We start from the raw sequence: 62606 nt of genomic DNA, 5'->3' as shown, positions 1-62606 counted from the left end.
TGCCTCTGGCTCGCCTGTTTGGGAAGTGTCCACAGGTGCTGGTTGGATGCTGTATTTTGTTTTTTGTTGCTGTTGTTCTTGTTTTTGTTTTGTTTTTTTGTTGTTGTTGTTGTTGTTTTGGGTTTTTTTCCTTCTTGTGATTTGAATGTTTACAGAAGCATTTAGTGTTGAACAAACCCTTTCTGGCACCAACTCTTTTGGCAAGTACAGTGTTTCCAGTATTTTCTGTTCAGAGGAGAAAAGGCTTAATCAGAGTAGAGTCCTAATGAGTGCTACTTTCTTTTATTAATTGTTCTAGGCTTGTCTTGCTCAGCCCCAATCAATCAGAGAGCTCAGTAGCCAATCCACTAAAATAACATCCCTTTTCTAGGTAACTGCACAGGTGAGCACCCCTATTCGAGTCTTTGCATCCAAATATTTGCATCTAAATTGCTGCACCCCGTTAAGGACAGCAACACCCTCACAGCCAAACTGCTGCCCCACACCAACCCCATCTCCCCAGCTGAGACCAGCAGGGCTTTGCACTTCAAAGCCCAAGGATGTCCTTGCTGAGAAAGACCAGCACCACATGGGCAGAACCCAACAGGAAAGGGTCTGCCGCTGCATCTTCAACAACATCCAAAAAAAGAGAACCTGTCTCCTCCAAAGAATTAAAAATATTGTTCTGGGAAAGGAGCCCGAAATCCTGCTCAAGGCAAAGTATTCTGGTGCTCCCTCCTACACACATGTGGAAAACCAGGCTCTATTTCCCAAAGCAGCTGAGGATGTTGGAGAGCCAGGCTTGCAGCTGAAGGCTCAGCAGGAAGATGCACAGAGGAGATCATTACTTTTCCCACCTATCCTTTATTTTTCAATTGTAGTAGCTTTCATTATGTTGCAAATAGTTTTGGCCACAGTTCCACTGCCTCTTATGTTTACTCAGTCAAACTGTTAAAAATTAATGAAGTGGGTGCACTATTGATTTCAGAAGAGCCCTTTGCACAGCATCCTGACTCAAACACTGCTCAGTGCTGTCAGGGAAGCCTGGGAAGAGGCAATATTGTTAGTGTGCAATGCAGCCCTGCACTGCACACAACACACAAAACCTCTGCAGACACAGCACACAAACTAAGCTTCAGAAGGCTTTTTAAGAGAGCCGTAAGCTTTATTATATTTTTAGATGCAAAATCCCTTCCTGAAACTTTTAAATGTAAGACTCCCATGTTCAAGTATACAATAGAAAAGTAACCAGGGAATGGACAAATCTCCCAGTGATTCTAGTTAGGGTTAAGCATTTTCTTCCTCTGTCTTATTTACTGATGGCAAACAATGCCATGTTTTCATCATCTACATGTGTTCTGCTTCCTACAGGAGCTGTGCTAATGCAGAGTCCCATGTGGCACCAGGCAGGGTGGAGGAGACTATACAGTGCAGAAGAGAAGGAGGAATAAACATTATTTCTAAAGTGCCAGGAAGGATGCAAAGTTCAGACAGAACTGCAGGAGGGAAGGAGGACACTGCTGGAATGAAGGAAAACATCAAAAAGTATTTCACACACACATATATGTTTGTGTGTGTGTGTATGTGCATATATATATGTGTGTGTATATTATGTATGTATAAGGTGAGAGCAAAAAAAATAAGCCTAATACCTCCATACTTCCAGGCTGGATTCAACCACCATGCTAATCATGGCAATGAAACAAAACAGCACTAAAAATTAAAACAAGTATCACCATATAATACTCAGATGTGCCACCCTCAAGTGAAAGGGACTTAGGAACTTCAACCTGGGAAGTTCTGGGGAAATAAAGGGACTCTGTTCTTGGAGAGGGATCTGCCCAGCCACAGGCATCACCAGGACTGATCCAGTCGTGCTGTGAGTCTTCATTTGCTGAAAATTGTTTTATTGCACTGCACTTAACATCAGTGAGAACAGGCAGTTTAAACAATCCATCCATCAAACACACATCCTCCTCCAAATTAATGCACAAAATCCAGCATCACTGTCACATGATAAAAGAATGATTTATTAGAGCAACTTTATGATAAAATTATATAAAATAACAATTTGGTTTTTTAAAGACATCCACAATATCACCTTGAAACAAAATGTACAGATACTGCCTATAATCCAAACAAAAATAAATTACCGTTCAAAAAAAAACCAAAAAACAAACCAAAAGTGAAAAGAAATCGGGGCAGAAGAAATAAATCAAAATTATACACAGCATTTCAAGAGGGCGTGGAGAAGAGAAAGTCATTAATTGATTCAAGTTATACAAACGTGTTTCAGCTTTACTCTCAGACAGCTCAGCTTGCATTTGTGTTGCATGCAAATGGAATGATCCAGTGAACAGTTCAGAACAGCAGAATCAGCAGCATAACAACAGCAGAGAGTGAAATAGGCACAATTCAGCACGGGGCACATTGAAAGTGAACAGGTAGTTCTGTCTGGTCTTTGCAAAAGTTATACACATTTACCAACTCCAAAAATAGCTAGTGTGATCTGCAAAACAAGAAAAACCTAGCAGAGTCTTGCACTTAAATACTTTACACTTTTTATGGTTTTTGTCAGTAGACTGTTTGTAAACATTCCACTAATTGTACCTTTACCAAAATACTCAAAGATGATGCAGACACTCTTTCCTCCTGGAGCATGACCACAACATGACCACCACCATAAATCCAGCTGGGTCCTCGCTCCCAAAGCTCCTACACATCCTCACAGGAATTTACATTCACGCCATTAGAACAGAATAACAGGATTTTACATCTGAAAGCGTCAAACTGAAGTTTTCAAGTACAGTGGAAGAGCTGAGGGCTGGGATTTTGGAAGGTGCTCAGGGCATCAGGCACCCAAAGCATATGGAAACCCCAAAAGGACCGGAGCACTTGCTTCCCCAAGACTTTGAAAATCCCACCCTTCATTACATTGCTTTAGTCAGACACAAAACACATGAAAGCAAAGTGGCACAGGAGTGACACACAGGGCAGCATCACCCCTGCCAAGCTCAATGCAGAGCTCATCCACAGCTCACGGAAGCCAGCAGGAATCTCGTGCACTGATCCCGGGCCCCCCAAATACACCACTAGACATGGGTCAGGTTCACATTGGAGTCACACAGGCATGTTTCTATGGTTGCATACAGTACTGCTTGTAAGAACCAACAATCAGCAAAGGAGTGGATAGCTCTTTGGCTTATCTGGAGCAGACAAGTGCAAACCACAGTACTATAGAAGCAGTGAACACAAGAAAAAATATGTTGCGTTTCCTCACTGACTAGCTAAACCTTTTCAAATGCAAAGATCCATCAATGAGCATTGTGTCAGGACACAGAAGCATTGTACAGTTTGACTGAGTCACAAATAAAACAAATCAAGCTGTGCATCCTCCCTGCCTTCACACACTCATTTCCAAATTATCAAGAGACACTGATTGTTGCATCCTCATTAGTCACTTGAAGAGGTACCGTATTTTGCAGGTTGATTTAATTGATGCAAGGTGTCTGTGGGCTTGCTCTCTAGCTCAGAACAGAGCAACTAAGGGAGAAAATCCTTTCTTGATGTGTTCAAGAATCAAAGAAGAATTGAGCAATTTTCAAGTGAAAGTAAACTGAAGTCCCATCAAGGACACATTGCAGAGAAACAGAATCCACTTGCATATAGCCATGAAGATGTGGAAATAACAAATAAGCAGAGAAGTCAGATGCACATCTTAGTAATTCACTTGTCTCTACAGCAAAACTGAAACTAACAGCAACACCTTATCTGTGAAGGTCCTTCAACTCCTAGTGAGTTGGGGTAGCACCTGTTCAGTTCAAACCCTAACTAAGAAGGGCTTGAAAAACTGTGTCTCATATGTCAGGAATTATACCACCACTTATGATATTCACCAAGGACACAGTCAGTTATTTCAAGAAAAGACAGATCAGAATCAACAACTGAATTAACACATTCAGATAGTGCGTATATTACAGGCAGAACAACATCAAGGGCATATTCTTTTTATTCTGCATTCATCTACATGAAATCCAGCAGATTTCTTCAAGGAAGGGCATCTCCACACAAGCAGATGAGCTTACAGCCTACTGGAAATCTCGGAAGGATATCTGCACCTACTATTTACCAGCCAGCATCCTGCAGGCTCAAAAATAAACTAATGGCATGTTGACATACTCCCATTTTCGGACCGATCTTGTCTCTGCTGAAATTGATGGAAAGCTCTCACTGGCTTCACCAGGAAAGCAATCACCTTCTTCACTAGAAAGGTAAACACTTTGTGAGCATCCCTATTTATTTAAATTATTTTAACAGGTTCCCACTCTTACAACATCCTAGCAGAAAAGCTCAGGTAACTACTGAAGCTAACTAAGGAATCCACTACTCATCCCAAAATAGAGAGTCAGCACACAAGAAGCAGTCAAGCTTGGGAAACCATTTTCACTGGTTAAACTACATACTGTATGAGGGCAAAGTGGAACTCATCTGCTCACCTTTCCCAGTAAATGTATCCTCCACAGCTACAAAGGAACTTCTTTACCTGATTACTATTTGTTGACCTGAAAGAATGAAAAAGGGATACAAGACAGAAAAAAACTGGGAGCAAACACATCTGGAAGAGATCCCCTCAAAACCAAAATTTTTGCTCTTAAAGCAAAAAAAATTGCTTAGTGTTTTGCAGTTTAACACAGAGACAGAATACAAACCCCAACTTTTGATAAATAAGAAATTGCTCAAACAACTATACACAACCCTTAGTGTTTCTAGGATTGTAAACAGACCAAAAATTAAACCCAGAGACAAAAATCCCAAACATACCAAGTGCTTGACACTGCTGAATAGTTTCTGAAGAACACCACAATGGCAGCCTTTGCAAGCACTTTTGCATTGAAAAAAAATTCATAACAGAACTAGCCATAAAGGTGGAGCTACATTGAAGCCATTATTTTTTCAGCGCTGTCAAGTGATTGCACTAGTTCACAGCCACTGCGTAATTAAGTTTATTCCATGAGCCATTGGAACAGATGGTTTTCTTTGCAATCGGGTAATTGCAAATATCTTAGTCTTTGGCCCAGCCAAGAGCATTTGTAGCTCATTATGAAAAGACTGTATATTTAAATTAAAAAAAGAAAAGCAGCTTAAAGACAGCATTTGTACCAAAATCATGAAACTTGGCAAGCTAAATTGAAAAATCTACCTTTTTGTACCTACCCCAAACTTTGGGTCTCAAGTATCATCAAAAATAGTAACTGTATCAGTAGTCATTACATTCATACCATTATTAACTTTTATACTTTCCCAAGAGAAAAAGCAAAAGGGTTTATTCTGTCTTGTTTTGGTTTTTGGACTGAAAAACAGATGCACAGCTTCAGTGTGGTTGCCTTTTTATGACTGCTGAAAGGAAATCTTACACAACTGCAGTAAGGGTTTCTCTCAGAAACCCATGATATTGCACAATCGTTCTGTTGGATTTGCAAGTTGATTCCAACAGAGTTGTAATGCTTCATTTGTACACTTCAAAAAACTTCAATTAAATAAAACCCAAAAAATATAGTACCAAAAAAGGTGTGGAGTTTTTTTCAAACTGAGCCTCATTACAACTGAATAGTTATAGACAGGCCAACGCAAGAACACTTTAGCCTTGGCAGTATTGAATGGAAAATATGCAAAGCCTGTTTTCTTATGGCACACTGGAAGAATAAGTGAGTAATTTTGTAAAAATCAGTTTGCCTCTGTGCTGAGTATGTGCTGCTCCACAGTGCTAGTCTTGTTTAAAAGGCATACACAGACTTTCCATTCACCCTCACAGCATAGATTTTTCTTTTTTTGTGCAACATGTTAGCAATCTAAACAACTGCTCCACACAAACTGTCCACAAACCACTCATACACAATACTAATGCAACAGTAGATTACAGTATAACAGCAATACAAAATATTGTATCAGATCACATATTTCTCTCCATCTGGAATGAAATTCGAATCTTGTAAGCTAGAAGACCCACAGTTCGATTTCTGAGTGTAGCTTCTCATCTGTGCTAGGGACAAAGTCTCCAGTGTGGACCCAGAATTGTTAGCAGTCCTAACTTTAGTGGCTGTAGACTGTTTAGCAGCAGAAGATGCTTTGTTACTGGCAACTATATCCAAGTTTCCAGTAGGGTCAATGATAGCGTTTATGACTGGGGAAAAAGGGGAAAAAAAATTAGAAAACACATTAGCAGCAGTCAGCAAAGTTTCCAAACAAAAGTTTACTGCCTTCATTTTGAAAGCAGTAGAACTGTAAGCAGTACTTTTGTTCATTTTAGTCAGGTTATTTTCCTCATTAGTACCTTCAGGTCTAAACAGCTTTAACAAGCAAAACCTCTCACAGACTGAAGAGATGTAGACTCAACTTGCTGGTTAAACTGCAAAAGACAAACTACAGCAGCCAAATGGCAAGCTTTTAGCAGGAGCCCAAAATGATGCCTGGATATTTTTACATGCCTTTATTACGTTTTTAGATGATGCATGAGCTTGTCTTGCTTTTTCTAATGCAGAGGTCTATGTGTAAAATTCAAGTCCAAAAAGCATAGCACAGCTTATTGGCTCAAACAGCTGCTAAATATTATTTCATCAAAACACTCCTTCACCAGTTTATCTTATGGAAATATGCTAATTACCACAAAAAAAAGCATTTCCACAGCACCAGTGTCTACATTTCAATAGTCAAAAAAATTCCTAAAAAATGGCAGTATAAGAAAAATCTACTGTTAATTCCCTATGCACTCATCAGGCAGCACTGTCATAACAGCCCCAACTTCTGCACCCTTTCCCAGCTTTCACTGACAAATCAGGCCAACATTATTTTGTGCAACTTTACTGGCATTTGAGAGACAACAGGAACATTTTAGATGACCAACCTTCAAGCTGTTTCTGAACTCGCCTGAGCTCCTTCAGGATAGAACTGATTTCCTAGAAACAAAAGCATCAGAATGGAAAATTAAGCAACAAAGTACTCAACTGACACAGGAATCTAGTCTTACTGCTTCTGCCTTATCTGACCAAGAAGATTCAAAGTCAGGCCCAATCTTGCTCATTTAACTGAAAAGCTGAATTGAGGTGCATTTGGTCAGTGCACAGGGAGCCTGCTCTGTCTGCATCATGTCACCAAATGCTACTACACCACCCCACTCACAGCCACAGTGACTTTTAGATATGAAATGCTACACCTGTACAAAGACCCCTCCTTAATATGAAACACACAAACTCATTTGTAAACTCCTAGACCAGACAAGACATTTGGCCACATTTATACTGCTGGAGCACCTAGCTACACAGGTCTTGCACAAGGTTGTTTAGCATTAATCAGATCTGCTGGGTCCACTACTGCACTTAAATTCTTACTGCCAATCTCCTTCAAGGACAATGAAAGGTCATAAGAGCACAAACACCATCTTGAGGCTGAATCACCTGAGTGAATTCACCCTGAGGTGGATTTTTACTGCCCTATATCAAACAGTTACAGGTGAAGAAAACAAACATTCATGAGAAACACCTGTCTGCAACTGAGGCTGTGGAAACCACATGGCAGGTGACCTTTTGGTAAATGTTTAAATGAGACCTAATGACCCTGAACTTCAACATCTGTTAAGAAACCCAGTCTTTGAAGATCAATTGCAAAGGAACTGGGAAAGAGTTTGGTGAAACAAAGCCACAGAAGGAACTCACTTTGTCACACTTCAAACAGTAATGAAACCCAGCAATTCAACACATGAAAATGGACCAGAAATTTCAGAAATGGATTTGAGAAGGGTCAGAGATTGCTGGTTTGGTTTCTTACAAAGCTTTCATGGAAGTCCTTAGTATTTCACTTGTTTGCAGGGACCTACTTTGTTTGATGTCTTCAGAATTGGCACTTCATTTTCTGAATTGATTTTGGCCTCCATCTCCTCCCAGGTCCTTTCTGAGTTTTGAAACAGAATCCTGCAACACAAAAAGTAGAGCAGATCTTAAAATTGCTGTGAAAAAACTGCTTGTTTAAAAGACCTAATTATCACAAGATGTGGCATCAAAAGAGATTAGTGGATTACCATCTGGACAAAGCTCCTTTCAGCTGATTTAGAAACAATTCAAAGTCCTTCCCTAACTGATGTCTCTAGAGCAACAACAAACTTGAAAAAGATTTCACAAGCTTGGTAACCTGCATGTTTACAAGGGCCGTGGTACAGAAAGGAAAGAAGAGACCATCCACCAATTTTTCTGTTGTATCTCCTGCACAGGCAGCATTTCAAAGTCAAGGCATCAACAGGCATTACGAATCCAGTATTAAAATTCCAAAGGCCAAAGATATGAGGAAAAGTGATAGCAAATAATCATATTACCTCTGGTTCACTACACATACACGATTTCCTACATTTAGATTCCGTGCATCCTCATTACAGAGTTTTCCAAGATGACAGTACATTATCTTCCACAAGCAGCAAGTCAACAAACTCACCAGCAAGTCAGTATTTCAGGCCAGGGACAAGAAGTTACTTACTTCATTTTTTCAGCGAGGTTTTCCGTATTTTCACGGATTGTATGTGATAACTGGGACACTGGGTTCAACATCAGATTGTCAAAGATTACCTGAAATATGAGGACAGATTGGAGAACTTGAAGCAAAAGTGGCATATTACAAAACAGGAATTTTTTGTACAGTAAACGATCTCCACTGAAACATCTGTTTGTGTGGATGGTACTTGAAGTTCAAGGGAGATTAAGATGATGTGCAGCTTTATTACAGCACTTGGGCAAAAAAGTTAATACTAACTTGTTCAGACTTTTTCTACAGACAGAGACACAGCTGTTTGCAGTCACATAAGCATTTAAGCATTTCTGAAAGAACAGCAGTTAGGATCTTCCACACCTCAAAAAAAAAAACCCAAAAAGTCAAATCACAAAGAAGCCCCACAAACAGTCTCACTGAAACTACCTAATGTGACTCATATGAGTTCAAACCACCTTCAGAGCCAGGTATCCCATTGTGGTACGTTCTGCTTTATTAAAAGTAACAACAAAATACTATCAAGCCCCAAATATTGAAGTACTGTGGCTTAGCAGAACCTCCAAGCTTCTGCCAGAAAAGCCTACATCACGCCAGAGGCACTCTGAAGCTGCACCTTTTATCCAGCCTTGGCACTTCTCTACAGAAGAGGAAGGGATTGCTTCAAACCAGTCACAGGACAGGATCAGTACCAGTGGCTCAGCCCACAGTCCCCTGTATGTGCCTGTGTGTCACACTCCACCTCCAGAGTGGCTGTGCTGCAGCCAGCTCTCCCCTCCTGCCTGCACTGCCTCCCTGAAGCCTCTGCCCAGCTCTTCCTTCCCACCACAGCTGGCAGGCAGAAAGAAAGCAGAAGCAACAGCCAGTGCTGGATCAGAAGATTTCTCCTCCTGCCCCTGGCACCATCACCCCACTACACCCCTCAACCCAACACCATCCCCAGCCTCAAGTGCAGGCCAGGCTTTCTCACCCTTTAGGATCACTCCAGTGACTGGCAGGTTACCCTGCCCTCTCAGCCCAGAAAAATCACATCAAATTGCAAACACTGGAGGGAGCAGTGCTCACAGAATGCAGGGCACAGCAAGCCAGCTGTGCCACAGCACCGAGCTCAGTCCTAACCCTCCTAAGATCCAGATCCTGCCACTGCTGCTCCACAAACAGCTCTGACCAGGATGCCAGCTGCAAAACAGTAAGGTGCCATTAAACTATTAGTGCTCCAGATTTCAAAGCTGAGATGTCTGAGTTATTCTCTAAGATAGCAGTGAAATAGCCTAAGGCTCTGACACTGAATGTGTCCTCCCTAAAACAGGTGACTAAGCCTCATGTTTTACTGGCATTTTACACATGAGAAGAAACCTCTAGTCACTACTGGCAAGAGGGGTGGTTCTTTGCCTCTTTTTAATCACTGTTTCTATACCCACACATCAGGGCTGCTGAGAAGCGTAAGAACAAGTATAGATACAGCAAATTAAAGCAATGTCATATATAAAAGAAAGAAAAAGGTGGCCTGCCTCCTCACGGTTTCTTGTCCTTGTTTTTCTTGAGGGTTCCTCTTCTCTATTATCATTCATATTTTGGTCAAAATCCTTCAGTTCCACTGATCCCGGAGGCACTTTCTGGTAGTTCAGACTTGCTTCTGGAATGTGCTGCACCAGCTTGGAAATAACGAGCAATGAGTCATTAAAATTAGTAGGGAAAGTTGGCTCACAGGCACTCACTGTAGGTATTGCAGGTGCTCAGGCAAGCCCAAGAGGAACACTGATTCATTTAAGTCCTGTTCAGACAGGTATGGGCTTGTAAGCAAACTACTAGACCCCCAATCCTGCAACTGCCTACCCACTGGAGTCATACCACAAAACTCTGTGGAGCTATTCTACTTTAAAATTTTGAGTCTTGAGCACATATGGAAAAGTACACCTTTGGGTTTTTTTTTAACTTAGCTAGAACTCAAAAGGACCCTGTTTTCCCATATCTTATGTCTTAATATATCAATGCAACATTAAAGACACACTCAAATTAATCAAAAAACCATTTAGTAACACATGAAAGAGATGAAAAAGCAATACAAAACCACTAAAAATGCAAATAATTAACAGGACGAACAGAAATGACAAGACTGTTACTCCTGTAGGGTTTACTGACAAAAACTTTAAAAGAAGGAGAAGAAAATAACTGACAAGACAGAGATACAAAAATAATGAGATGGGAAGTGCACCTGAGATGGATATGCCAGCCGAAAAGATCTACGAGCAATCTGTGTTAAAACAGAAACAAAGAGATCAATGCTAGGGAATGACTGTGACAGTAAGTATCAAAGAGAACACAGGGTTTGGGGTTAATTGGGGCTGACATTCCCAAAAGCGTATTCCTGAGGATCACCCCCCATCATGCACTGAAGCCCATGGAGATCCTGGTCACCAGTCAGCTCTGCTGAGGTGGCCTTGGGCACCTCCCCAGTTACTCCAAACTGGACTGTGCTGAGTGAAATCTTCAGAGCCCTCTGGGAAAGGGCTGAACATCCAGCCCAAGAGGCTCTTTGGTTGGCAAAGCACACAGCTCCTTGTGAGGGAATCATGTGCCATCCAAGGTTCAGGCTCCCCACACTACACAGCAGCACTTGGGTTATACACAGGCAGCAGGTGTGACATATTATGGTGCAGGGGTACAACAGCCAAAATGTTTAGCTAATAAGCTTTCTTTCATCAAGTGCAGAAACAATAAGTTAGGCTGACTGCAGCAGTAAGTGTCAGAAGGGAATGAAATATTCCTACAGTGAGCAGGTCTCAGCACAATCAGCTGAAAACAAGGTAAGGACAGCACATGCTCCAACACGACAGGAGATTTTTATATACGACCTGTTCTGTTCTCACATTTTCTGTTCTGTCTCACATATAAGCATTTCCTCTTGTCCTACCAACACTCATACTGAGTATGTTGCACAACAACTTAACAAATTTTATCAGGCTCTTTAGTTTTTGTTACATCATTATCAACTTTTTTCAAAAAAGACCTGCCAAAAGAATTTTATACAGGGCTAAAATTCAATTGGCAGGAGCCAGTGATTTGGGATGGTATGACCCAACCTGTGTTTGCAGCAGCTGAGGTTTAAGTTTGATGGCTGAGCTTCACAGAAGGCTGGGTCCTGCAAAACGTACACACCCACAAAACAAGATATCCCAAACAACCCAAGGCTTTCATAAACACGAATAATAAAGATTTCACCCTTACTGAACTTTCTTTTGCTCTGTGTTTTTTGTTTTTTAAAATTTGCCTGATTTGTAGCAGTACTCAGCTGTGTATGCCAAGAATCTATTTTATGATAAACTGTAGTTTAAACTCTAGTTGAGGCTAGAAAAACAAAACAAAACCACTCCAAACATGCACTGAGGAAATGGAAAGCCTCCCTGGCAAATATCCAAGCCAGCACTGAACCTGAAAGGACATAACATGAAGAATAAGGTTTAAATCTAAGGCTCCACCTTAACTTATAAGAGGATACTCCTCATTTAAACTTTAACCAAGCTTCTTAATAGAAGTAATTTTAAAAACAGTTCATTTGAGGCTGAGAAATGCTGTGCCACACGCTGGTCCCAAATGACATTTCTGGTACAGTATTAAACACACAAAAGTGATTCCAATATCAGTACTTATTTTTCCTGCATTCTCCCCCACTTTTTTGGAATAGATATAAATATTTAGTACTAGAATGCAGAATGACATACAACACTACATAAGCTAGAGCAGCATAAGAGACGGCTGCACACAGAGAACTTTTCTTATGCACATAATCCCTTTTATCAGATGTTTCAATGTATTACTATTATAACCATGGTAGCTATTTCTCATCACTAATGTCCTTTCCTAGAATATTTAATATAAAGTTGTTTGATAAACACTCACAAAATTCACAGTGCTTAGCATCACACACAATTATCTTCAGAAATTTCCCAGCAGCTTCTCTGCATCAGGCCAAAATTATTAATTCAGCACAGTTTCAACAACACTTAAGACAGTGGGGAGCAAGTGTGGTGGTGCATGGTGCTGAATCTGGTCCAGTACCAACAATGAGGTGTCTGTTTATTAAACTCCCATTAGTTTATATTGTTGGCATTGATAACAACACTCCCAGGCTGCACTGTTTAGGATCCCAAGCTATTCAGGACCTGGCTCCACATCTCAGCACTGCCAGCAGAAAGCCTTGCTGAAGGAACCTCTTCCTGACTACTGATAATGTTAAGGCAGCAACACTAATGCACTGTGGCATTTTGGGTGCAACTCAAATGGTCTGCCAGATGCTGGCCCTGCTGAAATCATGCTAATATTCACTCCTGTTTAGAGGAAGTCTCATTAGAAGCCTTTGGAGCATTTTTAGCTACTACCTGAACACACCAAAGGTTATGGCTTCTGATCTGTCTTGACAGGCTCTCATGAGTGCTTCATCCTTCACACCACTCTAAGATCTCAAAAACTGCTCTAGCGGTGGGCACTGCCAAAAGTATTCCCTACAGTGTGAGAGTCCCGAATTTCCTCTCTTGACTGTTGTGAGGGACTGACTGGCACGCATCCCACACAGTAGCATTGCAAAGCCCCAGATAAACCCTCACCCAGGTTGGAGCAATCCTGGGCTTGTGATTCTGCTATTCATTATTACGCTCTGGAGCCTGTCATTTTGCACAGAGCAGAAACACTGTTTTACAGGTGTCTTCCTCTACCAGCTGGGAACATTGCTCTGTATGAGGTAACTTATGGTTGAACCTTTCAGTGGCACTCCAAAAAAAAAAAAAGCAGGGATGCTGCTCTTCCTCCCCTGCTTTTCTAAGCAAGTGGGAGCTGAGTAAAATGTTTCATTTGCAAGTCAAAAGTACAGTAAGCATGTCACCTTTACTGCTTGAAAAGAAAAATACAAAAAGCAGCTTGGCAGGCGTGGCACTTGCAAGGAAACAAAGCAATAAAACACTTTATCTCAGAGCTCCAGCAGTTATTGCGAAACATTTGTGCACTCTGGCTCCAAAAGGCCCCGGGACAAACCCCTCCCTGAGCAGGCTGCAGCTGACCTCGGTTTAGCACAACCACAGCCACACTGGCCTGATCTTCTGAGTATCTCCCTAAACTGCTTTGCACCTCTACTGCTGATCACAGCAGGGTCACGGGGCCTCCAAGGGCTCTCTTGGCAGAGAAACAGGTTTGGTCTCAGCTTTGAACCCTGCTTAGGATGGGTCTGCAATTCTCACAACAGTCAAAGATATCGGAGGGGCAGGGGAACCATATGAGCAGCAAAAAGCTGTGTGTTTTTTAAGCCCACGCTGGTGGTAGACAGGAGGGAATGTGGATTTAAAAGTAGGAAAGGCAATTTTGCTTTTGCAGCTGAAATTTCCATGTGACCTTGCAGCCAAATTTGAGTTGAGCTGAGCTGGTCCCTGTGCTGCAGCACTGGTGAACCAAATTAAGAAATTTCCTCTCTCCTTCCCAGCCAAGTGCAGACAAACTCTGCTACACAATTTGGGAGGAAGCCACAGCTTCACTGAAAGGGCTGGGGGACAGCACTTCCCAAGCCACCTGCCTGCCTCCAAGCCCAGCTCTCAGAGTCCATCAATATTCAGATGGAGGGAAGAGATTCAAGCAACACCTGCACAGCATTTCAACAGTCCTGGCAGAAAGGACACAGCAGAGGTACAAAACACACAGCTGACACAGAGTGCAGCCAGCACACACGGTCAATGCCTTATGGGAAACAAAGGGGAAGGCTCTGGCTGCCAGGCACAGCAGCACAACACATCTCCTCCATCCTGTTCCTCAGATGCAAATTTCAGGGACCAGTGTCCAAACAGAAGCCTTGAGAGCCTTAGGATATGATTCCCCTATCTTGCAAGGCTGGCTGCGGCACAGAGGACAAAACAAAGAGCACCCTAAATAGGCTGCAGTTGGTCTTTCTGGCGGTGCTTTTTAGGAAGACAAGGAATGAAGGTTTTTCAGTGCTGCAGCAACTGGGGCTGCTGTCCTGGTTTCCCTCCGCAGCCATGGCCCATGTACTTACTGGCACCGAGGCAGAGATGTCTGTGACTGCAGACCTTACCTCTTCTCTTGCAGATATGGTGGAAGCTGGAGTGTTGGGCACAGAGCTGAGGGAGGTGCTGGGTCCTGTTCCCGAAGAACTCTGTGAGTCCCCATCTCCAGCAACATCGTGAATCTCTCGAGCAAGGATGGCCACATCCTTCACCAAGGTTTGGCTGAGCCTAAAGCACAGGCAATGAAGCAGAGCCATTAGGGGACAAAATACAACATGCCTCGTACTTATAAAATATAAAAAGAGGAGCCACAAAAGGTTTGTGGGAACCATAACCTCTGCAGAGGCTAGGGCAAGCAGGGTTTTTCGGGGTGCCTTGGCAGGGTGCTGAGGAATGTTCTGTCTGCATACAAAATAAATCCCCTTCCTTCCTGAATCCAGCTTCAAAGTGGAGAATTGATATAAAGCAAATTCTAGTGACTACACACTGCCAGAGAGTACTGGAAACAACCCATAAAGAAATTTTATGCTTACTCCCCCACCCATTCTCTGTACTTCTTTCTCTTGTTCGTTTTTTTAATACAATACAGTTAATTTGTCTTCTTCAGTCCTCTTTGTTTTCCATTAAAAAGTACATACAGGGGAATTTTCTTTTTTTTTTTTCCTTAAGAAAAAAGCCTCAATTTCTCTTTTCTTTTCCTTGTGGGCTGCAGACTGAAAATCACAATATGCCTCCACATTCTCCAGAAGAGCTAAGGGATTATGAGGGTAAGCATGGCACACCATACAGGGATCTGGTTTGCAGAAACCAAGTCTTGAAACTTCAAGCCCCTTGACAGGTGTCCAGTTAACACTCAGTATTGGCAGCACTTTGCTCTATCTGCTCTAGAGCTCAAAAACAGTTCCTAAGTCTCCAGCTTGTTGGTAGTAGAGCTTTAAAAAAACCCTTTAGACCAGAAGTAGCTGTTGTGGCAATTTTAAGGGAAAACTTCCAAGAGAAAAAATGATCTTACAGCTAGTCAGCTGCATCTGAAACAACTGTCTTCTTTTAATGAAAACAAACAAACAAACTAACTAACTAAAACAAGCAACCAAAAAAAAACCCCCAAAACACCCCACCCAACAACAACAAAAAATGGTATTATGGAATATTCCAAATTGAAAGGGACCCATAAAGAAAACAAGCAATGTGATGAAACTGTCAGTTCATCAAAACATTTCCTCGGAAAGAAAATGCACAGTTGAATTAATAAAACACAGGTTGAGCTGCCTGCATAAGGTAACCCCTCTCCGTGCTGGTTTGGATAGAGTTGTTACCAAAAACTTCCATTACATGATTCAGTACTGCAAACAAGTGGCATTTTCCCTTTTAACTCTCCCTGACTCCTCTTAACCCCTCCCAGTTAATTCGGGAGCAGCAAGGGAAATCAGAACTGCAATTAGCAGGCAGACTCAGTGACAGAGCCCTGCACGGTGCAGAGCCAGACGAGTCTGACGCAACCCTTTATTTATAGCTGCTGAGAGCTGAGCACTCCCCGGTGCTGGGAATGCTGCTGGGAGGGAGGCTGGCATCTCTCACACACACACAACACACTTTGTGCAGCACAGGTAGAGCAGCCTGATTTGAAGGCTGACACACTTTTGAGCAGCTTGACAGCAACTTTCAGGCAAGGAAAGCCCTTTCGAGGTGAGCGCGGCAGCGGAGAGGACGATGTGGCCAAAAGCAGACACAAGGCAGCTTCCTCAGGCAAAAGTATTTCAAGTACGGCCAGTACAATGGAAGACCAGTACTTCTGGAAAGTTGGCATAACACAGTTGCATATTAGAGATGACAAACCTCAAATGCCACTGTTTAAAAAAAGAATCTATTTGCTTTATTGCTGAAGTCCTCCAGGCAACCATCAGACCACCAGTACACAGCAAGTACAGTATCCAGGGACATCCAGCTAAGCAACGACTCATTTATATACAAGGTCTAGACAGGTTCAGATTCAGCTGTGCCAAGCAAAGAAGTTTCTGTCCTGCAGCTATTTCTTACTGCTCCCTCACCAGCTTCAGGCAAAGCAGCTTCAACAGTTTACATATTCAGTCTTTGCTAATTCATTTGACTTCCTGTGCAGAGAATTAGGAGAGTTCACACCAACCTCGCCACACACACACTGTGACTTCCAGCAGAGAGCAGAGATATGCAGGTATAAACAATCAGACTTCCCACAGCTTGAACAAAAAATAGATACAAGCTCCAAGGTAAGATACAAGGTACAACCAGCACATCCAGGCTGTAAAGGTTCATGAAAACCTTCCAAGCTAATGTTCATATATAAAGGGGATGTGGGCACACAAACAACGGGAGAGAGCCTCTCCTTCTACCCCCACACTTGGGTTTGATTTGAACACCAAGGAGAAAACAACCCATTTTCAACACTTGGGTTAAGAGATAAAGCCCCACCTCACCTGGCTATTTCTGCTATCTCTGCTGTTTGCGCCATGAAGTTGTAGGGGTCAGGGTTGTCATCAAAATCTTCATCGTCATCCGTTTCTCTGCTGTTGTGCTTCTGCTTGCCCAGCCCAGAGCCACGTATCCTCGGTGTTTGTGTGGCTGTTGAAGTATGGGAGCGTTTGTGTTTAGGGGAGCTGTGATTTGAGCCATATTCCTCCTCCGAAGTAGAAGTGTAATCTGAACCCTGTGGTCTCCGCCTTGATGCTTATAAAAAATGAATTGGTTTCAGACCAGGACAGTAGTCAAGAGTAACTACAAAAGGCTGAAAGGTAACACAAAACTAGCCCAAAAGCACAAGGAAAGGAGAGTTTCTGTGCAGATCTTAAGTTAAAACACCACATTCCCTGAGCTTATTTCAAAGTTGAGCCCCTCTATGGCTCCCATTCACTGTAAAATTTGGAGTGGGAATTCCAATGGAAAATCATAATGACTGTGTTAATGCCTCCACTGTAATAAATTATGACCACAGACTTGGCTTTCCATGCACAGAAGCTCTGTGTGTAAGTAGCACACATTTCAGACTCCTCATAGTCCCACAGAAGTGCTTTCCTAAAGAGAGCCCAATTTTCAAGCCTGCAGATACCCTTCTAATTAGCTTCAAGTACAAGCAGAAGGAGGAGTTTTTGAGTGAAGAGTAGACTGGGGTGCTTGGTGTTATTTGCAGGAGTCCACACCCCGTGTTCACCTCCTGCCTCGCAATTCACCATTAATGACACTCTACAAGAAAGTGTTCACAGTCAGGACTGGCTCCAAGCCCTGGAGCCAAGCGGAAGCTGCCCACTTATCCCAACTTGTTCTGAAGATCTGTAGACAACCAGGTCTTCCTTGCATGGGAAATGTCAAGGTGTCCTTATTTGAAAACTGGGCTCCCAATGTTTGCTGCCTCACTATACTCTCTATGGGTACTGCTTCATTCCCTTCTGTCCATCACTGGAGAATGAAGAACCCACCAAACACAGAACCAGATGAGTTATTTAGAATTACAACACCGAAAAGCTTCACTGTGTTACCAAGACATTCCTTACACTGAAATACTACATGTGAACTAAGCCAGCATCATACAAACAAAACCAACTAATTTGGAGTGTAAGATGCAGGTAGAAACTATAGATAATTGCTGTATAGTGAAAAAAGTATTCCTACACTTCTAGACATTGCTCTCCCACCCATAGCTAAAAAAGTGCCTTGTCTTAGGATATATATATATATATAAAATAATAAAAATAAATTTGCTCATATTTAACTCACAGAGTTGTATCTCTTTTTTTTAAAAATGCAGTTTAGAATCAAGTGGTCACCCTGTCACTGAACAGCAATTTTAAAATCATGAGATTCATTATTCATCTCTGTACGCTAAGGGAAATCAGAATCAGCTCCCTCAGTATCATTTAAGTTACCCTGAGTCAACAAATTGTGTACACAGAGGAGCAGGGGAGACAGGCCTTTGGCTTTCAGAACTGGTAACTTGGATTATTCTGATGTTATCTGTGACTTTGACAAGAAAGCTACTTCAGGTGGCCCAACAATAAATTGGCATTTCTTGTCTCATGGGCAGACAGTTCATGCTGTTCCTCCACTAGCAAGATTAACTTTCTCCCACTGGGAGAGTTGGGAACTCCTGTGGTTAGCTAAACACTAAGAACTCCTGGAATAAATCAGCCACATCAGCCTCCTTATCCCCTAAGCTTGACACTCAAAGCTTTCAAGGGTTACTGTATCATGCTAAAAAAGGTCTTGATGGCACAGTGCAATAGTCCAGTTTAACAACAAGTCACCCTTGTTGCAGGAAGGGAGTTCTAGCTGATGACCTGCTATGTCTCGAACAGCATTAGTACAGAAGCATGCATCACACGACAGCAAGCACGATGAAGCTCGAAATACACCAGCATGTACTTAGAGCTTGCACAAGGTTCACAATCCTATCAAGGAATTAGGAGGTTAGTATTTTAAGAGCAACTAATTCAGAGGAAGGATTAGCATCTTCTACCGCAACTATGGACAAGGAAAGGCGTTAGCATGCTGCTACAGAGCTACAGAAATCAAAAACCAATTCATTTGAATAAAGAACTGGCCAACACTTATCATTTTTCTCCAAATGATTTGAAGCCTGTGGTCCAAAGGCAGAGGGCGTACAAAGAGCACCTCCTGTTCGGAAAACTCTGACCGCATTATCTTGCTTTAAATTTGTTATTGTTCAACAAGAAGTTAATAATAGCATCATCTCAAAAAAGGCAAGAGAAGAGACTGTACATACTATTTTAGCTTAAAAACATTCTGATTTACATGCATGTACAAGTGTGTAAGAAAAAAAAGAAATCACTAAAATTAAAGGTGACGCTGAATGCACTAACACAATCCAAATCAAAATATGCAGCAAATAACATTTTTAGCATGCAATAAAAATGAATATTGCAAGAGGGATAAACAGTTCAACTGTATGAAAATATATTAAACAACACATCCAGAACTCCAAGATTCCTTACAGAATCACGAAAACATTCCTCTCAAGAGGACTGAGAAGTCCACCCAAAGGGGCTCTTCCTGTCCCTCTGGCTACTAATCATTCCCAAAATCCTAAGCAAACACATCTGCTTTGCCACATCTGTGGCAGGTCAAGGGCTACAGGCATAGACCTGAACTTAGACCAAAGGTTTCAGGGACAATCTCTTATTACCAATTACCATCGTAGAGTTGTTATCTGAATTGTCCCACTTCTTAAATGAAGGCTGAATTCAATATGACAAATACTGGTATTTCAAGGGTCTGTTGAGTGCTCAACTACAGGGAGATGCAGTCCCCACACCTCTGCCTCATGGGAATAACAACTGTGAACCTGCCTTAGCTATAGCAAAAGTGAGTGAAAATACACAAAAGTGTCAGCCTCTTGGGCAATCAGCATGCAGTGTCCAGCTCTGCATTTACATTTACAGGAAGAACAAGGGAACATCTTTCATAATACAGGAACATTTATTTCTTGTTCTCCTGTTTCAGATGCCTTCAAACATGTCACTTTGGACATCAGATGTCAGCAACACCAGTATGAGCTTCTTTGGAGAAAACTTTGAATCTCACAAGTAAAACAGAACAGAATTTATTGTAGCTCTAGAAAGGCATTAAATTTTATCTCTTAAACAAAACTGTGGCCAACTGTCAAATGGGAACTGGTTGTTCAAAAAACAATCACTGGAGGAAAAAAAAAAGTAGCTATTTGTAGTATCCTCACAGACATCAGCACAATACTATCTCACTGAGTATGAGAGTGCTGTGCTGTCTCCACACCCACAGGAAATCTCAAGATCTGTGCTGCTCATTAATGCAGACTTCTGTTGTACTCACCAAAGCAGCACCTCTACTACAGCGATACTAATCCTCGGCAACTATGTGCAGCCTGTAAGTCAGGAACAGGGGAAGAGGGGAGAAACAGAAAGCAGGAGCACTTACAGGATGATGAGGAGGAATACTTGACACTGCTTGAACGGGTCCTGCTGAAAGGCTGCTTGGCAGAGGCAGCAGCAGCTGCCGTTTTCCTGGCTGCAGCTCTCACCTCTGAAACACCCGTCTTCCGATAGGACTCGGCGCTGCGGCCCGAAAACCCCGTCCTCGACTGCGCCGTCTCCGAGTCACTGGGCACTGTGAACGAGCCTGCCCGTTTCCTGGGCATGGCCAGGATGTCCAGCCGAGAGAGCTTCTTTGTCTCTGTAGGCTGCTTGGTGCCCTGAACAGCAACGTCCGAGTTGGAGGCTGTTTTCTCAGCATCCACACATTCGTTGTCCGAAGCATCTCCCAGCCGGGCACGGCGTAGCTTTGAGGCCCTCGTAGGCCTGGGGGTGGATAAACTGTTGGAACGGGTGAGAACCTGCTGGATTTTCTGCACGTTTGAGGTTGTTTTGCTCTGGTCCTCCTTGGTGGCCTGAGTGTAAGGTTTCCTCCTGGGAGCAGGCCGGGTTACCGAGTGCTCATGGTCAGACACAACTGCATCTGGGACTGGCAGGTAGGGCGAGTTTGAACTTCTCTCGTCATCTGTGAAGTCAAGTGACCCTCGAGTCCCAGCGCTCCGCTTCATCTGGAAGCGTTTGGCAGCCTCTGCTCTGTTTGGTGCCTCTGGTGCTTGTGTTTTCCGCTTCTCCGTCAGCCTGTCCCGAGCGCTGGGCTGCCCACACTGGTCCTGGATGGATGGCGTGGAGGAAGATTTCTCCTTCTGCAAACCTGCGACTGCTTTGCGTTTTGGGGCACTTGCTGGGACGTTTTTGCCACTCACCAAGCTGACTGTGCTGGCTGTGTCGACATCTGAGTCCCCTGATAAGGAGTCCTCCAGCTGACCAGCACTTTCCGAGGGCTCCAGCTGTTGGCTTTGAGCAAGCAATTTGGCTTCCAGTGCTGCCAAGGCAGTTTCAGTCTCCTTAAGCAGAAAATGAGTATCCTGACTAAAATCCATACGAGTTGACCGAACAGCCTCTAAATCTTTAAGCAGAGGATGACTTGAAATATGTGGGAGTTTATTTTGAGGAACACCACTGCTTGATTTATCTTTGGTAAAACTTTCCTGTCTAACAAAAGATGCTGTTTCCTTTCCTGATGTGTTTTCTTGATCTTGAGGAAGACTCTGATGAAGGGAAATAACAACTTTTCCAGCTGCGTTTATATAAGCACTAACATCTTTGACCGGCGGCTTTCCAGAAACTGATGTGCCAGCACACTTGAAGGAAAACTCCGGATCGTGGCCGTCCTTGTCTGCTCGAGTGTGGGACATGTTCAGAGAGAGCTTGGAGGGAACCCCTGCATCACTGCTGTCATCACCAATGTAGAACGAAGTAGAAACTGGCTCACTCACAGCTCTCATGTGAGAGATCCGGGAGGCTCCTGGCTGCTGGCTCTCTGATCTATTTTCTTCCCTCACCTGCTCTAGCATTTTGCTGTTCTCTTTATATTTCTTGCCTTTTTCTGTGCTGAAGCCATCGTCAGATCTGCTGGCATCACTGAGGCTATCTGGATCCAGGTCTTCTTGGATGAAGAGGTGGCTGCTGGAATCACCATAGGCTTCCACACAGTGGTCCTTCACAATGGTTCTCTTGGTAACCTCCGAATAGGACTCCTGGCACACCAAGACCGTGGGAGTGGGGCTGTCTGATTTATCACTGGGTGGGAGCTGGGGAAGAAGGCGCCTTGTTCTCGAGGGCACAGAGTTTTCTGGTTCCCCTGGTTTTGGCGGTATCCCGCTTTCTGAAGAGAGTTAAGCGGAAAAAATCAATTACTGTAAATCTGTGCCACTTCTTTATTTGTTTAGGAGGAGCTTGATTCTGCAGAGTGTAAGTCCACAAAAGCACTCACAAGACGTGCTCAGAACTAAGGTTTTATGTAATATAAACATCAGTGGGGCGTGGCTGGTCCCTGCTCCCTCGGGTTTATCAATACAGGCATTAAACTTAATTCTTTTGCCGAATCACGCTGCTCAACACCTTCCCTTCTCAAGGTAGTATGTCAGATTCATTCTCCCATAATATACCTCTCAGCACAAGCACTACAGAGGATAATGACATTGCTGGCATCTAGCATCAATCAGGCCACAGGAATGAGATGAAAGTCATCAGACATCAGTGATGCAGTGTTTCAAGCGCCATTCTAAACAACATGGCCCATTTGACTAAACAGATGGTGTTTTTCACAGTACAAGTTCTCCTACACTCATATCCCAAAGCAAAGTCCCAAGAGAAAGACCCAGTAATAATCAAGAGGGCTCTGAATTAAGAGTTGGCTGCCCCAGCCTGTGTGGGCTTATCAGCAGGGAAAAACTCCACAGAAAGAACATTCCTATTTCTCCCATGCTGTTGGCCAGGCCTCCATATCTGATAACACTTTAAATACCAGGATAACTGGTTATTTGGCTATGGTAGTATTACAAGCACTTCGGGAGCTAGGTATCCTACATGGTGTGAAAACAGTGGCAATAATTTCTGAAACAAAGAATATATATATATATTCTATATGAATCTATAGTTGTGAAGGGCAAGAAGGTATGACTAGTAATCCCAACCAAAAACAAGTTGAAAACATTTGCAAAAGCCAACAAAGTGCTTTTTTCATTTTCTCATGCACAAAGTGGACCACAGGGTCTGTAAGGTGTTTCCAAATTATGATGGGAGTCTGACATCCTCCAATTTCCAATTTCACCACCATATCTACTTTTCTATGCTCATCTCCACCCTTTAAACCTACCACTCAACAGCAAACCCCAGAATAGCCTAACTTCTCAGCACAGCCAGACACAGGAGAAGCACAAAAAACATGCAAGTCAGGAACTAACTCCAAGGCTATGTGCAAAGGGTTCTCAACTAGCATCATAAGGCAGTCTAAGGAATCACAGCTTGGGGCTGGTTAACACCCAAAGCCCTTCAAGCATTCTCCTTCCCAAGTTCCCTTTAGTCATGTCAAACCAAATATTTAAGAACCTCTTGAATAACTCCAAAATGCAAAACAGAGACTCTCTGTCTTCAGTCCACTGGGAACTATTCTCTCTGTGTGTCCCATCTCCAACTACTGTAGCTAAAACAGAAAATAAGCAACAGACAGATGCATATATACCCTTAATTTTTGCTTTTTCTACCATCCTGGTTTAGATTCAGCCACCCTCAAACCACAGTGTTGGATGAGACTTACCTGCACTTCCATCACCCTGCCCAGACACAGCTGCAGAGTCAGAGTAACTGTCCGCAAGGCTCGCCCATCTCGACACCCACTTCTGACTCCCTTGAGATGCTGCAGACATCTACAACAAGTTGGGGAAGATGGTCAGAAAGAGGGTTTGTACACAAAATCCTAGCCACAAAATCTCTCTTCTCATACTAACATCACTCGGTCTGTTCAAAATGGAAATCAAGCTACACATGCCATTTATACCCAGACAGAAAACCCATCTACACCTCCACCATCCCAGGAAATCCACCTGGACTGCCCATACCTGCGCTTCAGCCTGAGACCCATTCACAGCTTTTGAGGAAAATGCCTGGAGCAAGGGTGACTTCTGACTAGTGCCATTTTCACTGATTAGCTGCTGAGAATCCGAGTCCTCTTTTTCACCTTTAATTATTGGTCTAAACGCTGAAGAGATTCTGGAAAACTCAGGTGATTCAAGAACGCCAAAAACCTGAAAAGATGTTTGTATGGGAATATTAAAATGCAAGAAAACAAAAACTTTAGCCAAAAATCCAAACCTGTGAAACATCAGTGACACACCAACTATGATCCCAAGGGGTGAAAAACACTTGCCAATGCTTCCATGCAAACTATGTAAGTAATTTTCTTCTTCCATAGTAGCAGCTTTAAATATACTTAATCATAGAATTCCGCTCACACCCACCTTACCTCTCTCCCTTATTATTTAGGGGTGTTGCCTCTAACAGCACCTCTAACAGCAGTAACTTTCACTGAAAAGGAGTCCCTTTTCAGCCCAGAGAAATTTAGGATGAGTGTCAGGAAAGCTATTTGCCAGCTCATTCATGAAGATTTAGACCAAGAAAATTGTAAAGCTCCATCCCCAGTGCCTTTCATAGACTGTAGCTGTGAGTGGGCTGAGCAAAACAGCCTTGTACTGCCACAAGCAACTGGGAAAGGATGCACCTCTGAGATTGGTGAGTGTTTGAGCACACTGGACAGATTCCCCCTGAAGATAAGCAGGCCATCCTATGGGGGGAGACCCAGACTCATGCCTCAGAAGGGCTTGTTCCTCTCACTTGGCTGCAAGAAGTTCAGAGTAAGATACCACCACAGAGGGTGCATTGGCTGCACAGAGACAGCCATAAAGACCTCCACTCCCACTGCTGTTAAAAAAATGTGCTTGCAGTAGTAGAAGAATAAAGAACAGAAACACCTTAGAAGCTAAGTAAGTCCAAAATTCATTTTATTTCTTCCTGGACAGAAACACTGAGGTTCAGTTATCAGCCGTTTCACAAGTGGCAGGTCTGCACTGCACCAAGTCTATGGCACAGTAAGGACCAGAAACTAGTCAGTTTTTCTGCCAGAGTCACATGGCTGCTAAGACTACTCCTCAGAAATATTTCAAATTTTTTGTGGCATTTTCCCTCGTATTTTCCCACCACAACAATTAGTCATCTAATGTCAGGACTAGGACCTTGCTGTGACCTGAACACCATGCCCTGAAAGCTTCCGATCACATTTCAAACAAGATGTCTGGAACAAATGTAATAAAAAACAAAAGAGAGAAGCTAGATCCAGGCTCATAAACACTGTACACAAAGCTCTAAAGCCAGGTTCAATTAAGGCTTCCTTTAAACCTTGCCTCCTCCTGACTACATTTCACTAAATCTTCATAATAACTTGTCAGTTTTGTTTTCTTAATAGACCACAGATGAGAGTTAAACCTGAAAATCAGCCAAATTTTGGTTTGCCCTGCGGTTGGTTAGGTGGGTTCTTCTTAAGCCTCCCTCATCTCTGGAGTTATTTTTTAAGCAATCACTCTGCAAAATCCAAACAAGTACAGATCCATCTGGGATTGCCTTTGGCCTAGATCACACCCTTTGCAACCTCAGCCAGCTGCCGCTTGCCCAGACAGCAAGCACTGCCTTCCTAATCAGCCACAGCCAAATACAGGAACATCTGCCACTAAGGCTTGTAAGCACCAGCCCTTGGCATTTCCTGTGGCCTACCATGGGATGATACATCAGTGATGGGCTGCAGCTCCTACCTTCCTAACAGCGGGCAGGAGGTGATGCAATGCCAAGGCAGAGGCTTGGGAGCAGTCCTAGAGAGCAAAGCTGCTCCCAGCCACAGCTGTCAGCAGGATCAGCCTGATCTTTATTCAGGTGTTGCCTTTCCTCTGAACAGATGGCAAACCCACTCTTTCACTTTTGCTTCCAAATTCAATTTCTTAAGCAAGCAGCTCTTTGCTGTGGGCATATTTTGCCTTCTTTTACTCTGCGGTTTTTTGTTTGTAATTTTGTTGTTTTGATGGGAATTTTAAAGACAAGCATTACAGTCTGTTGAGGCCTGTCCTTAGCACAGGTCACCCAGGATGATTTTCCACCCCCAACTATAATGCACCCAATTCCATCCCTTCATGACAGCAGTTAATTTAGGCCCTCCAAGGCTTCAGCCCTCAGCTGAAGCACAGAAAAGCAGCATTTACCTGATCTATCATTTTTCGCGCTTCCTCCACCTCTTTGTCCTGCGACTCTGTCTCAATGGTGTACGTGCCTGTCTCACTTACACTGTCTTCCTCATCATTCCTCCTGCCCTGGGCAGACTTCACCTCAGGAGGTGGAGCACAGGCAGGTTCTGGTTCCGAGGATATAACCACACGTGGAGCTACTGGCACAGGCACTGGTTTCTCAGCATTTGGCTTCCCAGACTGAGCAGTCTCACGCAAGTACTCAGCCATAAAATCCTGAGCCATCTTCGACTTCCTCCCGACGCTCCCATAACTTTTGGCTCTGGGAGCAGAGGAGGATGAAGAGTTGATCCGATCCTCTGTCTTCTCTCTCTTGAAGGAGCTTGTTCTTTGGGTCCCACAGGAGCTGGTGGTGGGTTTGCCTGCCTGGGCTGTAAGGTGGGATGGTGGCACTGAATTTCCCGGCTTCTCTGCCGGCAACGCGTTCTTGCGCTTTTCAACCTTGTTCTTCAGCCCCGGATCCGTGTCGCTCTGGGATGAGTGAGCGCTGTGCGTGAAGGACTGGGACCGTTTCTTCCGCGGCGTGTCCTCGAAGAACTCGATGACAAAGGCCTGCTTGTTGTGCAGCATCTCGTGGGGGTCACGCCTCATCTGGCGCTGCAGCCTCGTCTGCTCTGTCGGACGTTCCCCACCCGTCGTCGTCTCCTTCTCCGCCTTGGGGTCTTCGGTGTCGCTCTGTGTCCCGTCCTCGTGCCTGTTGCCTGGAAACAAGGTATGTAGATTTGACCTTCATACTCAGTTGCTGTGGTCCTGTCATTACCTCCCAGCTGAAATTTATCATTTCAATTACAAGAAAAGCATTCTATAAGATTAAGAAACTCCAAAGACACCTGTGTGGTACAGGGATTGCACCCCACCAGAAGAAATAAAAGAGAGACAGCAGCTCTCTCCTGATCCCACTTTTCACCACTGGTTGGCTACCAAGTTAATTATTTATTTAAAGAGTTCAAGAAATAGTTTCAACCTCATGGATTTCTCATTACTTTGTAATGGCATCTGGTTTACACACCTAATGTTTTGTTTCTTTCTTTTTTTCAATGTAAATAAAAATTATGAGATTATTTTGCCATTCTACCCAATCACTGTAGTCCAAGACCACCCCACTGGGTTTTCCCTTTTACAGAGCAGAAATATCTCTGCAGGATCAGGAAATAAAACCCTCACACTGCATCGCATGAAGCAAAATCCCCATGATGAAAACCAGATCAGTGCATTACAAGTACAGGCATCTCTGAGCACCCATGTCACCCTCCTCTACAAGGGGAAATAAACCAGAGGCTGAGGAAAATTAAATTTGCAGGATTCTTTACTCTTTCAGGAGATTTAAGAATCACACCATGACACCCCCATGAGTTACACCATCCTATCACCAGCCAAGCAAAGGCTAAACCATTACTTAAGAGTTCCATAAGCTTAAACTGAATTTATTTTCACTTTTGTTAGCAACAACCATCTTTACCACTGTCTCTATGTATATCAGTGCCTGCCTGCCCCTCAGCACATTAGCTCAGGACTCTCAGAAAGAAAGTTGAAGTATAACAAAAAGTTAAAATTAAAACAAAAAGTTAAAAGTAAAACAAAAAAACAAACCTTTTTTTGGAGAAGGAAACGGGTATGAAGGCACACAACAGGATTCAGTCAACGACCAGGAACCTGTCATCGGGAGAACGGGGAAAGAGGTCTCTGCGCTCTAGACTGTAATATGTAGCAAGATATACTGGCTAAAACACCACGTGTTTGAAGGAAAACTGCTCAAACCTACTTGGCAAGTTCTCCAGACTCATGGGTGAAGACCATTTATTACATCAAGTTAACTGTGAAAGATTAGAATTTAATGCAAGGTCCATTCATCCCAGGAGTCAATTCTATGAAGAGTTTCCTAATATACTCATGAAGAAAGCCAGCAAACTTTGCATTGTGCCCTGAGGGCTGATAAGCTTCACCCTTGGAAGGGAAAGTTCTTAAATTAAAGGTCTTGACTAAGAGCTCTGATGAATGCAAAATGGTGAGGACACAAGGAAAACATGCACCATGCTCACGGATGCCCCAGCAGAACACCATGCACATCTCCTCAAGCTGCTAAGACTTGAACACCCTGTAGTCTTGATACCAGGCTTTACATTCACCACATTGCTGCTGAAAGTGAACAAATGTTACTTAGATAGTCTCAATGGTGGGCATTTCAAATCATGGAGACCCAAACCTGGTAGGCAGCCAGCAGCAGCCTCCAAGACATCTTCAAAATTAGCCCTGCCAGAAGAACAGGCTGCACAGCTATCGTAGATAAATGACACCTGTCAAAGCAGAGGTGGATCAACTCCTCAAGCCACCAGCACTGTATGTTTTAATCAAATGTCCAGCACTGATTTCTTGATAAGAAAATTACACACTGAATTACCTCAGCTTCTTTCCATGCCTTATAGACTGTAGAGAGGCAAATGCAGCCAGTCTCTAGTGCTCCTGTGCATCACAACAGCAACAGCTGCCCAAAAGTTTCTAGTTTTCTCCAAGAGGAAAGAGCAAAACCACTGAAGGACATTTCTGTCGCTGACAATGTTCTCCAGTAAGTCAACAAAATCCAGTATGACAGTAACATAAAAAATCCCAGCACAAAACCTTTCATCAGTCACTGAAAATAAGACCCTAAATAACCAAACAGGGCACCTGAACACAGTCTCTTATCAGGAAGGACTAGAAACAAGCAATGGCCAACAAAGCAGTTCAATTTCCATGCCATGCCAAAGCCTATAGCTGAATATGAGACCTTTATGGCTGTACAGGGTTCCCAAAAATAGGTACCCAAACCAACAATTTGGAGGTGTATTAAGTAAAACTCTCCATATTATAATGCGTTTTGGGTTTTTTTTTCCCCAAGAAGGTCTAAGCAAATATTTATTTAAGAGAAAACAAGGTATAGCTCTTATTTAAGTAGGACCTGATGCATAAGTAGATCTGGTAACTTTCAATATGACTTCATCAGCTCAAGCTGCAATTCAAAACAATAGCTTTTCCAGAGGCAAGGCAGTGAGAATGCAGGAACCATTGGTCTCCTCCAAGCTGTTCAGTGGATGGCCCAAGAGACACACCCAAGCAACCATAAATCTTGCAAAATGTATTCAAAGTTGCATCAGAATTATTTAAATCCCACCAGCTGTTCTAAGAACTGGGCTCCAAACCTTACTTCAGACCTTTGAAAATCCCCTAAGAATTCCTCACGGTGACACACTTAACAAGACACAGGTCCATGAAATCTGGTGTTTTTGAACAGAGCAAGATTTCAGAGGCTTTAGGTTAGGAGATGAAACCTCTTCCTTCAAGCACAATTTCCTCTACTGGGAATCATGTGTATCTCAACTCTACCAATAGTCTCTGTGTCAGCACTTTCTGCTGTCCAACCATTTGGTCATTCCCAGATGATCACACTCAGACTTAGGATGATCATGCTTAGATCCCTCTGGACTACAGTCAAACTGAAAAGACATTCTATTAGCAGAAGAAGCCAAGTGAACCTAATTTACTGAAATATCTGTGTTTATCAGCCTGCCTACCATACGGAAATTATTTTAGACATTTAAAAATCAAAATCATTTTTTCAACCAATTACTGCTGAGCTGGCATTATAGATGCAGAAGAGCCACATTAGTGTCCCCAAGCCAACCTCACACATGACTTCAGGGCCAGGTGAAGAGCATGCTAACTGCATTCAAAATATCAACAGTCATTAAAACAATATTCTTCATCTTGCAAATTTGGAGCAGAGATAATAAAGTCCAGTTCTCCTTGACAGGAGAAGGGTGTTCATATTTTATTATGAAAGGCTGGATTTGCATGGCCAACAGAGAGCTATGTGCACATGAGAAGACATTCACTCACCTTTAAGCGTCCTTACATGAACTGGCAGGTCACTCTTGGTACTGTAAACATCATCTCCTGCAGACTGCCTTCTCATCAGGCTTGGGTCATTCTGGACAAGCCAGTCAGCCACTTTGCTCTCTGCTGACATCACTTCTGTATGGGCTGGTTCCTTACTGTAGGGTCTTCTCTGTCGGAGTGAAAATTTAGTTACGTGGTCTTTTATCTTTATTTTACCAGGGGTACCATCATCAAATTCAATGGTGAAAGAGGCATGACTCTGCACCACAGGGGCTACCACAGCATCAACATCCTTTGTTGGGATCTCATGAACCTGTGTTTCTGGAGATTTTGATGGCTGCTGGAATTCTTTAGTTGGAATCTCAAAATAACTTGGCTCTCTCCGGAAGGCAAACACAGATTGTTCTTGGGCATCTCTATAAGTAGAAATATTCCCATTCAGTTCCTCTTCATGTTGGGTTGTTTCTTTTGATCTCTCTACAAAAGCAGAAAAAAAATGATAAAATCACATTTTTTAAGTACTTCTCAATTCAATTGTTTCAATTTCTTGAAAGAGCTACTAATCACAACCCCTCTCTACTAGAGAACAGATACACTGTGTGTGCATTGAAATAAAGCACTTTGTGCAGTAGAGCACATGCTTGATAGAAGCATCAGGTGATGCAAAAGTGAAAACAAGATGCCTCTCCCATACACACAGATTGACAACAATGGGAGTGTTAAGACCAAAGGGCTCCCAAGGATGATGAGGCGAGAAAGATAAAGACATAACTAGCTCTAAAACAAAGTTAGTGATTTACTCCACAACTGTGTTTCTAATGGTCAAATATTATAGGGAAAACATTTTAAATTCTCCATTATTCTAGTTTCAGCAGCAACAACCTACATACAGGAATGTGCAAATACAAGCACAAAAAAGAAGTAGTAATTCAAAGTCTTGAAACAGGATGGCTTCAAAGAGTAAATATCAGAAGTGTGCCAAAATTTTGTGTCCCTTATCTTCTCCTACCTCATGTCACCTCCATTACCTGAGTAATGTTCCTCTTGCCTTCTCTCCTCCTTGTTATTTGCATCATCTTCCCCCCACCAGGAGGGCTGCCCATAGAGAGGGGTGCGATAAGTATTTGTTTCTAGAAAGAGAGGATAAGCAAATACTTTAACACAGAAAATATCAATTTACCAGGTTAAACCACACACCAAAAGGGGAAAAACAGCAGGACCAGATGAGACTTTGAACCTGTTACACGACAGTTATAACAACAGTAAATTATATGTAATAATAGGTTCAGGCTCTTCTCTGTTTCACCCTTTTTTCCTTTTTACGTTCTATTGCAAGACACTAACTCCACCTCCCTTCATTGTCTTTCACAGCTGTGTCTCCCAGATACTGGCTTTTGTCCCTTTCTAGCCTTATGATGCTCACAAAGTGGAAGATTTTTTTGGCAGAACAGACTACAAAATACTAACCACAAAACTGTCTTCAACTCACCTTCAATTCAGGTGAAAATCTGACTTTTCCCTCACCTTAACTGGAAGGACTTTAGCACTACCCTTTTTTGCCCCGCCATGTCCTTGGATATGTTCAGGCTAGGGATTTTTTGCACTATTTACCACTCCCACTGTAAGTGACACACATTGCACAACAGGAAATTCTCAAAGCATTACAAACTTCAGGAAAATGGTAAAACCATCTCCTTACAAGTTCATAAAGAAGCGTAAACTCTTGCTCTCTAAAACTTATAGTAAACCAAGTGAGTTGCATAGCCACTGTAGGACAGAGGATTTTCTCCTGGAGAATTTCCTCTAGAAGAGCCAGGCTTACATTATTTCTCCGCCCACTGAGCACTCACTGAAAGATCAGGGCTTCACTGCAACAACCAGCACCCACTCAGTGGAGCTGATCCACTGCTCCTGTTTTTGTATCCCACAAAACAAGGTTGTGCTTTGGCAGTGCCTTGGGTTGCTGCTGTTTATGCAACAAACATAAAGAATACAGACAATTTGCCTGTGGTACTAAGTTAATACTAAGTTTTTTCATAGTTTAAGAGAAGCAAATAAAGTAGCTTTTGTTCTCTCATCTAGAGGTGATAGAAACACCAGGATAGGTCAGGAGCTGAGGTTAAGATCCAGCTTTGTTAAGCTGCTTCTGCCTCTGCTCATAGCAGGGGTAACTGGCCACGTCTTAAACCCTGGCTCCAGCCCCAGAGCCATAGCTGGGCTTCTACTGCCAGCTGCTGCTCAGCTTGTGGTTTTCAAACCACACACTGCTCTGTGCAAAGCAGCTCTCAAACAGCTCTGCAATTTTGCATTCCCTGCTTTAGTAGGGACATGACAGAAAGCAGTTGTTAGTATAAGGTAAGTCAGGAAAGGAACGGGAATTGAATAACACAAATTTAAAAAGCAGCCTGATTTTATGCTATTATTTCTAAAGTTACACAGACCCAGTGGCCACTACTTCAGATATTTTTGTTCTAGGATCATTCCAGATAGATAAGCTCATACACTTACAGGCAAAAATTTTGCTTTATAGATGCAGCCCACAGGCCCTTTTCAAGAGAGCTTGTTCATGTTTCAGAGTTAGCCATGCAGCCTCCCTTCACACTGAGGATCAAAAGAGGCTGGAAGTATTACTCTCCTCCCTGCCCAGAGTGCATGGAAGATAAACCATGTTCCTATTATGTAGGCAGCCTTTGAAAGTTCAAAGGAGGAAGCATTTCTCACCATGATAAATTGGAATTACCAAGCAATATGTTTCATAACTGATGATGTGTAAACCACTCATGGGAGAGGGGGGGAAAAAGCATTAAAAAACCTATTCACAAGGTTGTCAGTGAACCCTACTCCAACGCAGCGTTTGGTTTCTCCAAGGCTGAGGGCTTCTGTCACACAGTCTAGCAGAAACCTACCAACCTCTTTTCATGCTATAACTTGCCCACTAGACCCCACCCCACCCATGCAGGATCTGCTCCACCAGCATCAGGCACACAATGGATTTTTACCCTCTGACTTGAAGTACAGATCTTAGTGTTGATGCCAAGAGGCAGCTATCTGGGGGAAGCCAGGGGAAGGAGATCAACACTTTAACACAAATCCATTAGCAAGAGCCAGTGATGTCTGAGGTAATTTGTGCCTAAAGGGATCAACTACCCTAAAGCTGAAATGCAAAGACCACCTGCACTCAGCTGTTGCACAAGCAACGCCTTTGCCAAGGATGGGTGCTGCTACTGCTTGCATCTTGCAAGGATTTACCTCATTACAGCTCATCTCTCCAGCACATCCCAGCCCCAAAGGGATCCCAAAGGCCCCCTAGTCTAGAAGATGCCAGTGATCTATTCCAAGACAATTTTGTCTCCAGAGGGCCAGAAGAGAGCTAAGAGAGCTCACACTTATCCTGCAGGACAGAAGTCTTCCCAGAGACTGCTCAGAGATCTGTGTCCCATCTGAGTACAAACACAGGAGCTTCTGCCTTTGTTGGCCAGAAGCTTTTCTACTACTGGGAAAAGGCAGCCAGAGGAGTCAGTCAGACTTTTGATCAGACCTCTTCTGTTAATGAGGAACACTGAGATTGCAATTGAAGCTGAGGGATGAAAAAAAAAAAGGAATTTATAAAGAATAACGATCCAGCTCCTCTGCCATCTCGTATTTCCCTGGGCCCTAATAGGTCCTTGGAAATTACCCAAACTGCCCCTCTGACAAAAGCTAGCACAAAGTCAAAACCCCAAGGCAGGCCCAGGAACACGTAAAAAGATGCATCAGGTTGGCCAGGGTGCACAGATCTGGGGCCATCAGGGTGGGAGACACTGCACTGCACTCACTGCAAAGCAGCAGAAGGTTCCTCATGCCCCATGACACAGAGCTCACATGGCCCCACCTGCAAGGCCTGTTACAGCATCTGTGATAGAGCTGCACAGTCTGCGTGTGTGGCGTTTCATTCCTTTCCTCTCCCAACCTCCACAGTGAACTGGAACTTCATTTCAAAACTGCAAAAAGCACAGATGGAAAGCTGAGGAGCCAGTATCTTGCTATTTGGGGACAGTTTCAATATTTTAAGAGCAACTAATGTTTTCACTGAGCATTCATATTAATTTGCATTTTGAATAGCATTGTCAAGCAACACAGTCACCCTCGTTCCTGGCTATTGCTGAAGGCAGACAGATCCTGAGCCAGAGTAAAATTTCTCTGACTTCAGAAGAGTGTTGTGGTTTAACCCCAGCCAGCAGCCAAGCCCCACACAGCCACTCACTCACTCCCCACCAGCAGGATCAGGGAAAGAATCGAAAGGGTAAAAGGTAGGAAAGTCTTGGGTTGAGATATAGAAATTAGTCAGAAAAGCAAAAGCCATGCATGGAAGCAAAGCCAAACAAGGAACTCATTCATCACATCCCATGGGCAAGCAGGTGTTCAGCCATCTCCAGGAAATCAGGACCCCATTACACATAACAGTGACTTGGGAAGACAAACAACATCACCCCAAACACCCCCTCCCACTTCCTCCTTCTTCCCCCTATATTATAAGCTGAGCATGTGATATGGTCTGGAATATCCCTTTGGTCACTTTGGGTCACCTGTCCTGGCCGTGTCTCCTCTCAACTCTCCATGCAGCCCCAATCACCTTGCCAGCGTGACAGTACACAAAGCAGAAAAGGCTTTGGCTCTGTGTAAGCCAAAATAACAAAAACATCTCTGTATTAACAACTCTGTGTTCCGCAAAAATCCAAAACACAGCTCCATACCAGCCACCAGGAAGAAAATTAACTCTACCCAGCCAAAACCAGCACAAAGAGCTGTACAAATTTGCTGCCCTGCTCATGTCAGAAGCTTCTGTCCTTTCTAATTTGCCAGCACAACTGACACCTCTCCCAGCCTCAGCTTTAACACAACAATATTGTAGAAAAAAAGGGGGGGGGGGGGGGGGGGGGGATTGAAGCATGATAGGAAGGCAGCTGAAACAGATGGCTGTGACAGAAGTGGGCCAGGGAGCAGTTACACATGCAGTTGTGCCAGCGGGCTTTGCTCTTCACCAGCTGGAATCCATTTTGGGTAGCAACCTCAACCTGGACCTGCAGCATCCAGAGCAGCATGTTTGCCAGAGTCCTGAGACATGCAAAGCACCCTGAAGCCACCTCCAGTCTGCTCTGTTTTAGTGTAAGATGGATGCTCTTGCAAGAGCAGAGAAACTCGGGGCTTGCTCAAGTCAGCAGTGAAGGGAGGAACACCAATGAAAAGGAACTGCTCAGTCATTTTAATGACATGAGACTTCCTCCAATTGATGGCAGCTCGTTACCACCTCTCTCTTCTCCCTGCCAGGCTGCCCAGATGGTGCCAATTCATTTAGACATATTTCTTGGCTCATCAATTCAGGCAGGCAGCCCGAAAACCGTCCTTTTAGATAACTGAATTGAGGTCAGCACAAGCATTCAGCCAAATACTGAGCTACCAGCGACGGTGTAATACAGAGAAGACCACTGACATATACATGTTCTGCTCCTAGATTTCAGTCTTTGGGGTAGTCACTCAAAATGAAAAAGGAAGGCTGTTTTAGCACAGAACAAGGGAAGTCCATTGGTTTAAGAATCTGACAAAAATGTGGCCTGTTAAATTAATACTGAACTATTGATCATCTGAAGGAGAGGCACCAAAAGAGAAAATGAGACATGCCAGTAAAAAGGGTGTATTTATGGGGAAGTGAATCACACAGAACACAAGGCCACATCTAGAAATATAGTCCAGGTGATGAAAGACAAAGGAGACAGACTGTGTTAAAGCTGCTTTCCATCATCAAGCAGGAAGAAGAGCTTTCAAGACAAGCACACAGCTCCCTCTAAACAGAGTGGTCTGATTTCCCTTGAAGGTGTCCCCTGTGGTCAGGACAGGACTGAGCATTGTGCTTTGCCCAAATCTACACAAAGCTTCACACCATCATGAGAGAGAGAGACAGTCAGCAACAGCAAATTCTTTGCTCACAGAGGCATACACAGCTTTGAAGCTCTCTACTGCAAGTCATAACAAAAGCATGGGAAATCCAGCTTGCTTTAAGTCAAACTGTTTTTGATTCATTATTAATAACAATAATGTCCAGCTCTAGAAGATGCAGAGTAGGTTTCTTACAGCAGAGGCCTTGAGGAAAAAAAAAAAATATGACCTAGCTACAACATTTTAAAATTAATTCCTTATATCTCTGCTTTTTAACTCCTCTCCAAAATAGAGAATTCACACCTACTAGGAATAATCGTAAAACAATTCTCTGATTCTTTGCCACACAATTTATTTCATATGTCCACGGTTAATCTAAGCCCTGGTCTTTTGTACCTGCTGTGAACATACACAGATCTTATGGACTTTCAAATCAGGCTGGTGACCACAAATGTATCAATTACATGGTCAAACCTTAAACATGCTGCAGTTACCACCACTCTAGTTCAGGCAAAAAAGCTGATATAACACCACTCCCTTAAATTAAAGGCTAGGGCAGAGCTGTGTGTCTAAATAGCTATTGCCATGATCTCATGGGGAAAGCAGCCAAAGACCATGGAAACCACTTCACAACTGGGCACAGCTCCACTGCCTCCATCCATGCTGCCTGCTGACCTCAGCCCTGGACACCAGCAAGACTTTCAAGTTGTCCACTCTGTTGAGAGGACTTGCTAATGACACAGACATTGACCTGGTGAGCAAGTTATTCCACAGAGCCCAGGAGAAACTCCTGCAATTGGTCCTACTCCTGCAAGTGATGGTGCCCATTTCAAGTGGATGCTGCTGCAAGCAGCCTCCACCCCTGGAAACTCAGGCCTGCAAAAGTTATTCAGAGGTTAGTAATCAGATTCAGGATTACCCAAGTCCCATCAGGCTGCGGCAGCTTTGCAAAAACAAAAAATTAAGATCAGCCTGGGGATTTAATGATGTGTTGAAAACAGAAGACCACAAAGTAGCTTATCTCATCAAATATCTCAACTCAGGTAGCAACAGATGGGAATTGGGATTGTGGCTGTCTTTGAAATCCACTCAGTTCAAGGCTCTACCTGGCTTCCTGATCACTTAAGACTCTACACATGAGAGCTAATAGCTATTTTTAACACTAACTAGCTGAACTGTAGACACTTTTATTCATATCCATCTCCAGTCCATAGCATTAACCAAGCTCCTTGCTTTAAACATTTCACAGACTGATGATTTTCTGCTTACAAGCAACATAAACCCTAAAGCTGCAAGTTCAACAGCATAAAGACTAAACTGACTGTTTCACATCCACTCCCCTGGATCTCTTTATCCTCAGCCCCTCACCTCCTGCCATTTCTAAGCAGTCCTAATTGTTCACATTGTTTTGTTAAACCTCTTCCCTGAAAGCTTGCATTCCCTCTGCCTCTTTTTCACCCGGGCCCTGGGAACCAATCCTTCTAAAGGCTTTTGTCAGCCCAGACCGTGCTTTAATTAGTCAATGCAAATTCCTAAATACCTACAGGCTTAGCAAAACAGCTCTTTTCCTAAAGGCTCTTTCTGCTGCCACTAAGCAAGCCCACTCCCCGTAAGAATACTACATTCTTCTTTTCACTAATCATTTCAAATTGCTGCCACTCCTCCCAGCAGCCGAGGAGAAGCAGTGCATGTGTGCAGCTGAGGACAAGGTGAATTAGTCCCATCGCAGATGAGAAAGGGATACACTGATCATTCTGCTCACGTGACAGAGATGCTTTTGGGAGAGCAAGGGACTGATGTAATGCTCAGGCTCTTGCTTCCACAGGCTTCAGTCCAATCCAGCAAAATACTTCAAACAAAAAGTCCTGATTTCCTCTATCATCAGTGGGGTCAGCAGCACTTTACAGAATTTTTAGCTCTGCCCATCAGTCCCACTGCATGTGACATACTTCAGTGCTGCTCCCCTCTAAGAACACAGATCCTGTTTTGCCTTAGACCTCTGGTCTGTGCCCACTGAAGATGACAAACATAAAGCAGGTCTGCAAATCACAGGCTAGAGAAACAGGTCACCTTGCTGAAGAGTCACTCAACGTCCTGGCTTTGAAGGTGTTCCAGATATCTGCCACTTACGCTATGTAGGTTAAAATCAATGACAGTGCATTTTGGAGGGTGGAAAGAATAAAAAACTGAGTTCATGGAACCAGGCAGTAGCAAACACAATGTGGTTCCAGTTACTGGTAAAGCTTTCCAAGAACCTCCTGCCCCTTGAAAGCCAGCTGGAGAGCTCTTCCCCCAGTGGGGCTCACCTCTTCTCACCCTCACTGGTGTCACACTTCATCATCCACAGTCCCATCCCTTTATGTTCACGCTTGTCAGGCCCAGTACCAAACACAGCCACAGCCAAAGCAAGACAAAGAAAGGTTTTCTGGTGCAAAAAAATGGGAGTCTGTCACATGGGCACAGGTGGTTTCCTACACAGCTGGAGACAGAATGGAGACCAGGGAGAACATTACACTGTTTTAGTGCACTATGTCAGCTTAGGGGGATTTTCATAAGGACAATACACAGGAGATTACAGTCAATCACCCCACTCCAATTAGTTATCATGAAGCCTTAACAGATTTACCCGAAGTTGTACTCTTTTCTAGAAAGCTGCCATACCCGTCTCTAGGTAAACTCACCCAAGATGTTTTCCTCACTCTTTTACTTGCCCATCCCCTTCCCTCCATTCTCTTCCCTGATTCTTCCTCCAACAGAGTGGGCAACTCTCCCTGCTCAACCCTAAAGTTTTCTAACTGCTCTGCCATGCTGAAGCCACAAGACCACCACTGGCAGTCATGTTACCAGTATGCTTTAAAACCATTATTTGTTCCTCCCATGCACCAGCAAGCTCCAGAAAGCCATTAACTGATTGATACCTGACCAGAACCGGGGGGAAAAGACCTGTCAGGACAGCACACACAAGAGGCAGAATTTTGGGTGATATGGGTGAGACAAGACTGCTGGGGAGGTCCTGACAGACCTTAACAGGGAACACAGAGGAACCAAGTTTGACAAAGGATCTTTAAAGGAAGGCAGCAGTTGGTAACAAAATGGAGAATATAAGGAATCTCACAAATAGAAAAAGTCTGAAGCTGGGGAACAGTGAACCTGAAGCAAAAATCTCCCGGTTTGGCAGTCGGTTTCAATCCCACATAGTGGCAATATAGGAAATACAGCCATTTAAAACCATCCAGGGTTTTGTGAAAGAAATGGCTTGCTGCTTCTTTGCCTGCCAGCCAGCACCACGCCACAGCAGCTATACATTTTCTACTCTGAGTCATCCTCTCTGTTCAAACACCAGCTCACAATTAGGAAATTAAAAATAGACCAGACAGGTGCCAGAGAACTTACCAAACCTGCTTTGCCCACAGGTTTTCCAGAACACACACACACACACAGTAACAAGGCATGTAGGAGCCATCACACCAGCTGGGATTTTTTTGGAGGCTGAATCTCCAAAAACCCAGAGTCTGGGATACTCCATGAGTTTAGAAAGATGATCCTTCCAGAACTGCTCCCAAATGCAACCCACAAGACTGCCAGAATCATAACCCAGCACAGGGCTCAAGCTGCACTTTGCTCAGAATCCAGATTAACTGGTTCCCAAGCAGGTACCTGTAATTGCTTTCCTCTCTCCTTTCTCCAGCTTTGCTTGTGGGGACTCTGAGAAGACACAGTGCTCCATGGGCTGCTCCGCCCTCTTCATGGTCGTGCCTTTGTAATTCATCTGGAGTTGGCTGGTGTACTTCTCATGCTGCAGAGACACAAGCAGCAGTTAACCCTTCTTCCCCACCAACAGATCACCCAAAACACTACTGCATCTGTGTCCTTCAATAAAAAGCATGCACACCTGAGTAGAAGCTACAGAACAGGAGAAATACCCTATTTGGAAGCCATTAAGTGACAATTCTATTACACACAAAGGTCACCATGACTTAGCTCTGCAGAATAACTAATTAGAAAATCCTTTGAAGAATAAACTGAGAAGAATCAGAACTCAGGCCATTTTCCACTCAGGATTCAAATCCTTTTCTCTTAAAGGAACATTATAAATCATTTCAGGGTGCTCATCTGCATTATCTCAGTTTTTCAGCAAAGGCAATTGGAATCTATTTTAATTGTTTTCTCCAAACCCTCTCCCCAGCTAAGAAAGTGATTCTACCTCAAAACAGGTACATACTAACACAAGTAAATGAGTTATTTAGAAGCTGGTTTATTACAAGTGAATTAATAAAAGGGTGAACCCATCCAGATTATTCCTGAGTAAGTTCAACAAAACATTTGCCCAATTCCAGCTGTGAGATTTCCTATCCTTGCCAAGGCCTAAACACGGAACCCAGGCTAAAAAGGCAGTATCTGCTAGCCAAGAACTGATGCATGGCACTGACAGCCTAGTCCCACAGCTGAACATTATAACTTTCTTGCCTACAGGGGGGTGCTTTTCTACTTTAGATAAGTGGATGCTGGAATATTTCTTGCCTGCTACTGAACACTGTTTGAAAAACACCTCACCATACGAGGACTGACTGCTCAGGAAGTAAAAATTGTGAGCTTGAAGGCAAAAATGAGATAGTACACATGAATATATTAAGCAAACTTCATCCCGATTGAGGAGGTGTGGTGGAGATGGCATAAGTCACCATGCTCACAGATATCTGTGCTCCACTTCTGGGAGGGAGTAAGTTCTGCTGTGCTTCCCCCACAGGTTCATGTGCTGGTTGTTCTTTAACACCTTGCAGCTTTAAGTAACCTTTTTTTTTTTCCTTGGCAGACATGAAACATAAAGAACTTAATTTAGATGTTAGCACAGGGATAGGAGAGATCAGAGTTAACTGTGAACTGTATCTCTCCTCAAAGGAGAATTTTATTAAGTCCAAATCCAAGAAATGCCTCACATTTTGAAACATTTCACTGCCACCAAGAGTATTTTAATATTTCACTCTGCTAGACCATCTCTAGAGTACTTAAAGTTTAGGGGTTTTTTTAAAAATGCACTGCACCCAGCCACTCTTACCTTTAATGCTTCTTCAGGGACTTTGTGTTGAATTTGTTCCAGGACATACATATTTGAATGTACAGAATTCATTAAGGAAAACACAAAGGAATTGGATTGACAGAGAAATCTAGCATTTAGTCACAGAAAGAAAACAGGATCATAAAACCAGAAACTGCTACAGGGTAGTAAAAAGCTGCCTGTGCTGCAGCCCAGCATGGTCGTTGTCATGCACAGATCCCGAGAATGTACAATCACATTTGCTGGCCAGACCCACGATGGGTGAGGAGCAGCAGACATGGGGACTGGAGCAGGAGGAGCCTGAAGGAGCACCACTAACTCTGTGCAGGACCTGGGGGAGCAACCAGAGCCCCAGCTCAGCTCACACCCTGATCCTCTCCACCTGGCTGGTGGCTTCAGGCAGATCCCTCAGTATCCTGGCCAAGGTGGGCCAGTCTCACATGCTGGATAGGGGAGCAGTAGAGTTCAGCTCCTTGCTCAAATGCTCAGGACTGTGATGCTCTCTTGCCCTGGCAAGGCATTTCAGTCACTGCAATTTTCCAGATGAAAAGTAAATCAGGTCATGAGCTGCTGTGACCTCTTAGGAAGGGAAGGATTCACATGGTTGAGCCCAGGCATTAATCCTCAGCAATGCTGTATTAGAAGGAAAAAAAAAAAAAAAAAAAAAAAGAGCAGCATCTGGAATGTCATCATGAACAACCCAATCAGCAGAGCAGAAAGCAAAGAGGAGGAAAAAGGAAAGATGGAAAATGTTAGACTAAAAATAAACCAAATGATACTGGCCTAGCAGGGAAACTCTGCATAGCCTGTAAGTCAAACTGTAAATGGAAAAGAGAAATGCTCTGGTGCAACGGGACACAGCTGATTCCAAGACCTCAGGAGATGCTACCATGCACACCAAGCTGACTGCAGTGTGCACAGAAAGCTCTGCTAAACAGAGTGGCACCAAAATAGCAAAGCAAAGAAACACCTTATAGCTGCCATAGGTATAGTACATAGTACAAGATTACTCTAAAACCTACATTCTTTAAAATTTTCCTGTTGAGGGCAATAAATTCTGTAAGTCATAAGTAAAATCATTCATTTCACTTGAATATCCATGAAAGGGCTGCAGGACTAAATACTTCAACTCAGCTGCTCATTGCTGAGAATTGCATTCTGTAAAAAGTTTAAACTGGTACTGCAGCCATTAAAACCCACCCATGCTCCAGGCACTGATTTTTGCATTCCCAGGACTGGAGTTCATAGCAAGTCTTCACACACCAAGAGACCAGAACATGCACAAACAGCTACATTAAAAAAAAAAAAAACCACCCAAACATTTGCAAAGTCAAGAAAAGCTTCAGCTAAGGTTGCCTATGGGACTGTAACAGATTCCATCACCTGTGCAGCAAGACACCACCTTTAATGACAAGATCCCAGATTACAGTGGCCAAAGCCCAGTTACGATCCATGGCCCAGAAAAGTCTCTTCTCCTGCAGATCCAGGATGGCACACATGCAATCCTGGTTGCAACAGTGAGTGCTCCTGCACTGTTACTGTTGAGAGCTGAAGTACCAGATCCCTGGAAGACCAACAAGGCTCAAGGTTTGGAGTATTTCAAAGGCTAAAGCATGGCCAAGCACAAATGGATTATCATGAGGACAGCAAAAGGCAGAAGAATGTGGCCTTGGGGTCAAGAATGCACTAGAGTTTTCCAGGCAAACATTTTCCCCCACCAAATGGTAAAACAGCCTCTCCCTCTATTCTCAGAAATGTCTGGACTGTTTTAACTGACATCTCTCCAGAAAAGAAAAAAAAAACCTGGAGAAGACACTTGCCACTTCTAAATTCAGCTTGAGTGGGCAAAGTTTGGCACATAGAAGCAACTGAAAAAAAGTGAAAAAAGTATTAGATTACATGAAAAGACAGCAGTAGGAGCCTCTACTTACCACTATTGCTCTTCAGGCTCAGAAAGGCATGTCAACATCTATGCTTATAGCCAGTCATACTGTCACATCAGTATAAAAAAGGAAAGGGATGAAAGCAAAGGTGTTTTAGTAGACACTGGCAGGATTTGTGGTCTGTAAATACAGCAGTAACTGCAACCTTGCTTCCCTTGCTAGAGGTGAAATGTGCTATTGCTAAAGAGAGATTTACTCTTGCATTTTGTGGCAGAAGCAATTTGCACGGGCAAACTTTACTCAATAAAGAGTCAAGGGTCCAGCCACAAGATCCACAACCAAATGTTAAAGGCTAAAGGCCTAAAAATTGTCTGAAAGAAAGCATCTGGGTGAAATGAGTAACAAAACAAGGAAAATTGAATAAAAAAAAAAGAAAAAAAAAGGAAGATGCTAGTTCTACAAAAACATAGGAACTATGTTTGCTCCTACTGGTACCACTTACAGTTGTCACCCAAATAAAAAGAAAAAACCACAATCCTTCATCAGGATGAGACTGAAGAGGCACTTCCACAGTCAGCACAGTCAGTGCAGGGCCTGATCCAAAGTCCAATGAAAAAGCAGGCATCATGATTAATGTAATCTGAATGAGGTTCACAGTGGAGAAACACAAGCTTATGAGCCACCCAAAGGCTCCAAGAGGCAAAACAAACACCGTACTCAGTAGTCACAATTAGCCCTGGTACCTCTTCATCCAGCCAACAGCAAAAAACCCAAACAAAGCCTGAGTCCCAATCCTCTTCAGAAAGGATATCATAGCCAAAGCGAATGACATCGTTCAGTTTCAGGGTGATGTACTTCTGGTCAGGAATCCTCACATCATTGACAAACGTCTGCAGGAGAGAAGCACAGGAATGGGTTTTAACTGAGGGTATCAGGGTGATGGATCTCAGATGGTGCTCCTGGAGGGCACCCATGTCCATCAGCTGATGGCACTGCATGTACTAGTGTGCCAGCACCAAGCCAGGAGCTAGGAGCTAAGTTCCCTGGAAAAATCAACACCAGCAAGTAGCTCCCATGGGCAAGTCAGAGCACCCCAATTATGCTTCAAAGCAACGTGCTGTGAAGGGACCTCTAGGGAGATTTACCTTTGCACCAACTGCAAATGCAATTTTAGTCCCCGGCTTGAACAGGTAAATGAGGTGCCTGAAGTTAGGAACTTCAAATGCTCTCGGCTCTCCTACACCCATCTCAACCAACACTGCAACTCATGCTCTTAATTACTGAGCTAGGAATCAGCTTTCTGCTGCATGGCAAACAAGACTGCTGTCAGCCCCAAGGCCTGATAATTTAACAAGCAAAGTCTATCACAGAAGATGGGGAAATGCAACTGCACAGGGAAATGGGAAAAAATTTTGCAGCAGTATCACCGTGACACCTGGGGCCACGCTGTCCAGGATAACCAAACCCCTCGTGCTAAAAATTCACACCCCCCCTCTTCCCATGCTCCAGGCAATTAATTGAGGCTGAACAAAAACATCCTTATAAAGGTACAAAACATGTATTTCACAGCTGTGAATAAATGTCTTTGATGTCTCTGCTTCCTGAGAGGACCCACTATGAAAAAATTCTCCCAGACCAAACAAGGATCAAATCAAGCATGCAGGGACATCCTTCACAAATAAACCCACGTGATTTTGCAACAACCTGGGCCAAATAAAAATTAGAAGGAGCTGAAGAAGCCCTAGAGTGCTGATGGGGATTAGCCAGTCCCACAGCTGGATTTGAGGCAGGCAGACACCAGAAGTTAGCCTACTTGGCAAGGTGGGATTCACCGAGCATCTCAGACCAGGAACCTGCTGCTGGGGTTTTGCACCATTAATGCAAATGCAGATGAGGAAACAAAATTATGCTAGAAAATGAATTTACATGTTTTCATGACTGCAGCACAATCTTTTCCTTCTGCCTTCTCACCTCAGCCAAGCCAAACATTCATGATAAGACCTAGTATTAACCACAGAGGAAAAATAAAATGCCAGGGCAGGAAACTAGAATCCTCAGCAGACAACAGCCCCCAGTTTCATTACAATTTATAGAAGAGCTGGGAAACAGGCCTGTAATTTCAGAACAAAAACAGGCAAGCTAGTCAAAAAGCAGAGAATTCCAATTTGCATTGAAGTTTATAATACTTTAAAAACCCACAATAGCCACATCTGGAACAGAAATAATTGTTTGCTGAATTTTCTTCAAAAAAGTCTGCAAGGATCCCTTTTGATAGTTACCTATTTGTCCATATATACTTGAAACAAAGTAACTTCAGTAAGATGCTTAATCTAGAAAATGCTATCCTTAAAAACAAAAACCTCTGAACAGAGACTGAAGAATTACTTGAACATTATAATAAAAACAACATAAAACATTTTGACAATTAATATGAACCAGATTATCAAGCAAAGCCATATAATGTATTGCTGACTACTTGAATACAAAATAAAAGGATATTCGGAAAATGGATTTAAAATCAAGATCCTCAAAAGTGATTTCTTTAGTTTCAAGTGGGAAAACAAGTTTCTGTGATAACTTTCAAATAAAGATATGTTTCTTGCATGAAAAACTTGGTTTGGCCACAACATTCTTTTTCAACAGAAGTGTCTGATCAGCTGCAGAAGACAAGCATTGCTGTAACTCTCTTTTATTCCACGGCCTCTCTAAACATAAGCCTACTATTAAAATGTTGTAATTTCATATGCTTTAGCATGTGAAGGTAGAAAATAATTAAGTGGTACAAGCCTTCCCTCCCTTGCAAGCAAAATCTTCAGCTGCTATTTTGCTAGCATGAGTTAAATAACATAGCTTTTGAACCAGGGATCAAACCAGCCAGAGTCCAGACCAGTTACTGGAAATATTCCCATTTCAGCAGGGCTCCATGCCTTCAGCTATTAGGCAGAGAAGGATTAGCACTCATTCTTGCTGTGTTCAGATGCCAGAAGAGGCAGAATGGTTGAGGGTTGCTTTAGCCACTGTTTCTGTACAAGTTTCTGGGCTCATCTTGTGCTTTTGTGGTTGTGATGGTGGAAGGCTTCTCAGTCCAAAACAATGGCTGCAGTAAAACCCCCACTGGGAAGACAATTATGTGAATCTATCTTAGACCCCAGCAGAGGAATAGCTCCACTTGTATGAAAAAACTCCCAAAACAGAGACATGCTATGACATTAGGACATTTTAAACAACAATGATGTATGGACTTCGGGTGTCTAACACCCTGCATAAGTCGGACCAGAGCAAGGGTTAAGATTCAGTCAGGCTCAGCTCCCTCTCCTGTGCTCACATTACTCCTTGGTCTTCATGCAAACCAGGATTAAGGCAGGTGAAAGAGCAATTTTTATTATTAAAAAAAAGGTGGTTTTAAATAGTTTCTCCCCAACAAAATTAAATGTCTCATCATCCCATAAATCACTCCATGCACTGACAATCGAACCACCAAAAGGTCACCCCGATCAGCTGAACAGCTGCTCCAGAATCTCAACCAGTTCAAAGTTAACATACCAACCATGAAACCAAATTTATTTCCTCCCCTTTTGCAAGAGGCTTCATGATTTTGTGAGCCCTGAAGCATTCTGCAAGGACACCGGTAGAGAGAGAGAAAAAACAATACAATATTCACCAAAGCTTTCCCCTCCCAAGATAAGATGCTATGACCTCCACCTCAGACCTTGGAAATAATTATGTATGTCTGGCTTAACTCATGCCAACAGCTGCAGTGACCCAAAAGGGTCTGAGAGCAGGATTCAGTGAGCAGACTCAGCACAGCCCCTGCCAGCTGGGAGGTTTGGTACTTACTCCATTTAAGCTGCCGAGATCCTTCACCCAGTGCTCATCCTTCTCCTTGTCATAGTTGATTACAGCGTGCTGCTTATCCACACTGCGGGACTGGCAAGGGAAGCACAGTGAGCATGAGACCAGTCAGGCATGAGAGACACTTAATCACAGCAACACTGAGACATTAAACTGCCTTGATATGGAGTAGGGGGACAGAGGGGAATGCAGGAAGGATTAAATACTATTTACTACTATAAATAATTGAAGGATAAGCAGTAAATGCTTTCATGGTTGTTTGCAGAGTTTGAAGACAATATGCTATTTGCGTGGAGAAGGGAAAATAAAAAGTTTTTAAAAACTGCTCAAGGCTGTCAAGACTATGCCATAATTTCAGTAAATTATATCAATACACACTGAACAAAACCAGTCAAACTGAAAGCCTGGGGGCCAGGATCTGAGTCAGCAAGAGCTAGAAGAGCTCCATTTTTCAACTGCTGAGGCCAGTGGCCTCATCACTGGGGATTCTCCTACGTGGGATCATTTCTTCCTATTTTTTAAAAGAGGAAAAAAATAATTTCTTTATTTTTTTCAAACCAAACTTGTTCCCAAAAATTCATACTATTCCCAGGTTTATGTCCTGGAATTGATTTAAATTCTAGGATGTATTCAAAGTTAGAGAGAGGTTAGTAAACCTAGAATGAGAAAGAAAGCAACTCCAGGAAAATTTAAATGGTACACTGGGTTTGAGAACACTGAACTTGACAGTGATCTGGTGCCACTGCTTTTGTCACAACGCACAAGTAATGCACCTTATCTTCAAAACAGAGTGTGACACTTGAGCAGGCATCGTGTCAGACTTCTGAAGAAGTGCTAGAACAAGATCTATGAATAATTTTGAAATATGATGTGTTACAGCTATAAGGACACCAGACTGTCTGTTTTCAGACTTGCTGCCTCTTGTAACTTGAATCCTTGCTGGAGTTGACCTCAGGCAGACACTGGAAGCAGTCACTCCATCAGCAGGTACTTGCAGCACTGAGACCTCCCTGGTACCTCAGAGCAGGGGAGGGAAGGGCATGCTACCAGAGCAGGGAGACCACCGGCCAGGCTCCAAGTCAGCTAATCCTCATCTTCCTGGGCGCCAACCAACAAGTTCTTGCTGAAAGTCCTTCCCTTTTGCCAAGTATAGACACACTGGTTTCCACAGCACTGTTCTCAGCAAGCCATTATCTGGCTTCTTCCAAGTATGTGGTGGCAAAGATTGTTTCAGGGAATTCCTTGGTGAAAACGGAAGAGGCTTTTTTTTTTCACACAAACTGCTGCTATTTGCAGGACATTTCTTCTGGCCCTGCCAATATCAAGCACACGGGAAGTACCACAACATCTGAGAGATGGCATCTCCTTCCTCTGCAGAACATTCATCAGCCCAGGAGACACATGCTCCAGAATAACCCTGAAGTACAAATACGAATGAAGCATGCACATACCTAGCCAGAAGATTGCCCTTCCACCTTGCAATGTCCCTCAAACTATTCAAAGTCAATGAGGACAGGGGTGAAGTGACCCCATGCCTCCAGCTCCCTCACTAATATAGTTACCCACATGCTGCTGGACCTACAAGGAAGCACTTCATGCTTTGCTGTCCAACTGATGCTGCTCAGACAGCAATCACCCCCCCAAAGACACAAACAGGTGGGACAGACAGAGACAACATGGCTGGGGACACCCCACCTGTGCCTCCAGCTATGCTGAGCACCGAACATGAGAAGCAACACACAGCAAAGCCCTCCCAGGAGAGGCACACACAAACCCCTCACCCCCATGCTATCCCCACACTTGGTGTCTGGACCCCTGACCTCAAGGCAGGGCAGCTCTTAAGCATTTGCAGTGAAGCTACTGCTTCTCTCTCTTATTATCGACAGCAGATGCAGCTCTTCAGTCCATTTTTCAATGACCCAAGTGGCAGGTGTGTGCAGTGTGAGGTAAGGACAGCTGAGGGACATTGCCCAGGCCCTGCACCTCAGCATATGGCCCTGAGGACAGGAGTGTCTCCAGCCACAGCCTCAGGTATCACAGCAGCTGATGCCACACAAGCTGGGGCTGTCCTTCACACCCTTTGGAGGGATGTGAGCCCAGAGTCTGTCCCCACAACAATCTGACTATCTGAGCACTGCTCTGGGCTGGAGCTCCTGGAGGGCTCAGCACACCTCACCTACAAAGCAGAAGGGATGACCACCCCCTCTCCCTGTCCATGGGCACTTACGTACTGTGCTTCATGCCACTGGAGTCAAAGACAACCACGCACAGGGGACGGTGCCTGCACAGCACAGACTTGGTCTGTCTTCCCTGTGATCCCTCTGCTACTCAGAATTCTGGATGTCACCACACCCAGGAGATACAAGGGAATGCTGATTGACTGCTACAGCAGTGTTTGCTTTAGCTTTTTGCAGCACATCATGAAGGCTCATTTAAAGATTAACATATTCTAAAGGCAGAGCAAACCTTTTAGCCCCTTTCCAAGGGCAGAAAGGTTTCCATCCCAAAAAGTTAACCCAGACAAAAAAATGGGGGATCTGGTATTTGATTTTAAATGTATCACAGGTCACTGAAAAAGAAGTTTATTTCTGGAAACCAGCTGTCTCCGAAAAATTCAACGTGCCCTGCATCTGACCCTGATGTGAGCACAGCCTTTGGTCTGCTGTGCTCTACAACAGCTGACTTCAGCCACTCAGGGGTCCCCAATCAGATGAGGGTCATCTCAGGGGAGCAGACATGTATTCTAGCAACATGATATTCCCCTCCATAAATTCAGGAAGAGGTCACCAAAGGAACCAATTTATGCCACTCTGTTTTCCAAGGAAGTTTCAGCTGTGTTCAAGAAACCCACGGCAAAAGGAGTTAACACAACATGCAAAATCTGACCCACAGTCTTCATACAACCTCTCAGCATCTCTTTAAGGCACATCAGGAACAAGGCAAACTGTTACACTGAGTGCACTTCTGTGAAATTTCATCCTTTGGTGGAGAAGAGAGGAATTTTCTTAGTTGCATTTATGTTAAGCTAGCAAACATCAGAGGAACTGGCAGCAGGAGCTCCTAGGGGCCTGTCTCCAAGGAAACTCAACTTAAAATAACTAAAATCACACCTTATTTATTTTGATGCAGACTTGCCAAAGGTCACTCTTACTTGAGAACTGAGGTGTGGTTTATTTCAACATCAGTCACATTTAACATAAACTGCTCTTGTGTGCAGTGACAGCACCAACCCAGCAGCTGATGGTGCTTTTGTCTCAGAGAGGACCAGGCTCCCCCAATCCCACCTCCCATGAGAAGACTTACCAGTTTCCATGCTGGTAACAGCTGAGAGCCCAGGGACAGTCACTGCAGCCCAGCAGGCCAGTGGTTTCTAAGGAGTGACCCACTGAATCACGGAAAGTGATTTAAGAAGCCTGAGTCAACACATTACAGAGCTGCCCATAGGTGCAGAGCTCCCAGCCATTTGCAACTTCTCTGGAAAGATTTTAGGCATCTATATACTGAAAAACTGCAATTAAGTTGACTGAATCATTAACATAAGAGGACTTCTAGCCTAAATGCACACGTGCACCAAATACTGAATCTTGCTTAATGATCAGCCATGACTTCCACAACCAAAGGCAAAAACTGATCCATCACAAGTAGACACAGGGGTCCAAAATAAAAAAAAAAAATATTTCCAATAAAGTGTTAATAAGAAACCTCAGTTACCTATATCCTGATGTCAAAAGCAAAAAACATCCCTGCAGTTCATCTGTTTCAGCAGAAAAGCCCTTGTGATGGTGTGAGAGAGCTATGGGTAAAAGATCCAAACAACCAAACCAGAGCTGGAGCACCTCAGAGGAGGCTGAGAAGGGGAAAAGAAGGAAGGGAGGTGTCCTCTTAGGCAGTGATGATCTTCAGGCAAGAAACAAGGCTACATTCCAAGAGGCTGGAAATGAAGGAATAACATAGCATTCTCACCATGTCCCAACACTGGACCTGTTATCAAACAAAAACAACTCTCAGGAAAACACGTGTGCTTTTCTGATTAAGAATATTTGCACTTCTCTGCAGAGAAAACATGGACACTGATTTGTTACTACACTCAGCCTTCACTCAGGGCTGGAATTTCCAGACATTCAAATCACTTCCTAATACAAGGTTGTGTTGCTTTTCTATCATACTATCTACCATGTATCATGTTTTAAATACCTAGTAGACAAAATGCACACACAGCATATAACTGAGGATGGAGGTACTTCATATACAGCTCTTCCTTCTCCCAAGATCATATTAAGCAGATAATCCAAAACATAGGAATGGTACCTGTGGGTCTGTCAGTCCCACAGCAGTACCAACACCTTGGATCAGCACTCTCCAATCAGCCACACAACCAGGCAGCTCACTTGTGATTCTCAGAACTGCACACATCATCAAATCAGCAAAATCAGCTTCAAAAGCTTGCAGGAATCTCTACGGAGGCACAAATCACACTGTGGCTATGTGTGCTGCACATACCCTAACAGCTTTGTGCTCGATGAAGGGTCTGATGCAGAGAACAGGGCACTGGGGATGAAAGTGTGAGCTGCAGAGATGCCAAGCAAAATCCACAAGGCAAAAAAACCTGCTTAGGAAGGCAGGAGGAGAAACACAGCCAGAAAGCCTGTGTTTCCCCATGGGGCTGGGGAGCAGACAGAGCTCAGCTGTCTGTGTAGATACAGATGCTACTTTTTTCTCAGGAGAATTACCATGGGTGGAAACCTACTGGTTGGGGTTGAGATTTGGACCTCAGCCCTGCCAGTGCCGCGAGGCATCGTGGTATTGGAGATAAAATAAACAAACATGAGCAGTTTCCCTGTTCCTCACTGCAGTCTGCTGTGCACTTCTGGCACAAAATAACTGCAGTGTTCTGGTGGCAGCATGCAATAAAACAGTTGCTCAAATACTTTCCATAGTGAACAGGTTACATTTCTGACAGTACTGTGCTCTACACAAGAGTCCCAGTAAGGAAATACAAACCTCTGCTGGTGTCCCCCTTTAGAATGGAGACATACAAAACCAAATAAAAAAATAAAATTAAATAAATAATTAAAAAATTCCATTGCATGCTGGCCTGAAATGTGAATTTTGCTCCTCAAAAGTAAGAAGCTGGATAACACTGAATGACAAATCTGAACACTGGGTCCTTCTCTTTCACCCCAAAGCATTTCAGAGCATTGTGTGCATTGGCCCCTTCAGTACTTTTCTGAAGTATCAGTGAATGCTCCATCCTTCCCCACACTGGTTCCAAGTGTGTCACCCCTGTGGCAGCCTGCTGGCTCCCAGGGGCAGGTGCTGCAGCTTCTAATGACTCTGCCTAAGCAGACAAATCTCTTCAGCAAGTGTAGCCACCTCATCCTGGGCCTGGATTCGCTTTACAGTTCCCAGGCTGCAGAAGCTCCTGCCTTCAGCTTTGCTGCAGCCAAAATCATGGGCTTTGTGGATCTGTGGCTGAACCAGGGCCTGAATATTCAAGCAAAAAATAAGGCACTGAACAAAAGAGAGAAATCCCCCAGGAAAATGAAACTGTAATCCCCACAGCTTGGCAAAGGGATTTGGAAGTTGGCACGGTTCCCATAAAAACTTAACCCGTTATTTTGGGGTAAAATCTGTTTTTGCTTGCTGGATCTCCACTCCCAAAGTGAACTGGTTCAAGTGACCCAGAGTCAGATCCTGACCACAGGCAGGGAGCACGCTGCCCACAGATGCACTGGCTTTCCCTTTGTTTTACACAGCCACCCAGGAGGAATGGAAAAGCATCCTTTTAGGTAGAACACAAGCCTGAATTTTTATAGTGAAGCTGAGCTGCTACTGCCTGGATCAGGATCTCACACAAGGGAAGATACATCTCCCTTTTTTCTCTGCCCACTCCAGAGTGGGACAAACCCTCCCTTGGCTTCCAGCACCTTGCCAGCTGCACGAAGCTCTCTCACCCCACCTGCCTTCACTGCCATCATCAGCTCTCTCCCTACCCTGCCTCCAGCAAAGAGCTCCCCCCCAGGTCTGCCAGTCTTGCTATGTTTCCAGCCCCTAAACCCATATATCATCAGGAATCGTAATCTCCTCCCATCAACTCCACATTAATAGAACACAATGGGACAAGGAAGGGCCAAAAAAAACAACTCTAGGCCTAGAAATACAGGATGTGCATCCTTCCTCCCACAGCTGCTGTCCCAGCACCTGGAAACACTACCTGTCAAAAGGCAGCACGCTCCCAAGGCTAGATCCATTCTCTTCTGTAAGACACTTACTTCCTTTGTAACACCTAAGGAATTACTCTTGGCAATTCTCAACACCCAGGGACTAACTTAGGTGCTTGTTCACACCCTCCGGATAACTGCAGCAGAACAGTGTGGGTGGGGCATCTTACAGCTTCCCACTTCAACCATGCACTTCCATAGGGAGGAGGTCGAGACACAAAAGGCAGCACAGATTCCTCATGGCTTCCTCTGGAAGCTCCCAGTGCTCCCAGGAAATACTTGAGTAATGGAGGGATACAATTTCTGTACTGTAGAGAAACCACCTAGAAGGACCAGGAAAAAGATCATCTACCAAGTTCTCACCATCTGCTCCTTCCCAGCACAACGCTTTAGACAACCTACACCACACCTATTGGCACTTCTTTATGTATGCACTTACTAAACTACACAGGAGAGACATGGTGCTATCAAGTATGGCCCAGGGAAGGCAGGATACATCAGGTGAATGAAACCTTAATTTGACCAGATGTCACACAGAGGCAGAGTGCATTTTGCACTCTATTATTTGTGGAGCACGCCGTGCACCCTGCATACCAGACACAGAATGGATCCTGCGGGGAAAAATACCCGGGAACGACACAATAACAGATTGCATCTCCATGCCTATGTACACAGGAGCAGAGGCAGTTTTACACAGGCAGCCTTCAGCAGCCTTCCCATTAGTATGTTGTAACTGCTCTGCAGTTATAAACACTCGACTCAGCAGCCATAAGAACACTTCCTGAATACTTGTAATTCCCTTCCTTTTTAACAAAGCAAGCTAAAAAGATGAAAATGCACTATTGTTACCATTGTGTGATTCATCAGAAGAAGGAACTCCTATGTTCAGCTCACAAGGCCCTACTACTTGAACTAATTGGTATCATAAGCAGCATGTGAAGTCCCATCTGGACCAGTGGCAGATGCTTGGCTAAGAGCTTTCACAGCTCTCTCCTGACACCAGAATAAAAGCAAGTCTTAACCCATCTCAGGCCTAAGGGCGATGCTGCTTAGCAGCCACATCCTGTAATGCCTGCTTTGCCCACACCGAGTGGCTTCTGCCCTACGTGCACCACCCTCTCCACTCTTCCAAGTCTGCTGCTCCTCCTCTCACCCTGCACAAACAAAATGCTTGTACTTCCTCACTTGGGCAAATCTTCATCTCTTGGTGAAGCTTTATAGAGTAGAAATCCAACCACTAGAGGCAAAGATCTGACCTGTGGCTTCCTGAAACACAGGTGAAGAGGTTGAACAGGCATTCTGGAAGTATTATTACACTCTTGGCTTGTCTTTGCCCTTTCCTCGACAGCTGCTTTGACCACGGAGCCAGGATGCCAGGTTAGGTGTACCCTGATCTAATCTAGCACAGCTGCTGTTACATCTACACCCCAGCCTTGTGAATATCTGCACCCAGTTCCACTTTGCCCAATCTGGGACACCTCACTCTCAGATGAAATTACTTAAGGCAATACTATCAAACAAGTCCCTGCTAAGCACATTCAAACTCCAGCTTCTATTCAAAGGTTTAGAACTTGGTCAAACACATTTAGATTATTGATTACGGGAGGAAAAAAAACAACAACAAAACAAACACCACCTCCAACCTAGCAATTCACTCTTGAAAAGCTCCACTAACCCAGCTCTACTACAATGCCAGAACTTCAAAGAACAGGCTAAATATACTTTTAAATAACTGACCTGAAGAAAACAGCATTTTTCTCAGAGTTGCTCACAGCAAAGACCAGAGAAGAGAGATAAATGATCACATCCAGAACACACTGTCTAAAACACATGCCTGGAAAATAAACTCTCATCCCAAACAGCTACAAAGTTTAGCAGAGTTATAAGCAATTGCAAACAGTGTCTCCTGATAGGAAATGTCAGGCTGCCTCAAAAGGCAGACAGGATAAAAGCATCAAACAGAAAGCACCATGCTGCTTGCACCTACTCCTGCTGTAACTCACACTCTTGTACAAACTCATCTGGTGCAGGACAATCATATGCCCAGAGCATTACTCTAAAGGAAGGGAAATACTCAGGGGAGCACTGGTTAAACATTTCTGTTCCCCAGATTTTCCAGTAAATATCGCTCTCAAACAAAAACAGGGAAATCATGACACTGCTTTTCATTCTGTTAAATATTTACATTTAGAAAAAAATGAAAAAAAAAAGTTTTGTTTAGGAACAGATGGGATTGTTTTAATGGCTAAGTGAAGATTTGAATTTGCAAAATGTTTGTCCCCGGAGTACCCATCACATTAAACAAGTGATCAAAGCTTATAAAGATGGCAGCTACATTTCCCAAGAACGATGTTGTGGGGGAGGGAAAAATTATTTTCTTCAAGATGGTCCCAAAATTCTTCTATTAAAAAAAAATAATCTTTTCAGACCATTAATTCCTACCACCCTCAAGTTTCACATTAAAAACCCACACCAGTGCAAGTTACTGAAGGTCCAGATTTCCACACTCCTGCAGTTTGTTGACTGTTACCTGAAGGAACCAGTGAGGCTGTTGAAGAAATCAAGCACTTTTCTTAGAAGTGCAGAATTAAGCCCTTGGCTCTGATAGCAACACTGCATGCCAAGCTACAGCTACATTTCATGGCATTTTCACCCATGCATTAACATTCAAACTCAATGTAAATCTCGCATTTACTTGTACTAGAAGCTTTAGAGGGCTACAAAAACATTTGAAATACTTCTAATCCTCTTAGTACGCATAGAAGATATCAAGGTAGATTATGTTTCCCCATTATCAGACCTACTCAATTTTAAGATTAAAGACTCTGGGTTTCTTCACCTCTTTGTTAATCAGAAAGCAAATCCATTGCTTGTGTTATGAAATAAGAAAACCACACAAAACTAAAGCCTTATTGTTTGGTGACAAAGACATCCTTTTTTGCTGTTTAGAGATCTGATACCTTGCACATTCCAAGAAAATATCGTAAGACAAGACACTCCTAAAACAGTAAAATGAGAAAGGCAAGACTGCAGGTGTCCAGGACAAGGATTATCTCCATGTTGTATGTCTGAGCACCCTGTTACACATGGTCTCAACAGGGAACCACAAACCATATCACGATGAAATCAATAAGCAGTAACAGCCTTAGAGATGAAAAAACACTGACCAGGTCATCCAGCCACTGCCAGTCTGTTCCCAGCTGTGCACTTTAAAGGATTAAATGCCAATATCTTGAAATATATATGGAAAATAACCACACAGTGAATATACAATTTCAGGGTCAGTACCACAGAAATACTACAAGGTGCAAACAACTGTCACAAGAGCTCTGTCCATCTGCTCTGATAACTGCCCTGCTTCTTAAGCTTTTCCCAAGACAAATGATTGTGCCAGTCTGCACAACGATTTTGTGACATGGACAGTCACAGTAGGGAAAAAGTCTATTTTTAGATCTCATCCTCCATCTGTTCACATACAATTCTGCTTGGATATCAAGTCTCTCTGTTCACAGTTTCTCTTCTGCACTGAGTCTTACTACAAACATTTCATTTGGAGCCCCAGGTAGCTCTGGAAAACATCTTTATAAGCAAATGGGTAGAAAAAGAATGTGCTGTGCTGTTCAAAACAAGACCTTACATGTGAGCCTAGAAAAAGCTTTATTACTGGAGATAGCAGACCAGTATGTTTATAAAGGGTCACATGTAGCTCACCCCATGAACACAAGCTGCTGGCTTTTATAAACAATCCGGAGCCTTCACTCTGGTGAAATAATGGAAACCTCTTTTAATACCACCCACGAGCCTCCAGATGCAACTGTTTCACAAATATTCCTAGCTCCTCCAGGAATCTCCATCCATTTACCTTGTAGAAAAGTGCATGGCAAATGAAGAGCATCACAAGGTTGGGTACTCCACAAGTAACACAGCAATACTGACAAGCCAGATCAGACTTGTAAAGAAGCATGAAACACTCTGGTTGGTATGGAGTGGCTCACAATCCATGACATCCATTTAACCCCATAAGCAACCAGAGAAACAAGCTCTGCACTTTAAGCATAACTGGTATTTGGGTACTTTTATTTTAGAGTGCACAGCTTAAGACGCAATTGTCATAGTACTGAAGGCTGACAGTAACAAAAACCAAAAAAACAACAACCCTCAAGTTCCTTCATAAGATATTTAGATGGGCAGCCTAAAAAAATTCTGGAAACCAGGGCCACTGTGTGTTTTCTACCTCCAAGTCATGAGAGAAGACAGCAATCAGGTTCTTAAGCACCCAAATGCAGATGTACAGCAAATATCAGGATATTTTTATTGTCTCACCTTTACATGCCTCACCAGCCAGACATGTAGCAACATGAAATAAGAGATAGTGTGATTCATGGGAGAACCCAAACAAACTGCTACTGTGGAACACGAGCTTCTGACTCTACTATCACAGCACAGCCATGCCACTCACTTCCAGCAGGCAGAGCAGGACAAACACTGCAAGCTCTCCTCCCATGGACACTGGCATTTTATTACAGCTAGACAGCACCGTGCCCTTCAAGTACACTTGTACAAGAACTTCTGCCCCTCTAAACAGACCTCCTACTAACATATCGTACAAAATCTCTGCAGCAATTACAAATGCAGCCTCTTCAGTAAATCATCAGATCACTAGCACAGCTTTTAGGACATACCTATGATCAGGTCAGCAGTGGAAATTATAAGGAAGGAGTCTCCATCGTGCAGGCAGCTTCCTAATTTTGCCATCAACAGGAATGTCTGCCACCTTCACAAAGGGGCAAAAGGGGGACAGGCAGGTGCAACAGAACATTTTTTATGGACTTAAGTACTCATGGCACAGGTCTAACAGAAGCACTAATTTAATTCTGAGCTTCTACAAATTCCTGAGCTAAACTGCTCAGGTCAAAAGCTCTTTGCAAGATTCCAGCACCATTTTTCTGGAGTGACATCTACTACATTACGCTGTCAAACACTAGGTCAGCACTTCACACATGCTGGATTAGGTCCAGCAGAGACACATGCTGGTATGGAAAGCACTAACAGAAGCTGAAAGTTTGCCCAAGTAATACAATTACTTTGGGAAGAGGTCACCAGCCTACTCAGCCCACCACAACAGATTTCCTCTGCTAAATATCAGTATTTTCTACCATGATAAAAACACCTGAAAAAATGCCAGCATAAATAATTTAATCAAACTTAAAAGGGAAAAACAAGTAAACAAAAAAACCCTGCCTGCATTCAAATCATATGTAAACAGTGCATGTATTAAAAGCTAAAAAAGCCAGCAGCATAATCACAGATCAGGACAGAATGGTATGTCTTTGTTTATTGCTTCTAGCAGCATCAAGACAGTTAATCTATTTGATTAATCTCCCACCACTATGGATCCTATCTATCTGATGACATGGCAATTTGAAAACCTCACTCACGCTGTCACAAACACAAAGTCTTCAAGGGAAACACAGACTCAGGATAAAAAGACGAAGTTTCTTTTAAAAGGTGTCACTTGAAGAAAACATCAAACATCTCTACAGATCCCTAGCATTACATATACATCCACTGCACCATCAGAAGAAATAATTACAAAAAAAAAAAAAAAAGCCATGTTACCTGGAGCATCAGTTCACAGTCATCTCTGCCAACAAATATCATCTCCCGAGGGAGCCGATGGCGAATGCCAGTGCTGCTCACCAAGAACCACGAAGTCACGCTCATTTTGGCGCTTAGCACTTAACCTTTATACATCCTAAACACACACAAAAAACAAAAAACCAAAATAATTGAGCCATTAATGAAGTGTGCAAGTACAACAGTGTGTAGCCACCTTTACAAGTTTCCCTTCACCATGGGACCCAATGCTGCCTCATGCACTTGTGTTCCTATCTTAAATATCTGGTGACAACAAGCAGTTGTGAAGTGTCTGCCAGGACCTGCTGCCCATGTGCCATGTACAGGAGCTCTGCAGCCCTGGAAATATTCCCACGGCAAAGTAAGACTAAGGATCTGAAGAAAGGGTTGTTTAAAATATTAAACCATCCAGCTGAATCCACTCAATGAAATGATGAGATATGGTGGAGGGGAAAAAAGAGAAAACAACAAAGATCTCTTTTCCAGAACATTTCCTCATCACTACCACAGCGCTACACAGCTTGAACATCCCCCATCATCAAAGATGTGGACCAGCACAGCAGTGAGGTGACATAACGTGGTTCCTCTAACCTTCCACAGTGCATTCGCAGGAGCGCTTACACCAGCGCTGGGAGGGAGGAGACCAGCCTCCCTATTGCTCATCCCACTTCCACACTGATCTAAGTTGTGAGCCCGCAAATCCTTCCTTCCTTCCTCCCGCGCTGTACGGCTGGTCCAAACACCAAACCGCTCTGCTACCCCAGGACAGAAAGCGCAGGCTGAATGCTGCCGGGGGTTTCGGAGCTCAGCAGGCGGAGGGGCGGCAGCCGTGACCTGCGTGCGGCACTCACCGGGCGCTCTCCCGGCCACACCTGTTTGTTGTCGCTGCTACAGCCCGGCTGCGAGCAGCCTGTTCCTGCGGCCTCTCCGCCAGCCTCTCCCACAACATCCCCGGCTGAAGGAAGGAAGGAAGGTTCAGCGGCACACGCCAGGCTCTCGCCTTCCCCTCACCCACCTCCCGGGCTCCCAGCTGCATTCCTAAGCGCACCGGGGGAAGGAGATCTCCATTTTCCCAGGGCTGCGCGGCGCTCCCCGGCCCGACCGCCGCCTCGGAGGCCCCGGGACGCGCAGGTGGGGATGGGTGAGCCCCGCGGGGGACGGGGACAGCCCGCACGGCCCCGCCGCCTCCCTGCCGCTCCGGGAGCCGCCGCTGCGGGCCGCCGCGCCCGTGTCACGACACGCGAGCGGCACCGACAAAGCGCCCGGGAAGGGAGAGGCGGGAGCAGCCGGCACAGCCCTTTGTGTGCCGGCCCCGCAGCCCCCCGGCCCCCGCCCGCCGCCCGCCCTACCTGCTGCGGCCCTCGGCGCGGTGGCAGCCGGGCACCGCGCCCCGCCAGCCGGCTCTGCCTGCCCCGCGGGCCGCTCCCGGCGCCCGCCCCGCTCCGCCCCCGCGCCGCAGGTTCCCGACGTCAGGAGGCGGCTCCAGCCCTGCCGGGCCCGGCCGGGGGTGCCGCGGCCCGGCCCGCGCCCGGCTCGGCGGCGCTCGCGGGGCTCCTGAGGGGCCGGTGCTGGCCTGGCCTTGGGTCGTGTGTCATCGCTGCAGTGACACCTCCGTGGGATGGGTTGGAAGGGGCCTTAAAGGTCATCTACCGTAAAGGTCACCTACCCTGCCACCGTGCCAAGCACCAGACTAGCTTGCTCAAAGGCGTATCCGGCCCGGCTTTGAACACCTCCAGGAATGGGGCATCCACAGCTTCTCCAGGATGTCTGAGCCAGTGCCATGCCCTGGTTCAGCATCCCTCACTTCAGGCTGTCACAGGGGCTCAGTGAATGCCAGCAGATCCTCTGGCACCTCTTTGACCAGGGTGCAGTTGACCCTGACCTGGGAAGGTCTAGCACGCAAGCTTGATGCCACGGGTCTGGAAATGCTGCGTCTGCTAGGCACTGGGACCAGACCCAACACCAGTTCCTTCTCCCACCCAAGTGAGCTCCAGCACAGCCTCTTCTCCCACCCAAGTCCCAACACCAGCCACTTCTCCAGCCCGAGTCCCAACACAGCCTCTCCAGCCACTCCAGTGAGCCTCAGCACCTCTTGAGATTGAGTGTCTCTTAATCTCCACCATGCTGCAGGTTGGAATCCATCTCTGCATACATTCCTCATCCTCTTGCAGGGCAGTACCCAAACACAGTTGGCAGGATTGAATTAATCTTGAGCATCTAACCATTGAATAAAAGCCTGAAATGGGTGCTGTGAATGCCATTTTATGACATCTTTTTGATCTTTTATGAGATCTTTATAGAGTTGAAACTGAAGGTATAACTAGGTAACTAGAAAATTCTGAAGAACAGTAAGTGCAGCGAGCACTGACAACTTTTTCTCCCATTATGAGGAGCACTGAGTATCATGGTAAAACTTTCTCTAGAGAGCCCCAGCTCCTGCAGATATCAATAGAGCTGCAAAGAGCAGCAGCTCAGCACTGGTTCTCTGGCTCTCAGGCTGCTAAGGAAGACACCAGGTTCATAGTGATGTTTCCCCAGGCTCATACTCCAGCTGGAAAGACAGCTTTGCATTTGTACACTGCACGTTTGGGTTTGAGTATCGTTTCTCAGCCACTGGCAAGAACTTTTCTTGGTGTCTTCAGTGGTGTGTACTTTGGAATTTCGGCTCAGGATGTAATCTTAATAAAGTCTAATGGCATAGAAACCACAGGTCCAGCACACCAGTTGCAGGAGGTGGCCCTTTAGTCACAACACTTGGTGGCTTAGTACTGGTTTATACCTTGGCTGCAAGGCTGAGGAGCCAGGAAGGGCAAAGTGAACTGCAGCAGGACTGTAAGGAGGGAAAGAAAGCAGCATTTCTTCCTTTTCCTCTTTCTGAAGAGCAGTAGGATTTTGTTATTATTTAATTAATAGTATTACTGCCTTCTTTAGCCAACATTTGACTTCTTTCTTGGCAGATACATCATGGCCCAAGGTGATTTCAGGGTATCATTATCTTCAAAGTCTTCGAAGCTGACTGAGCTGCAGCATCTGTGTTTTATTGGAGTGTTCTTGGTCTCTGCTTGGAGCAGAGCACCACACCCTTGCAGCCTGCCATGTCCCTCAGACACCAGGCAGAGGGGGATGGAGGGAGCAGCTGCCACTTCCACGGCACTTTGAAGGCATTTGTATTGAGTGCTGCCATGAAGTAATAGAAATCCTTTATAAATAAAAATGGACTTCTACCCTATTTTGCCAGCTCATCCTGTCATTGAAGGGTATTTTATTATTGATTTGTCTGACTATAGCTTAATTTTCTATAGATATTATTCACTTCTTTCTGAGCAACATCTATTTACTGGAGAGGCTGCTCTATGAACTGATCTGTAGAGCATCTCTATACTCCTCAATGGAAGTAGGATAATTTACTTCTTTATACAAGCCTGCCATCTAGGCAAATCTTTGTTATAAGTTGCTGTAAAAAGGTTAGTGTTTGCTTTAGTTTCTCTTTAAGCCCAGTTCTACCATGCGTTTATCTACATGTATTTATTTGAGCAGCCAGTCAGTACTTTGGTGTTTATAGGAGAGAAAAAATGTTCCTGTTCCCACCATGTGTCTTCTGACCTGACTGAAGATGCAGTTTGTGCCAATACCCTCAGCCTGGCTGAATGCTGCATTGCAGCATCTTTATCTTATTCCAGTGATCTAAAAGGAATAAAAAAATATAATAAGTGAAGTCTTTCCTTCTCACTCCTCACCCTTCCAAAAATGTGTGGGCAGCATATCCTGGTGCTACACTGTCATCTTTAAATCCCAGAGCATGTGTCCATGGGGAGGACAAGCTGTTGCACTGCTTTACTTTGAGTTTTACATTCTTTTTTCCTGTTGAAACAAGCCCTTGTGGCAGACAGTGTAGCCCTTGGGCTCTCAACCCCCCAGGCTAGTCAGACACACAACAGTCTTGGAAAATACAACACCATAGAAGTGACATGAAACCACTTC

The 62606-nt window shown here is 44.0% G+C and overlaps 1 protein-coding gene across 1 annotated transcript; it reads right to left on the bottom strand.

Annotated features, from left to right (window-relative positions):
• Positions 1-5924: 5924 nt before the first annotated feature.
• Positions 5925-59151, bottom strand: CEP170B (centrosomal protein 170B). The gene is made up of 20 exons (XM_062494782.1): positions 58608-59151; positions 46753-46842; positions 43727-43805; positions 41033-41091; positions 39634-39772; positions 31092-31193; positions 30064-30540; positions 27781-27843; positions 26149-26891; positions 23965-24150; positions 23664-23772; positions 20451-22229; positions 16964-17213; positions 14579-14738; positions 10721-10759; positions 10017-10160; positions 8500-8588; positions 7850-7943; positions 6881-6932; positions 5925-6160 (listed from the first exon to the last, which is right to left on the bottom strand). Exons 1-20 carry the CDS (start codon positions 58710-58712, stop codon positions 5925-5927), a joined length of 4995 nt encoding a protein of 1664 aa, XP_062350766.1. The 5' UTR covers positions 58713-59151.
• Positions 59152-62606: the final 3455 nt, after the last annotated feature.

This window comes from Cinclus cinclus, chromosome 6 (genome assembly GCF_963662255.1).
Source record: "Cinclus cinclus chromosome 6, bCinCin1.1, whole genome shotgun sequence".
NCBI classification, from domain to species: domain Eukaryota; kingdom Metazoa; phylum Chordata; class Aves; order Passeriformes; family Cinclidae; genus Cinclus; species Cinclus cinclus.
The sequence above is the reverse complement of the archived record's forward strand: the minus strand, read 5'-3'. Positions and strand labels throughout refer to the sequence as shown.

Coding starts and splice junctions, on each gene's coding strand:
- CEP170B (XM_062494782.1), bottom strand. CDS start 58,712: ATGAGCGTGACTTCGTGGTTCTTGGTGAGCAGCACTGGCATTCGCCAT. Junction 46,843..58,607: donor ACTGTGAACTGATGCTCCAG/GTAACATGGCTT, acceptor TTCCCTTGCCAG/TCCCGCAGTGTGGATAAGCA. Junction 22,230..23,663: donor GCAGGGTGATGGAAGTGCAG/GTAAGTCTCATC, acceptor AACTCTCTTCAG/AAAGCGGGATACCGCCAAAA.